The 68,340-nt window shown below is 42.0% G+C and overlaps 1 pseudogene; it reads right to left on the reverse strand.

Moving 5' to 3' along the window:
- Positions 1-40,615: 40,615 nt before the first annotated feature.
- Positions 40,616-41,717, reverse strand: LOC101617955 (annotated as a pseudogene).
- Between the last annotated feature and the right edge of the window lie 26,623 nt (positions 41,718-68,340).

Genomic DNA, 68,340 nt, shown 5'->3' on the forward strand with positions numbered 1-68,340 from the left:
TTAAACGTATGTACCACACAAAGGTGAACCCAATTTCATTTAACAAACACCACTAGATGTAAAGTCACAGACTAACCTAAGCACAATAGTAGTGAGTGATTTCAACATCTCACATTCAGCAATTATAGGTCATCCTGGCAAAAAGAAAGAAACAGAAATATCTAGATTAAATAACGTCACAGAACAAATGGACCCAACAGACATATATAAAACATTCCATCTAGTGCTGCAGAATACAAATTCTTTCCGGGAGCACTGGAATGTTCTCTAAAATAGATCATATATTAGGACACAAAACAAATCTTAGCAAATACAGGATGAAAGAATGTGAGTGGAAGACTTTGAAGTCTGTAGAGTCAGAAACCTCACAGTGACTTGCTTTGTATTATCACTTCCTCACATGAATTCAAAAGAAAAAAAGCACCACAAAGTGGCATTGATGATCTCTCAGTGGCAGATACTACCTAAACAAGACCTACATAATAGGAGGGAAAAATGATGACATCAAAATTTAACAGAGACTAGTTGGGAAGAATCAGGAATTCAGCTGAGGGGTTATAGGGGAGGGTAGTAGAAGGGATTATGATCATGGTCTGCTGTTGCTGGACAGCAAATTCCCTCTGCACTGAAAGGTGTAAATAACTATCACCAGCTTCATCAAAAGCAGCTGGGTCGGGCTGGAGAGATGGCTTAGCGGTTAAGCGCTTGCCTGTGAAGCCTAAGGACCCCGGTTCGAGGCTCGGTTCCCCAGGTCCCACGTTAGCCAGATGCACAAGGGGGCGCACGCGTCTGGAGTTCGTTTGCAGTGGCTGGAAGCCCTGGCGCGCCCATTCTCTCTCTCTCCCTCTACCTGTCTTTCTCTCTGTGTCTGTCGCTCTCAAATAAATAAATAAAAATTTAAAAAAAAAAAAGCAGCTGGGTCAACTCACCAGAGAAGGTGTGGGAGGGTCATCAGACCCCCACCTGAGATTTAGATGACCCCTGTGCCAGCTGTCTACAATAGCGCACAAGATCTCATGGCCTCAGGGGAGAGAGAGAGAGAGAGAGCGCATAGAGAGAATAAAAGCTCTAGGAATAAGGAGATCCATATAGCAGCTTTTCTAGAGTCTCCCTGCTCTGTAAGTAAGCCCTCACCGGGAGGCTGAGGAAGAAGCACAGTGAGCCCCACTGACATGCTGCACTGTGGTCTCACACTCTTGGACAGGGACAAGGAGTGTCTAGAAGGGGTCACAGGGAGGTTGTCCTTCAGGGTGGAGTGAGACTTGGGCTGGAGAGATGGTTAAGTAGTTAAGGTACTTGCTTGCAAAACCAAAGGAGCTCAGTTTAGTTCCCCAGGACTCATGTAAGCACCATGGTGGTACATGCATCTGGAGTTTGATTGCAGTGGCTGGAGGCCCTGGCACACCCATCCTCCCACTTCTCAAATAACAAAATAAAAATAAAAAAATATTTTTAAAAATAATGACTTTTTCCCCACAATAGGGGAAAGAAAAACTGGTGCACAAAGATCAACAGGGATAGGAATTTGCACTTGCATACCAGAAGACAGCCTAGTGATTATGCCCACACAGATCAAAGACTATAGAGACAAATCACATGTTCTTTTCTTCCAGACCAGACTGATACAGACTACATGGGCCTGGTGATCTCCTGCATCTTTATACAGATCTAGTCCCTCCCAGGGCTCTAACCCTGCATCAAGACCAGGTCCTGGAAGATGTTAATATGTCACATCATCATTTCAGGAGAAAACATGGCAAACCTTCCTACACATGAATGAGGAGACAGCTGCCTCAGCAGACAGTGGTCTGTACTAATCTCCCAGATACAGGCCACTTGAGAACAGAATAGCTTACAGGCAAATTATCTCAACTACCTTTGAAGATGCTGCTTCATGATCTTATTTATTTATTTATTTTTTCACTCACTCATAAAATTGGGTGGGGAGGGGGTCATCAGGGCCTCCTACTACTGCAAATGAATACCAGATACTTGCACCACTTTTTGCATCTGGTTTTATGTGGGTGGCTAGGGAATTGAACCTGGCCAGCAGGCTTTGCAAGCAAGCACCTTTAACTGCCGAGCCATCTCCCCAAGCTCTACCTTATAATCCTCTAAATGAGAGCCCACATTACTGAATAGATTAGTCACTGTAAACCCTTGATGAGGGAGGAGGAATGTAAGAAACATGAATGTGTAGTAGAAACGATGTGATTAATGCACATATCGAAACAGTAGTTCCATGGGCATTAATCTTATTGCAGTCTGCCTCCTTAAGCACATATCTCTTCAGAAGAGCATATTTGTCTTTTTAAAACATCCATTTAAAAATGTCCCTATGGAAGTATAAGAATGAATTAGTCAAAATAACTAAGGCCAATAAAAAATTGGTCCCAATTTTCTCGCATCATAATTACCACCTCTATCAAAATAGTCTGCACTTAGAGTACAATCCAGAGACCCAGCTCCAACCCCAAACTTCTGATGGGAGGGAAGATTCCAAGGGTCCTGGTGTCTTATAGAGAAAAGGTCACTGGACCTGAGGAAGCAGTTAATATCAGAAGCCCACAATGCTGCTTGCTCACAGACATGATCAGTGAGCAGAACTGGAGAGATAAGGACAGCTCCTCACACAGGGAAAATAGACTTTACCCTGTAGGCCCTGACACTTAACATTGGGAATTATTTCTTCTTAGGAACACTCCGCTTCCTAGGAGCTAACTTTGACTGAATGACTGGTCTTCAGCAAATCTCAATAGCTAAATGTACCTCTGTCTTTCCCTAGCTCCTAGCACACCTTCTTAGTAGTTAATTACTTATAACAGTTCAGCTGTGGCTCCTGCCTAGGTCACCCCCATTACACTTGACCTTCACCTGCCTAAGTCTTTGCTCTACCTGATTTCTCTCTCAGCTTACACACCCAATGATGTGACGCACTCTCCTGCATTTTTAAGAGATCAAGGCATTGGAAAGGGAAGCCAAGAAAATATAATTAAGGATAAATACATAAATCAAATACTGTACAAGACTGGAATAAGTTTCTTTTCTTCACACAAGCTACCCACAGTACCATCCTATTCAAAGGACTTTCAATTCTTTCTAGTTTCAGAAAACCTAACAGACCAAGAGTCCCCAGGTTGGGTTCTTGGTTGTTTTGTGTACCCCACAAGGATGGCATCTAATTTTTTGTGTGAATTTTCAAAGTACCCAACAGATGGTGTTAACATAGTGACTTAGTAAATCCTTTCTGGTTGATTTGTTGGATGGCTGATTTAGAATTCAGTTATGTTTTAGTCATTAAGCATGCCCACAAAGAACAGCATTTAAATGTCAATGAGAAGATATGTAGAAAATGATGCTATCAATGGATTATTTGTCAAACTAATGAGGCTTTTCTTCCCCCCATGGTTGATGCATCTTATAGAATGCCCCACAGTCAGCAAAATTTTCTACTTGTTTGAAATATATCCTGCAGGGCTGGAAAGATTTGCTCAATGGTTAAAAGTGCTTGTTTATCAAGCCTGCAAGACCTGGTTCAATTCCCCAACGCACAAAGTGGTACATGTGCCTGGAGTTTTCAGCAGTAAGATGCCCTGGTGTGCTCAATCTCTTTTTCTTTTCCTCCTCTCTCCCTCCCATACTCTCTCTTTCTCAAATAAATATTTAAAATATTTTACACACCTAATCTCATTTTAGTAATTTTAATAGGATAGGATACATGCAACAAAGTACATAAACTGTATGTGTTTATACTTACCTATTGAGTCTCCCAATAAATGATCACAAGTTTTGCACACCAACACGCACCTCAAGAAGTCTCAAGAAGCCTCTGGAAACATGCCTCACAGCCACTCCTTCTTCCACATAACCTCCACCTGGTCAATAACCACAGAAATTAGTTTTGCCTAGCTTTGACTTTATATACATGGAATAATACACTGTGTATTCTTTTGGGAACACATTATATTTTAATCATTTGTAGCCCCTGGAATATTTTCTACTTCCATCCCTACTCCTCTCTGAACAAAGCCCCATATTTCACTAGCTTTTATCCTTTCCAGGCCCTTAGCAACTACTCAATATTTTCATTAAATAATTCAACAAATAAAATCTCACACATCTGGTCAGGGTTTTTTCCCCCCAGATAGTCTCACTCTAAAACAACTGTGTATAAAAAGTCATTTGGTTCAAACAGGAAAACTTAGAATATCTGGAGAAGGGTTGGAGACATGCCTCAGAAGGTAAGAGTGCTTCCTGTGCAAGCATGAAGATCCAAGGGAGCATGAGACTGGCTAAGTATGATTCCCTAGTACCCACATAAGCAACTAGGCATGCCCATGCTTATCTGTAACTCCAGTCCTATGGGAAGCAGAGACTGGAGAACTTCTGGGGCTTGCAAAAACAGCAAGCTCTAAGCCTGGTATACAGGCTCGAATCAGAAGTGATAATTGCAACTCCCATGTCAGGGTAAATTATATGTTAAATCTGATGGATGATTGGATTGACCATTCTAAAACAAGCTATATTTTGGGTTTGTCATTTGTTGCTTCCTAATTTATAGTGCCTTTATTTCCTCTTCTGTCATTCACTAGGGAAGGGTCTCACTTGGTCACAAGCTGACTTGGAACCCTCAACAGACCAGAAATCTTAGCCTCCTTGTTGACAGGTTAAGGGTGTGAAGCAACACACATCCTAATGGACATTGACTTTGTTAGAGGATCTGGTTGTCATAATGCCTACTCTTTTTTCTAATTGTTTATTTTTATTTATTTATTTATTTGAGAGAGACAGACAGAGAGAAAGAGGGGGAGAGAGAGAGAGAATGGGCATACCAGGGCCTCCACCCACTGCAAACAAACTCCAGATGCATGTGTCACCTTGTGCCAATGGCTTACATGGGTACTGGGGAAACAAGCCTGGAACTGGGGTCATTAGGCTTCACAGGCAAGCAATTAACCACTAAGCCATTTCTCCAACCCAATAGTACCTACTCTTGCATGCATAAATACCCTGGGCTGTTTTTCATTGAATGTGTACATTATTTAGTTAAATTTTAGAATCCGCCTATATTTTGTTCCACTCAGCCTACGTGAACACTCTCATAGCAGGCAAACCCAACACCTAAGGTCACTTTTGCGTTACTCTGAGAGTCTTAAGAGTCACATATAGCACCTTAAGTTCCTACCCTGAAGATATATAACATCAGATTGATTGATACATCTAATAATATTGCAGCTAATTAGAAAATTCAAGCATTAAAATAATCCAAGATGCAAAACTATAGACATTATAACACAAGAAACACAAAAAAATCAGGACAATATAAATCAACTAAAAAGTATTAATGGATCAGAAATGACCTCCAGTGAGAATGATTTGGAGGAAATACCTGAGAAAGATTTCAAAAGAATGATTATAAATATGCTCAAAGAAGTCAAAGAGGAAATCAAAGGAATCAAAGAAGACACAGGAAACCAATTTAGTGAAATAAAGAAGTCAATAAAAGACATAAATAAGGAAATAGAAATAATAAAGAAAACAAATCAGAATTACTACCAATGAAAAACATAGTCAATGAAATTCAAAACTCTGTAGAAAATCTCACCAACAGAATGAAAGAAGGAGAGGACAGAATATCTAGACTAGAACACCAGGTGGCAGATCTAATACAGACCAACAAAGAGAAAGACAAACTAATAAGAAAATGTGAATGGGAATTTCAAGATATTCAGGACACTATGAAAAGATCAAGCATAGTAGTAATTTTCAACAAATCATAGAAGAAAACTTCCCCAAATTGGGAAACACATGCCAATGCAGACACCAGACAAACTCTGGAAAGAACATCTCCTCACCATATTATAGTTAAACTACAAAATATTACAAACCAAAGAAAATATATTGAAAGCAAAAAAAGTCAAGTTACATACAAAGGCAAGCCCACGAGGTTCACAGCAGGTCACTTAACACAAACTTTAAAATCCAAAAGGGCTTGGAGGGATGTATCCCAAGTTCTGAAAGACAACTGTCAACCAATGTTACATTATCCTGCAAAGCTATCCATTTAATAGATGGAGAAATAAAGACATTCCACAACAAAGCAGGCTAAAGGAATATTTGAAGACAAAACCAGCTCTACAGAAAATACTTGACAGAATCTTCCATGCTGAAGACAAAGAAAAGCATACATATAAGGAACCTAGAAAAAACAAACCATACTCAAATACTAGTCAATACAAGAGAGCAAAGGTAAAACCAGAAGAACTACAAAATAATGACAAAAACAAATACACACCTTTCAATAATATCCCTTAATATCAATGGCATCAATGTCCCAACCAAAAGATACAGGTTTTCAGACTGGGTTAAACAGCAGGATCCTTTAATTTGTTGCCTCCAAGAAACTCAGCTTTCTACAAAGGATGGACACTATCTTAGGGTGAAAGGTTGGAAAACTGTTTCAAGCAAATGGGCCAAGAAAACAAGCAGGAATTGCTATCCTAATATTTGACAAGGTAGACTTCAGCCCAACATTAATTCAGAAAGATAAGGAAGTCACTTTATATTGATTAAAGTCACACTCCAATGGAGGCATTACAATCCGAGACACATATGCACCTAACATGAGGGCTCCCAACTTCATCAAACAAACCCTATTAGAACTAAGGTCACAGATTAAACCAAACACAGTTGTAGTAGGTGACTTCAACACCCCACTGTCATCAATTGACAGATCATCCCAGCCAAAACAGTAAAAGAGAGGGATATGGATTAAATGATGTCATAGAATAAATGGACCTAACAGATATATATAGGACGTTTCATCCAAATGCTGCAGAATACAGATTCTTTTCAGCAGCACATGGAGCATTGTCTAAAATACACCATATATCAGTACACAAAGCAAATCATGACAAATACAGGAAAATTGAAATAATTCCTTGCACTCTATCTGATCACAATGGGATCAAACTACAAATCAATAGCAAGAAAAGATATAGAGCATACATAAATCATGGAAACTAAACAATACACTACTAAATGATGGATGGGCCAATTAAGAAATCAAAAGGGAAATCAAAAAATTCAAAGAGTCAAATGATAATGAGAACACAATATACCAAAACTTTTGGAACACAATGAAGGCAGTCCTAAGAGGAAAATTTATAGCTTTAAGTGCCTGTGTTAAGAAATTAGAAAGGTCACTTGTAAACAACTTAATGCTTCATCTTAAAGCCTTGGAAAAAAAACAAGGCAAACCTAAAATCAGTAGACTCAAGGAAGAAATAATAAAGATTAGGGCACAAATTAATGAAATAGTAACAAAAAAATCCAAAGAATCAATGAAATAAAGAGTTGGTTCTTTGAAAGGATAGACAAGATTGATAAATCTTTATCAAATCTGACAAAAAGAAAGAGAGAAGAGACACAAATTAGTAAAATTAGAAACAAAAAAGGCACTATCACAACAGATAATAGAGAAATTTAAAAAATCATATGAACTTACTATAAGAACATATACTCCAGTAAGTTTGAAAATCTGAAAGAAATGGATAATTTCCTTGATTTATATGGCCTACCCAAATTAAATTAAGATGAGATTAACCACTTAAATAGACCTATAACAAGTATGGAGATCCAAGCAGTTATCAAAAATCTCGCAACTATATTGCTGAAGACTCCACATACTTGGGCTGCAAGGCCACTGAGAAATCCTGCTGGAACTGAGCTGGTAACCTCCTCCATGTAGACCAGCTGACATAAATCTGGAAGAAGCCATTCTGCATGCAGTTCAATGGAAGAAAGACAAAACACCAGTGAAGATACTCAGCAGTAGACACTATAAGCCTTATAATTAGCCAGCCAGGTCAAATTAGCCAACAGTGCAATAGTGGCACATCTATTATGGCAGAAACCAACTGCCCTCTAATTGGACTGGAGTCTTGCTCCATGGGAGGGAATACATCCCTGATACTGAAAACTTAAAACAGGGGTAGTCATGAGCCCTAGGGGTGTAACATCTGCTGCTGCCTGGCTAAATGTATATAGTATGCTTATCAAACTGCCCAGTAAGCACTTCTCTTAATGTTCATACCCTTATATTAATGCTATTCTCATTTTTGGTCAGAGAACCTTCTCTTTTCAGATGGCAATGACCTTGGGATGACTCAGAAGGTATCATGGTGCTGGAAAGAAGTAACTGGAGTGCTCAGTACTGCAATATCTCTATCACACCTTCCAAGGCTCAGGGTCTAATGCAGAAAGAGGTGGCAGAAAGAATGTAAGAGCCAAAGGAAGGGTAGGACTCCTTACAATGTGCTCCCCCAGACACAAAATGACCTGGATATCCATGACCTCACAGTGCCTGACACTACCTCCACAAGACCATCATAAGAGGAGGAAAAGATCATGACATCAAAATAAAAGAGAGACTGATTGAGATGGGGAGGGGATATGATGGAGATTGGAGTTTCAAAGGGGAAAGTGGGGGAAGGGAGGGTATTACCATGGGCTATTTTTTTTTAATTTTTTGTTTATTTGAAAGCGACAGACACAGAGAGAAATACAGATAGAGGGAGAGAGAGAGAATGGGCGCGCCAGGGCTTCCAGCCTCTGCAAACGAACTCCAGACGCATGCACCCCCTTGTGCATCTGGCTAACGTGGGACCTGGGGAACCGAGCCTCGAACCAGGGTCCTTAGGCTTCATAGGCAAGCACTTAACTGCTAAGCCATCTCTCCAGCCCACCATGGGCTATTTTTTATAATCATAGAAGTTATTAATAAAAATTTGAAAAAAAAATTTTTAAATCTCCCAACCAAAAAAACTCCTGGCCCAGATAGATTCATTGGTGAATTTTAGCAGACCTTCAGGGAAGAACTAACACCAATGCTTCTTAAACTTTTTGATAAAATAGAAAAAGAAGGAATCCTACCAAATTCCTTCTACGAAGCCAGCATCACCCTGATACCAAAACCAGGCAAAGATAGAACAAAGAAACAAAATTATGACCAATCTCCCTCATAAACATAGATTCAAAAATTCTCAACAAAATATTGGCAAACAGAATACAATATCCAATATCTGAAACAATTTTGAGCAACAAAAATAAGTCTTGGAGGTATCACCATACCTGATTTTAACCTATAGTACAGACCCATAGTAACAAAAACAGCATGGTACTGGCACAAAAACAGATATGTAAATAAATGGAAGAGAGAGAGGGGACCCAGGTGTAAATCTGGCTAGTTATCTCCACCTGATATTCAACAAAAATGCCCAAAATACTCATTGGAGAAAAGACAGCCTTCTTCAGCAAATGGTGCTAGGAAAACTGGATATGTATCTGTAGAAGGATGAAAATAGATACTTCTTTCTCTCCGTGCACAAGAATTAAGTCCAAATGGATTAAAAACCTTAACATCAGACCTGAAACTCTGAAACTGATAGAGGAAAAAGTAGGGGAAGCCCTTCAACATATTGGTCTTGCAAAGGCTTTCTGAATATAACCCCAATTGCTCAGTCAATAAAACCACAGATTAACTGCTGGGACGTCATGAAATTACAAAGATTTTGAATGGCAAAGGACACTGTGAATAAAGCAAAGAGGCAACCTACAGAATGGGAATAAATCTTTGCCAGCTATACATCTGATAGAAGATTAATATCTAGGATGAACAAAGAACTCAAAAAATTAAATAATAAGAAATCAAACAATGCAATTAAAAAACAGGTTATGGAACTAAATTGAGAGTTCTCAAAAGAAGAACAACGATGATGTATAAACATCTGAAAAATGTTCTGCATCCCTAGTGATCAGAGAAATGCAGATTACAACTAAATTGAGATTCCATCTCACTCTTGTCAGCTTGGCTACCATCATGAAAACAAATGACCATAAATGCTGGCAAGGATGTAGAAAAACCCTGTTGGTGGGAATGCAATCTTGTCCAGCCATTGTGACCAGCATGGAGGTTCCTGAGACAGCAAAAAATAGATCTACCATATGACCACTCCTAGGCATATATCCTAAGGACTCATCTCTTAGAGATGTTAGAGATACTTGCTCAACCATGTTTATTGCCACTCCATTCACAATAGCTAGGAAATGGAACCAGCCCAGATGTCCCTCAACTGATGAGTGGATAATGATGATGTGGCACATTTACACAATAGAGTTCTACTCAGCAGTAAAGAAAAATGAACTTATGAAATTTGCAGGAAAATGGATGGATCTGAGAATGATTATATTAAGTGTGGTAACAGAGACAAGAAAGCCAAATGTTGCCTGTTCTCTCTCATATGTGGATCGTAGATACAAATGTCTGGACTTCTGTGTGAGTAGGAAGAAAACTCAGTAGCAGAGGCCAGTAATGTAAAAAGGACATAGAAGGGTGGGGGGCACTTAGTAGGATGATATTGTATACATGTAAGTAGAAGAACAGATTAATGGGGGTGGAAAGGCCTAAGTGAGGTCCAAGGAAGAGATTGAGTAAAGGAAAGGTAGAGAGAGGGCTAATCAAAATCTAAAAGGATATAAATAAATCATATGGAAACCTTCTTTTTTGGACAATGGAACACACAGGAGCCATAGATTGTTACTAGAAAAATTTCAATGCTAAGGATGATATACCTTCCAGTGAATTATTGGCCAGGGATCCCTGATGCCCCTAAACATTATATGCTATTGCTGAGGCTCTTGGTTTCCTACCAGAAATAAATGGGAAGACCCTATTGCTGAAGATGTCACAAACTTGGGCTGCAAGGCCACTGAGAAATCCTGCTGGAACTAAGATGAAAACCTACTCCATGTAGACTATCTGACAGAAAGCTGGAAAAAGCTATGCTGCATGCATTTCAATGGAACAGAGAGAAATCACCAGTAAAGATGCTCAACAGTGGACACTGTAAGCCTTATATTTGGCCAATCAGGCCAAATAAGCCAATGGGTGCAATAGTGGCACGTCTTTTATGGGGAAAACCAACCACCCTCTAATTTTACTGGAGGCACAGTCCATGGGAGGGAATGCATCCCTAATACTGAAAACCTATAACAGGGGTAGTCATGAGCCCTAGGGGTATAATGTCTGCTACTATCTGGCTAAATATATATACTATGCTCACCAAACTGCCCAGTTAGCACTTCTCTTGATGTTTATATCCATATATTAATGCAGCTCTCACTTTTTGTTAAGGAACCTTCTCTTTTCAGATGGCAGTGCCTTGGGATGACCCAGAAGGCACCATGGTGCTCAGAAGAAGTGACAGAAGAGTTCTCAGTACTGAAATATCTCTATCACACCTTCCAAAGCTCAAGGTCCATTGCAGAAGAGGTGGCAGAAAAAAACATAAGAGCCAACCAAAGGGTAGGACTCCTTACAGTATGCTCCTCCAGACACAAAATGTCCTCATAGTACCTGACACTACCTACACAAGACCATCATAAGAGGAGGAAAAGATCATGACATCAAAATAAAAGAGAACCTTATTGAGAGGGGGAGGGATGTGATGGAGAGTGGAGTGTCAAAGGGGAAACTGTGGGGAGGGAGGGAATTACCATGGGACATTGTTTATAATCTTGGAAGTTGTCAATTTTAAAAAAAGGAAATAAGAAGCTCGAACTGAAAAACAAAGAAATAGGCAAGCCTTGGCTAACTAGATGATTATGCACATATGTTAATGGTACTCTCACTTTTGGTTAGAGAAGCTTTCTTTTCAGATGATGGTGACCACTAAAGTGATTAAAAAATGGCCAAAGTGTTGTGAAGAAGTGACAGTGGAATGTTTAGTAGTGAGACATTATTACACCCTCAAAGGCTCAGGAATCATTGTTGAAGAGGTGGTAGAAAAAATGTAAGAGTCTAAGGTAGGGAAGGAGTACTTTCCAATACTCTCTTCCAGAAACAAAGTGGCCATGGAATTCATGAGCTCACAGTGCTGATGTTATCTACCCAAGACCTACATAATAGGAGGGGAAAAATGATTACATCACAACAGAATACAGACTTGTTGGAAAGAAGGGATTTAGTAAGTGGAGTGTGGTGGTGCATGCTTTAATCCAAGCTCTTAAGAGATAAAGATAAGAGGATCACTGTGGGTTCCAGGCCAGCCTGAGACTACATAGTGAATTCCAGATCAGCCTGGGCTAGTGCAAGATGCTAAATAAGAAAAATAAATTATTTTTTAAAGTGATTTAATAAAAGGGAGATTTGTGAAGAGGAAAGAGAAGGGTGGGAGGGGACTATGATCATGGTATATTGTCTATATATACCAAAGTTGTCAATAAAGTTAAAAACTTTTAAAAAAAAACAGCAAGCTCTATAATCCATTAGAGACTGTGTCTCAAGTAAAACAGATAAGTGACAGAGGGTGGACACTAATATTTTCCTTTGGCCTCTATGTGCATTTGTGGTGGGGGGGGTACACATCTACACATACATGTTCATAGAACATACCACTACCACACATACTATACATATTCAAAAAAATAGTTGTAGCTGGTAGGGTATCACATAAATCTAGTTGATACAATACCACAAGAGATTTGATTTGGATCTAGTGCTATATAAGAGTTAAAAACATGAGACATCTATTTTTCTTGGGCATTGTGATGGTTAATATTGGTGATAAATATGGCAGGATCTATAATTACCAAGAAGAGCTTCTTAATTGGGTTAACTGAGTAGAAACACCCACCCTATTGTTGACAGCATTCTATGAGGTTCTAAACTGACTAAAGAGGAGAAAACTAGATGATCACTGGCATTCACTATTTTCTCCTTCCTGATAGTGGATGAAATAATACCAGCCCCTTATACTCCTGCCACAATGCCTTCCGCACCCTCAAAATGTGACCCAAAGTAACCCCTTCCTTCCTTAAGTTGCCCTTGTCAGGGATTTTGTCACAGCAACAAGAAAAGTAACTAATACGGGCATCTATTTTGAAATTATGGTATATTAGGACTTCCAGTTAAGGGGAGAAAAAGCCAAAGAAAACCCAGAAAAATACACACTTTTACTAAAAAGTGAGGTATATAAGCATTTAAAATGGCAGCAGATAAGTAGGAGAGACCCAGAGCATCCAGAGCCCACACAGGCAGGCCAAAGCAGCTCTGGCAGCAGCAGCTCCAGCTCCAGCAGTGGAAGCAGCGGTAGAAGCCACAGCAGCAGTGGAAGCCGTGGCTGCAATTCTGGCAGCAACAGCAGCAGCTCTGGCACCAACAACAGTAGCTCTAGTACCAACAGCAGCAGCAGCTAAAGCAGTGGCAGATCCAGCAGCGGCGGCAGCAGCAGTGTCAGGTCCAGTGGCGGATCCAACAGCAGCAGCAGTGTTTCCAGCAGCGGCGGTGCCAGTCTGCAGGGCCACAGTTGCCAGGCTCAGTTTGCCCCACAGGAAAAGCCAGTGCCCAGCTCCAGAAAACAGAACAGTGGTCCAGGGACCCAACCAGCCTACTTGACTGAGACCAAAATAATCCAAAAAGGTAACTGGGATTGCACCAGGGAAGGGTCTCAATTGATCACAAGCTGACTTGGAACCCTCAACAGACCAGAAATCTTAAGTTCTTTGTTGATAGAGGATCTGGTTGTTGTAATACCTACTCTTGCATAAATACTCGGTGCTGTTTTTGATTGAATGTGTACAGTGTTTAGTTAAATCTTAGAATCTACCTGTATTTTGTTCCACTCAGCCTATTTGAACACTTCCATAGCAGGCAATCTCAACCACAGGGAATACTTTTCTAGATACTGTGAGAGTGTTAAGAGCCACAACTAACATCTTAATCTCCTACCCTGAAGATATATAACATCAGATCAATTGATGCAGCTAAGAATACCCAGCTAACTAGAAAACCCAAGCACTAACTTAATCCAAGATGCAAAAATATATACATTAAACACAAGAAATACCAAAAATCAAGACAATATAAATCCACAAAAAGTAGTAATGCATCAGAAATTACCTCCAGTGAGAATGAGTTAGAGGAAATGCCTGAGAAAGACTTCAAAAGAATGATTGTAAATATGCTTAAGGAAGTCAAAGAAGAAATCAAAGCAATCAAAGAGGAAATCAAAGGAATCAAAGAAGACACAGGACACCAATTAAACAAAGTAAAGAAGGCAATACAAGACATAAATAAGGAAATAGAAATAATAAAGAAAAACCAGTCAGAATTACTAGCAATGAAGAACACAGTTAATGAAATAAAAAAATCTGTAGAAAAATCTCACTAGTAGAATGGATGAAGGAGAGGACAGAATATCTAAACTAGAAGAACAGGTGGCAGGTCTAATACAATCCAAAAAAGAGAAAGACAAACTTATAGAAAAGTATGAGTGGGAATTTCAAAATATTCAGGACACTATGAAAAGATCAAATATAAGAATTCAGGGCATAGTAGAAAAAGAAAAATTTCACTTCAAAGGCATAGTAGGCATCTTCAAGAAAATCAGAGAAGAAACCTTCCCCCAAATTGGGAAAGAGGTACCAATGCACATACAGGAAACCTTTAGAACACCAGCCAGACAAAACCTGGAAAGAAACTCTCCTCACCATATTGTAATTAAACTACCAAACACACAATCCAAAGAAAAAAAATATTGAGAGCAGTTAGAGAGAATAATCAAGGTACCTAACAAAGGCAAGCCCATCAGGATTACAGCAGTTTACTCAACAAAAATTTTAAAAGCCAAAAGGGCTTGGATTGATGTATTCCAAATTATGAAAGATAACAACTGTCAACCAAGGTTACTTTATCCTGCAAATATTCATTCAAATAGACAGAGAAATAAGAACATTCCATGACAAAAGCAGGCTAAAAGAGTATTTGCAGATAAAACCAGCTCTACAGAAAATGCTTGAAAGAATCCTCCATGCCGAAGAGAAGGAAAAGGACATATATGAGGAAACTGGAAAAAACAAGCAATACTCAAATACTAGTTAACACAAGAGAGCAAATGTAGAACCGGAACCACAATAAAAAATTGGCAAACATAAATACACACTTTTAAATAATATCTCTTAATATCAATGGCCTCAATGCCCCAACGAAAAGACATAGCTTTGCAGACTGGGTTAAAAAACAGGATCCTACAATTTGTTGCCTCCAAGAAACTCACCTTTCTACAAACAATGGACATTATCTTAGGGGGAAAGGTTGTAAAACAGTATTTCAAGTAAATGGGCCTAGAAAACAAGCAGGGGTTGCTATCCTAATATCTGACAAGGTAGACTTCAGTCCAATGTTAGTCAAGAAAGATAAGGAAGGTCACTTTATATTGATTAAGGGCACACTCCAACAGGAGTACATTACAATCTTAAATATATATGCACCTAACATGGGGGCTCCCAAATTCATCAAACAAACACTAGTAGAACTAAGGTCACAGGTAACACCAAACCCAGTGGTAGTGGGTGACTTCAACACCCCTTGCACATCAATTGATAGGTCATCCCAGGAAAAAATAAACAGAAGTATGTGGACTAAATGAGGTCATAGAAGGAATGGACCTAACAGATATATACAGGACATTTCATCCAAATACTGCAGAATATACATTCTTTTCAGCAGCACATGGAACATTGTCTAAAATAGACCATATATTAGGACACAAAGCAAATCTTGAAAAATTCAGGAAAATTGAAATAATTCCTTACATTCTATCTTACCAAAATGGAATCAAACTACAAATCACTAGCAAGACAGGCTATAGAGCATATACAATATCATGGAAACTAAATAATACACTACTAAATGATGAATGGGTCAATGAAGAAATCAAGAAGGAAATCAAAAAATTTATAGAGTCAAACAATAATGAGAACACAGCATACCAAAATCTCTGGGACACGATGAAGGCAGTCCTAAGAGGTAAATTTATAGCTTTAAGTGCCTATATTAAGTAATTAGAAAGGTAGCAAGTAAACGACCTACTGTTTCACCTTAAACCCTTGAAAAAAGAAGAACAAGGCAAACCAAAAATCAGTAGATTCGAAGAAATAATAAAGATTAGGGCAGAAATTAATGAAATACAAACAAACAAACCAAAAAAAAAAAAAAAAACAATCCAAAGAATCAATGAAATAAAGAGTTGGTTCTTTCAAAGGATAAACAAGATTGATAAACACTTAGAGAATCTGACCAAAAGAAAGAGAGAAGAAACACAAATCAATAAAATTACAGATGAAAAAGGTAACATCACAACAGATGCCAGAGAAATTCAAAAAATCATAGGAACATACTATAAAAGCATATACTCCACAAAGTATGAAAATCTGAAAGAAATGGATGATTTCCTTGACTTATATGACCTACCTAAATTAAATCAAAATGATATTAATCACTTAAATAGACCTATAACAAGCATGGACATCCAAACAGTTATCAAAAATCTCCCAACTAAAAAAAGTCCAGGCCCAGATGGATTCACTGCTGAATTTTACTAGACCCTCAAGGAAGAGCTAACACCCTTGCTTCTTAAGCTTTTCCAGGAAATAGAAAAAGAAGGAATTCTACCAAACTCCTTCTATGAAGCCAGCATCACCCTGATACCAAAACCAGGCAAAGATAGAACAAAAAAAGAAAATTACAGACCAATCTCCCTCATGAACATAGGTGCAAAAATTCTCAACAAAATATTGGCAAACAGAATACAAGAATATATCAGAAATATCATTCATCCTGACAAAGTAGGCTTTATTTATCCCAGGGATAATGGATGGTTCAATATATGCAAATCTATAAATGTAATACATTATATAAACAGGTTGAAGGACAAAAATCACATGATCATCTCATTAGACACAGAGAAAGCGTTTGACAAAATCCAACATCCCTTCATGATAAAAGTCCTACAGAGACTGGGAATGGAAGGAACATATCTCAATATAATAAAGGCTATTTGTGACAAGCCTACAGGCAACATATTACTAAATGGGGAAAAACTGGAAGCTTTTCCACTAAAATCAGAAACAAGACAAGGGTGTCCACAATCCCCACTTTTATTTACTATAGTTCTGGAAGTCTTAGCCATAGCAATAAGGCAAGAGACACACATAAAAGGGATACAAATTGGAAAGAAAGAGATAAAGTTATCATTATTCACCGATGACATGATTCTATATATAAAGGACCCTAACAACTCTACTAGCAATCTGTTAGAGCAGATAAAAACCTACAGCCATGTAGCAGGATACAAAATAAATACACAGAAATAAGTAGCCTTCATATATACTAAGAACAAACACACAGTATGAAATCAGAGAATCACCCCCATTCACAATTGCATCAAATAAATAAATAAATAAATAAATAAAGTACCTTGGAATAAACCTAACCAAGGAAGTAAAGAATCTCTACAATGAGAACTTTAAAACACTCAAGCGAGAAATTGCAGAAGACACTAGAAAGTGGAAAAAATGTCCCTTGCTCCTGGATTGGAAGAATCAATATTGTGAAAATGGCAATCTTACCAAAAGCAATCTACACATTTAATGCAATCCCCATCAAAATTCCAAAGGCATTCTTCATGGAAATAGAAAAAATAATCCAAAAATTCATTTGGAATCACAAAAAACCTCAAATATCTAAAATAATGCTGAGCAACAAAAATAAGGTTGGTGGTATCATCATACCTAATTTTAACCTATACTACAGAGCCATAGGAACAAAAACAGCATGGTACTGGCACAAAAGGAGACGTGTAGATCAATGGAACAGAATAGAGGATCCAGATATAAGTCCAGGTAGCTATAGCCACCTCATATTTGATAAAAATGCCAAAAATACCCAATGGAGAAAAGACAGCCTCTTCAGCAAATGGTGTTGGGAAAACTGGGTATGTATCTGTGGAAGGATGAAAATAGATTCTTCCCTTTGTCCCTGCACAAGAATTAAGTCCAAATGGATTAAAGACCTCAACATCACAACTGAAACTCTGAAACTGCTAGAGGAAAAAGTAGGGGAAACCTTTCAACATATTGGTCTTGGTAAAGACTTTCTGAATACAACCCTAATTGCTAAGGCAATAAAACCACAGAATAATCACTGGGACCTCATGAAATTACAAAGATTTTGTACTGCAAAGGACACTGTGAATAAAACAAAGAGGCAACCTACACAATGGGAAAAAATCTTTGCCAGCTATATATCTGATGGAGGATTAATATTTAGGATATACAAAGAACTCAAAAAGTTAAATAATAAGGAATCAAACAAGCCAATCAAAAAATGGGCTGTGGCGCTAAATAGAGAGTTCTCAAAGGAAGAAATACGAATGGCAATAAGCATCTAAAACAATGTTCTACATCACTAGTCATCAGGGAAATGCAGATTAAAGCTACATTGAGATTCCATCTCACTCCTGTCAGATTGGCTACCATCATAAAAACAAATGATCATAAATTCTGGCGGGGATGTGGAAAAAGAGGAACTCTTCTACACTGTTGGTGGGAATCCAATCTGGTCCAGCCATTGTGGAAATCAGTGTGCAGGTTCCTAAAACAGCTAGAGATTGATCTACCATATGACCCAGCTATAGCACTCCTAGGCATATATCCTAAGGACTCATCTCACTTCCTTAGAAGTACGTGCTCAACCATGTTTATTGCTGCTCAATTTATAACAGCTGGGAAATGGAACCAGCCTAGATATCTCTCAACTGATGAGTAGATAATGAAGATATGGCACATTTATACAATGGAGTTTTACTCAGCAGTAAAGAAAAATGAAGCTATGAAATTTGCAGAAAAATGGATGGATCTGGAAAGGATTATACTAAGTGAGGTAACCCAGGCCCAGAAAGCCAAGTGCCACATGTTCTCCCTCATATGTGGATCCTAGCTACAGATGATTGGGCTTCTGTGTGAGAAGGAAAATACTCAGTAGCAGAGGTCAGTAAGTTAAAAACAGATATAAAGCCGGGCGTGGTGGCACATGCCTTTAATCCCAGCACTCAGGAGGCAGAGGTAGGAGGATCACCATGAGTTTGAGGCCATCTGAGACTACATAGTGAATTCCAGGTCAGCCTGAGCCAGAGTGAGACCCTACCTTGAAAAACAAACAAACAAAAAAAAAAAAAAAAAAAAAAAGATATAAAGGTCAGAGAAAAGAAGGGAGGAGCGCACCTAATAGGATGGTATTGTATATGTAAGTAGAATGATTGAGATGGGGAGGTGATATGATAGAGAATGGAATTTCAAAGGGGAAAGTGGTGGGTGGATATTACCATGAGATTTTTTTTTTAATTTTTTTTGTTCATTTTTATTTATTGATTTGAGTGTGACAAAGAAAGAGACAGAGAGAGGGAGAGAGAGAATGGGCGCGCCAGGGCTTCCAGCCACTGCAAACGAACTCCAGATGCGTGTGCCCCTTTGTGCATCTGGCTAACGTGGGTCTTGGGAAACGAGCCTCGAACCAGGGTCCTTAGGCTTCACAGGCAAGCGCTTAACCGCTAAGCCATCTCTCTAGCCCCCATGGGATATTTTTTATAATCATGGAAAATGTTAATAAAAATTAAGAAAAAAACAATAAACGTATTTTAAAAATTATGGTATATTAACTTCTGTTGCTATGACAAATAACTCAATAATCAACTTTAAAAAGGAAAGATTTACTTTGGTTCACAGTTTTAGGGGCATCCATCCATGATCACTTTTCCCTCTTGTTTGGGCTAGTATCAACATAGAGCATAACCATGGATGAGGTTTGTGTACTTCAGGGTGGCCAGCAAGCAAAGAGAGTGAGAAGAAGGACTAGTGCCCTAATATCCCCTTTAATGGCACATCACCAATAGCATAACTTCCTTACACTTCACCTTAAAAACCTCCTAAAAATTTACCTCCTCCCAGTACTGCCACAGGCTGGGAACTAGGGCTTCAATACATGAGCTTTTGAAGGACACTCCAAATCCAAACTATACATGATCCATATGCTTGTGTCCAAGCTCTCTAAGAAGAGTGACACCTCACCCAGTTCTCCATAAAAGAGAGGCATAAGATAATTTAGAGAGTACAGAGCCCACCGTCTGTGAGACAACGCTCACAGACAACTAATGTTGGAGATGAAGGACAAAAGACTGATTACCTACCACAGCCTTACCAAACAACAATGCCTCTCCCACCTTTTGTTTTTTTCTTGCCATCAGCATGTGCCAATCCCTAAGGCCCTCCTCTGAAATGAAAGTTTGACCTTTAACTTCTCTCTTGTCTAGGGTCGATACATTCTTAAGGGAGCATGATCAGTTGTCTAAGCTTCCCAGATAGGAAAAAGAACATGCTTCCAGCTCCATTTGTTGAATGAGAGGTTTAGTTCTCTGAGAAGTGGATGCAGGTTTTGAGTACTTCACTAAAAGTAGTGCATGTAAATATAGCTGGGATGGAGGGTTGGAGATGTAACTCAGCTGGTGAAATCCTTGCCTACCACGCATGAAGTCTTGGGCTCTATCCCCAGCACCACATAAACCAGGTGTTATGGTTTGAATGGATGTCCCCCAATAAATTCAGGTGTTAATTAATGGCTGTAATTTAGATCTTCAGCCAGCTGGCTGAAACATGCAAAGTTCCTGAGTTCTTCCTGGGTTCCCTAAGGCTTGGCTGCCAGTTGTTTGCTCTTGCTTCTCATGGTAGTTTCTTCTCTCTCTCTCTCTCTGGATCTGTGAAAGGAGGGCCAATTTCTTCTGCCGTTATGGAACTTCCCCTCTATCTGTAAGCTTCAATAAATTCCTCCTTCCTCCCATAAACTGTGTCTGGTCAGGAGGTTCATCCCAGCAATTTGAGGCTGACTGCTACACCAGGCATGGTTTCACACTCCTATAATCCCAGTACTAGGGAGGTATGGGCAGGAAGAGCAGAAATTCAAGGTCATTCTCAGCTACATGGGAAGTTTGAAGGCTGCTATTGAGCTGGCTTTCTGTCCTAGTGCACTCATTCTCAGGCTTTCATGGGGGAAATCATTTCATCTCTCTACACCACAATGTTCTATTCTGTACAAAGGAAATATGTGAAGCTTTTCCTTCTTCTCCGGGCTCTTGTTTTTTTTGTTTTGTTTTGTTTTGTTTTTTTTTTGTTTTGGCTTGGTTTTTGGTTTTTTTTTGTTTTCGTTTTTGTTTTTTGAGGTAGGGTCTCACTCTGGTCCAGGCTGACCTGGAATTAACTCTGTAGTCTCAAGGTGGCCTTGAACTCACGGCGATCCTCCTATCTCTGCCTCCCAAGTGCTGGGATTAAAGGTGTGCGCCACCACGCCCAGCTTCTCCGGGCTCTTAAATCTCATCTCCAAGTTGGCCATCAAAGCTCCCTCCTGAGTTCCTACAGCACAAGCGCACAACTGCGTTCAACCTGCCACCTGGCTGGGTGTGGTGGTGCACACCTTTAATCTCAGCACTCAGGGGCAGAGGTTGAAGGATTACTGTGGGTTCAAGGCCACCTGGAAACTATACATATACTATGCTCACCAAAATGCCCAATAAACACTTCTCTTAATGTTCATACCCACATATTAATGCTACTCTCACTTCTGGTTACAGAACCTCCCTTTTCAGATGGCAATGACTTTGGGATGACTCAGAAGGCACCTTGGTGCTGAGAAGTGATAGAGGAGTGCTCAGAACTATAATATCTCTATCACATCTTCCAAGGCTCAGAGTCCATTGCAGAAGAGGTGGAAGAAAGAATGTGAGAGCCCAAGGAAGGGTAGGACTCCTTACAGTGTGCTCATATGCACGTAGTATATGCACATAGTGAATTCCGTGTCAGCCTGAGCTTCAGTGAGACCCTACCTCAAAAAACAACAACAAAAAAGTGTCACTCGTACCCGTACCCTTTGTAGCTCCCACCAAATTGGAGCTGATGAATCTTCATTTGTGATTATTTATATTGATTGTCAACTGACAGGCTGTTACCCTGATGTGGCGAACTGAAGTAAGATAACTCACCTTAACTGTGGGTGGGGTCCTAGACTGCATAGGTAGGAGTTTGCTGGCTGAGCACCAGAATTCATTCATTGCTCTGCTCTCTCACTGATACGTTGAGCGTGACCAGCTCCTGCCACCACGCCTTCCCTGCCATGCTGAACTGTAACCTGGGCTGTAAGCTGAAATAAACCCTTCCTCCTGTATATTGATTTTTTTTTTTTTTGTCCAGTATTTAATCCCACAACAAGCTGGTAACTAATACAGAAGTCCCTTCCAGGGCTACATTGGGAATTCATCTGACAGTCTACGAAAATCATGGACCAAAACCTCTTTGTAATAAAGTTGGCTTTGTGCTCTTAATGTTTTGGGTTTGTTTTTCAGAGACAGGGTCTTACTATGTAGCCCCGGTTGGCCTAGAACTCCCTGTGTAGACTAATCTGGCCTAGAAGTTGCAGCATATTCTGCTTCAGCCTCCTATGTGTGTGATTCAAGGTGTGCATCAACGATCTTGACTAAAAGTCATGTTTTGTTAGAGACAGCCATACCTATTCATTGACATAGTTTCCATGGTCCTGTTGTGTTAAGAGATGCCAATTAGGTAGCTATGACAGAGATACATAGGTGAATCACTAAGAGACTTGCTATCTGGCCTTTCCTGAAAAGGCTTGCTGGCCTCTGGTATAAATGATGAATAGCAAATAAAAAAGCGAATTCAGGACTGGGGAGATGGCTTAGCAGTTACAGGAACTTGCAAAGCCTGCTGGCCCAGATTCAATTGCACTGGTACCTGACAAAGCCAGATGCACAAAGTGGTGCATTTGTCTGGAGTTCCTTTTCAGCAGGAAGAGACCTTGGTGTGCCCATTGTTATTCTCATCCTTCATCTCCCCTTTTCTCATTCATGTAAATAAATAAAACTATTTTAAAAAATAAAGTAACAGTAAAAGAACCAAATTCAGATGACTAGGTCTGTCCATTTCTCAAGAGAGTCTGAAATTTGGGGTCTTTTAGAAAAACGTTCTTATTTTTCAATGGCCTTGTGGAGCCTGTGGGCCATTTCTCTGTGATCTCTACAAGAAATCACAAAATTCTACTAAGCAGGGGCTTCGCCACAGCCCTCTGTATCTCCAAGCCCTCACATAGTACCTTGCACATAATAACTGGACTAAACATGGTTTTGTGATAGTTTGACTGAAAGGTATCCCCCATAGCTCCCTGTGTTTGTGACTAAGCCTCATACTCAATCTCTAGCTGGTGCCAGTTTGGGAGGTGGCGGGAAGAAGTGTGTTGCTGGGGCAGACTAGCTCCCCAGAGCCAGGCTAGTTCACTCTTGCTGCTACCTTGTAGCTGATGTGCTGCCCAGCCTCTGCTCGGCCATGCCTTCTCTACCATGATGAACTGATCCCCATTAAAGCTATAAGCCTGAATAAACCCTCTCCAAATGTTTTGTCCCAGCAGTGAGAAGGTAACTGCTACAGAATGGGAAAAACTTCCTCTAGTTTCTTTAATGTTAACATTCTTAGTCACAAGAGAGCTTTTTTTTCTTTTTGCATGTGTGTGCATGTATAGTACGTGTGTGATGTGTGGTGTGTGCATATGTGTGCAGACACGGACTCCCCATGTGTGGTGTATGGAGCCCAGAGGAGAACGTCAGGTGTCCTCTTCTCCCTTATCTGTGTATTTCCTTGGGACAGGTTTCTCTCAGCCTGGAGCTACCATCCATCAGTGAGACTTGGCCATGGCCAGGCTCCACTCCAAGAACTGGGGTTACAGATATGCACAGCCTCACCGAGATTTTTACATGGATTATTCTGGAAGGACTGAATTCAAGCAATCTCTAGAGTCAGAGGTCCTCATGCTTAAATTCCAAGCACTCTTAACCTCCTGAAAGCTTTCTAAAGTATAATTTAGCTGCTATAGCCACCACATTTAGCAAAACATTGTGGTCTTATTGAGAGGAAGATAGGTTAGTATTAAGGGGATGCAGTTAGACACAACAGCCCATAGAAGAAATATGGATCTTAATCCCTGTCTGCCAAGTACAGATTAAACAAACGGCAGCTGCTTAACATCACACATTCACCCTGCTGTCTGCATCAGCTGCTGCTGATGATGGTGCGTGCAGAGTTCAGCCTGACCCTTACGGATGCTGCACCCAGGTATGCTGACTTCTGGATTCAGCCCCAGACCCAGGATTAAAAGCTTGGCTGCTCATGAGGATTTTAGGGAGCTTTTTCCTCCTCTCTGGCTCCTGGACTATTCATCTCCCAGCACTCAAGGATTTTGTTCTTCCCACTCTGGCTGCTGCTGGGGCTGGGGCAAGGAGTCATGGGGAAGGATGATATGCTGTTGCCTTATTTTTAAAGCCTCCTTTTATATTCTTTTTCATTTTTCATGTTTTTTTCTAGGTCCATAGACTTTTACATGGATCCTTAGACCACATGGATATACCCAACTCCTTACCTTTTTTTTCCTGTGTGGAAAATAAAATGTAATAATTGACAAAAATAACCCTCAGTTTTGTTTTACTTAAATACTTTAAGTAAAGCAGACATGAGCTCAAGTTTGGAGTTTGTGTTTGAGCCTCCAAAATAAAGTCCTGTCTCATTATCTACTTAAAAGTATGAATTCAGGGGCTGGGGAAGTGGCTCAGTATGTAAAGTATTGCTGTGCAAATCTGAATACCTGTGTTTAGATCCCCAGACCCCGCATAAAAGTCAGAAGCTATAGTAGGCTTCTGTAATCCTAGTGGACCTACTTCAAGAAAGATGAGACAGGGCTGGAGAGATGGCTTAGCCACGCTTGCCCATAGGGCCTAATGACCTGAGTTTGATTCCCCAGTACCAACATAAAGCCAGATGCACAAAGTTAATAGCACGTGTATCTGGAGTTCATTTGCAGTGGCTGGAGGCTCTAGCAACCCATTCTCTCTGTCTCTCTTCTTTCTCTCTCTCTCTCTCTCTCCCTCTCTCTCTCTCTCTCTCTCTCTCTCTGCATACAAATAAATAAACAAAAATTTTAAAATGAAAGAAGTTTGTAAGTGAAGCAGTGAATAACAGTACCTCAAAATGAGGTGGAAAGGGGAGGACTGACCTGAAACTTGTTCTCTGACCTCCACACATGCACCATTGTAGTGTATGCCCATACCCAAACACACCAAGTAATCTTTTCATTTATTTATTTGGAAGGAGAGAGAGAGAGGGAGGGATTGAGGGAGGGAGAGAATAGGCATGCCAGGGCCTCTAGCCACTGCAAATGAACACCAAATACATGAGCCGCTCTTTGTGTATCTGGCTTTACATGGGTACTGGGGAATAGAGCCTGGGTCATGAGCTTTTCCAGGGAAGTGCCTTAACTGCTGAGCCATCTCTCCAGACCCCCAAATAATGTTTTACAAGTATGAATTTAATGGAGAGCAGGCTCTTTTTAGAACCTTCAAAACACTGCTTAAAACTCTTGATATTGACTAGAAGCAAGGTAGTTTTCTTTTGCAGGTAGTTGGCTAGGGACACAGGCCAAGAAAATATAAATGCTGCCTTACCCTAGCCAGGCTAAGACTTCAGTCTAATTCAGTCTGACCTAAGATGGTGGTAAGGAACATCCTGATTCTTCTTCCTTAACTTTTCTCAGCCTTGCACTTTCTGTGGGTAGGCTGTTTCTGAGTGTGCACTACTCCTGAGCCCACTAACCAATCAAGGTCTTTCATATGTATTTGAACTTGGTAATGAGACTCATCCTATAATGGGGAAATTGGGGTCCTGGGGTGCTTCCTGGAACCCCAAGCCCTGAGTTCATATCTGCAAACTAACCAAAGAATTGGCAATTCCAGATTCAAGAGAATAATTCTCCTACCTCTGCTTCCCGAGTGCTGGAATTAAAGGTGTGCACCACCACACCCGGCGAGAATAATTTTTAAATATCACATTTTACTCAGATTTTACAAAGGAGTGCAAAAAGGGGAAGGCTAGGAATTAAGGGGAGAAGAGAAGTACACCACGTGGAGCCCTAAAGCTCAGGTGGGCCACATGCAGCTCAGGAGTCCATGTGACCAGATATGGATCTGGAGAAAAAAAAAGCAAGGAAAGAAAAGAAGAAAGTCCAAGAAGCTCCTGCCATGTGGGGAGCTGGAGGGGATCCAGAACCCTTGCAGAAAGTAGGGTTAGGGGGCCCTCTTGGCTAGGGCTGGGCTGAGCAAGCCCAGACCCAGCCAAGGGAAAAATTCACCCACAGCTGGAAGTTCCCAAGTGATCAGACTGAGAGACTGCCCTCCCCTTGCAAAGGTATTTATAACCTTAGGCTGTCTCTTTGGCCCAGGTGAGCCCGAGAACCAGCTGGTTGGTTAGGACTAGGGCTGTCTCACAAAGAAATTAGCTCTGGCACAGAGTTCCAGGGGCTGAACTTGACCAACCACAATGTTTAAATCCTATTTAAAGTCCTACCTCCATGGAGGGGTCCTAACTGGAAAACAGTTCTTTGGAACTAGGAAAAAAATAAGAAAAACTTTCTTGCTCATTTTTACCTTCAGGGGTCCAGTCATCCTAACTCTATCCCCATTCAATCCTGATTGGATGCCATATATACATAATCCTGTTCTAAGTTGCGACCTGGATCTCCCAGTCTTTTCCTTTTGCACCCTTCCTCATTGGGAGTTGCGGGGCTCCTTCCTGGTCAGGTAGTGCCGAGAGAAGGACCAGGCCTGTTGGTTCCTCCCTAGGGGTTGAGAAGGATGATGAGCGTCAGACCACCCAGACCTCTCCTGGCCACTGGAGAAAAACCACACTGAGTCGGGAGTCTTTTCGATGCAGGAACTCACAGAAACAACTCGCTTTATTACTCTGAGCAGTTGCCTATATCATGTTGGGGATGAAGGTGAGGATTTTAGGATGGGGGAAGAGGTAAGGGCCAATAGTAAACTTTAATTATTGAAATGGTAATTACAATTACCATGAGGAAGTGGCAGGCCAGAAGTCATTAGGAGTCTTGCTGAGTCCTAGCTGGCTAGAGACAGGTCGCCAAACTTTAGCTAGACTCAGGAAGTCCCACTAGGCCTCACGCTTGGGCCTTTCAGAGCCCAACAAGGACTGGGTTCCCTCCTCAGTTTGGGAGGTCTTCTGTTTTTCTGCTTCCCTTTACTCTCTCTTGAAAGAAATCATAATTACTCTTCTTTATGTCTGTGATTTTCAGTTCTTTACTAATCACAGACAAAACTTGAAATCCACTGGCTTGAGGGCTTTTTGACAGCCACTGGTTTGGGGAGTTCTAAACCCACCCAGAACCTAGTCGCTCTCCCACAACATTCTTTCTTTCAAGCTGGGAGTGGGGGAACATGCCTATAATCTCAGTAAGGGGAGGGGCATGCAGAGGCAGGAAGTTTATCACAGGTTTGAGGCCCAATGTGATCTACAGAGAAATTTCCAGGCCAGCCAAGCTACATAATGGGACCCTTTCTCAAGGAATGACAGAGGGAAAAAGGGGGGAGGGGAGACAAGGAAGGAAGTTGGTTTTCAGATCAGCCCCATGGATCAATAATCACTACTATTTCAGCACTAGCCAGGGCCTCTGTGGGCTCAAGCTTATGCTTGGAGAGACCTCTGGCTGTTCACTGAAGCCAAGACAGACATGAGGTCCATGGAGCATCTGAAAAGGGATCCTAGCACTGCAGGTTTTACAGTCTGCCCAAGACAGGAGCTGCACACAGGGAAGAGGTACAAGAAAAGTCAGCACAACCTATCAGAGCTGTAAAGACCATAAAAGGGTGTGGAGGACATAAGAGCAAGCTGCAGGGTAAGGAACCAGACTCTGGGGACAATTTGTATGAGCTGACTAGAAGGATGTTTGGAGCTGAAGAACATTATAACTGCAGGGAGAGCTTTTCAAACCACTAAGCAGAAAACTAACCTGTGACTAACTAAAAAGAAACAGATACATAATAAACCAAGACAGCAATATATATATTTGAGAGAAAGAGGAAGAAGCGGATAAAGAGAAAGAATGGGCACACCAGGGCCTCCAGCCACTGCACACAAACTCCAGACACGTGCACCACCTTGTGTTTACATGGGTCCTGGGGAATTGAACAAGGTCCTTTGGCTTTATAGACAAGTGCCTTAACCACTGAGCCATCTCTTAGCCACCAAGACAATTTTGGAAGGCTGCATATAACTTAAAGGTGACTTCACCAGGGTTTAACACTAGCCTTATAGAATCTTGTGATCCATGGAGAGTTCTATTACTGCCACTACACAAGCAGACCAGAGTAGAGACTAAGTCATCTTAAAAAAAAAAAAAAAAAAGAATACAGATCTGGGAGATGGCTCAGTCAGAAAAGTGCTTGCCCTACAAGCATGAGGACCTGAGTTCAAACCCCAGTACCCACATTAAAAATGATTGGCATGGTTGTGTGCAATTGTAATTCCTGCACTGAAGAGCAGAGGAAAAAAAAAAAAAAAAAAAAAAAAAACACTCTGTGGTTCACCCGCTAGTCTAGCCTAAGTGGTAAGCTCCAGGCCAATGTGAGATCCTGTCTCAAAAATATATATATTAAAAAGGTGGATGGATGGCATTCCTGAAGAACAATTCAGGTCGTCCTCTGGCCTCCACTTACAAGCATACCTGTACATTGCTGCACCTGTATTCCCATATACACATACACACTGAGGGAAAAAATAAAAAGAAACAAAATAGGTCTGAAAGCCTAGTAAGTAAAAAGGTTAAAAGAGCAAGTTCAAGCAGGGTGGTCAGTGTGACACCACAGGAAAAGGAGCAGGGCGACAGGACCAGCAGTGCAGCCCACTGAGGAGACGCCCTCCCGAGACAGCACCTCAGCCGAAGCCTAGCAAGCTCCTTTTGCCATTTGAAAGTGGTTTTGTGGTCATTGTCATTGCTGTTCGTGGTGGTAGTAGTGATGGTGGTGGTAGTGTCGGTTAGGTTTATCTTGGGTTTTGAGGCAAGAGCTCACTGTTCTGAACCTGTGGTCCTCCTGGCTCCACCTCCCAAGTGCTGGATTGTAGGCATGCGCCATCATGCCTGCAAGCGAAATTGCTCTAACAGTGAAAATGGTAGCATCAGGCTGTTCCATTTTAATACCTTTAAACATTTGAATGCTCTAACTCCTTTCATTTTGACTCCAGGCTCCCTAAGCGACTTTCTGGTACTTGCCTTTTGTGGAGGCTTGTTTTCTGTGGAAGAATATGTGAGCAGTCATGTGTTCCAGACACAGAGGCAGTCCCAGGCCTCTTATAAATCAATAACTTGACATTCTGGTTTCATGCATCAGTTCTCAGATCTTAATTAATTAGAGTTGAAACTGGGTGGATCTGTGCTCAGTGTGCTTACAGACTTCCTTTCTAGACCTGAGAACAGTGAGCAGACCCTGAGCAGAGGTCTCTTAGATCCTTCCAGATACAATACTCATCCTTACAGATAGCTACTCATTTTCTGATAGCCCACGTTGTCACTGGCAATGAAATTCATCTATTCTTAGTTTCTCTGTGCTAACTTGCTAACTTTGAGAATATTCAATTATGAGAATAACAAGTATGGACTGACAGATCTCCAACCCTGGTTAGAGAGAGATCACTACCCATGAATCAGAAAATGCAGTCCTCCTCACTGACTGCTCAACTAGCTCTTAGTGTGGTTTGTACCTGAAACTGCTATTTGATCCTAGTCCATTTCCTTTTTCAATTTTATTTTTAAATATTTTATCTTTATTTATTTATCAGAGAGGGAGACAGAGAAAAGCAGATATATAGAGAGAATGGGCATGCCAGAGCCTCCAGCTGCTGCAAACGAACTCCAGGTGCATGTACTACCTTGTGCAACTGGCTTACAAGAGTCTTGGAGAATTGAACCTGTGTCCTTTGACTTTGGAGACAAGTACCTTAACCTCTAAGCCATCTCTCCAGTCCCTGATGTACTTTCAATTAACCTTGAACCAGGAAATCCATTTGTGTCTCCAGATTGTATTAAATATTCTTTCATAAGCCGGGTGTGGTAGTGCACACCTTTAATCCCAGCCCTTGGGAAGCAGAGGTAGGAGGCTCACACCTTGCATTTGCTATCACTGGTGTTTGTGTGTCCTTTTCTTTAAACTTGCAGGTTGAAGCTCTGTCCCCCAACAGAACTGTATTTGGTGATAAGTTGTTAATTGCAGTAATTTAGGTCAATGAAGTCATAAAAGATGCCATAGGACCAAGGCCACCCTGAGACTACACAGCAAATTCCAGGTCAGCCTGGCTAGAGTGAGACTCCACCTCGAATATATATATCCTTTCATAGCTGTCAACCTCCTCCATGTTAAAGTGAGCATAGTAGGGCTGGGGAGATGGCTTAGTGGTTAAGGCACTTACCTGTGAAGCCTCCTTAGGTTCAATTCCCCAGTACCCACATAAGCCAGATGCACAAGGTGGCACATGCATCTGGAGTTCATTTGCAGTGGCTGGAGGCCCTACCATGCCCATTCTTTGTCTCTATCTACCTTTCTCTCTCCAATAAATAAATAAAACTATTTTAAATGCACATAATAGTACCATGCCATTGATTTACAAATCATTGATTTAGTCAGCAGATAGTAACTGTCATGTGAAAGCCATCATGTCATATGAAAGCACAGCAGTACTTAGGGATGAAAAAAATGCATAGCTTGTGCCTTCTAATGGAGAAGACATAGTTGAAATCATTTGCATTAGTCCAGTTGAGCTACTGTGACTAAAATACCACAGACTGGGTAATTTAAACAACAGAATTTTGTTGCTAGCAGGTATGGGATGGGAAGTCCAAAGTCAAGGCTGATTTAGTTCCAGGTGAGGGCCTCTTCCAGGCTTGTATATGGGTGCTTTCTGACTTTTTCTTTGCACAACTCATTCTTTGCACATACTCATAGAAAAGGAAAGAGACAGAGAGAGCTTTCTGATATACCGCCTAATAAGGGCCTTGGTCCTATGGCATCTGCTTTTATAACTTCGTTGACCTAAGTTACTGCAATTAACAACTTATCACCAAATGTAGTTCTGTTGGGGGACAGAGCTTCAACCTGCGAGTTTAAAGAAAAGGGCTGGGCTGGAGAGATGGCTTAGCAGTTAAGCATTTGCCTGTGAAGCCTAAGGACCCCCGTTCGAGGCTCGGTTCCCCAGGTCCCACGTTAGCCAGATGCACAAGGGGGCACACGCGTCTGGAGTTCATTTGCAGAGGCTGGAAGCCCTGGCGCGCCCATTCTCTCTCTCTCCCTCTATCTGTCTTTCTCTGTGTCTGTTGCTCTCAAATAAATAAATAAAAATTAAAAAAAAAAAGAAAGAAAAAAGAAAAGGGCACACAAACACCAGTGATAGCAAATGTAAGGTGGGCAGGGCTGCAAAGATGAAAACCCCTGTGGTATGATTAAATGAGATTTCCTACCTAGTTCATTGCCTACTCCAGCTCTTTGGGTGCCTGTTATCAAAGTCCAGGAAATAAACAGAACAGCCTCCCACCGACTTACTTCATGTGTTGTTCTGAACTTTTCTTTCTTTCCCATAGAACTTAATTCTCAGCTGAGCCTGCATGCAGAGCTCCCCGTTGAGATCAAAATTTGATCACAACTATTCGTGGGCCATGAACATCAGTGAGAAATGTTCTTGGACTTTTAATTTCAGAACCTACTGGGCCTATGCCATGTCCCAGCTGTACCTGAAAAGAGTAATCGGGACAACCTTGGCCACCAGGGCCTGCGCACCTGCTGCCCTTGTGCTGCTGGAAGCGGCAAGTCTGTCCTTCTGTGACAACTCTAATCTGTTCTTAGCTGGCTTTCCTTCCTGTTCTGGAGACTTCACATATTATTATTCACTCATGACCTGGACTAGAAGAACCCCAACCCCTTTCTACCAAAAGAGATAGAAGACTCTTCCCATCCAAAGTGTTGGAAGAGGTCTATTCTCTCTTCATTTCACGAATATTAGTCCTAGTTGTTATATACTGAATTGTGTCCCTCAAAAACAATTCCAGTTGAAATTCTAACCCCAAGTACATAAGAATGTGACCTTATTTTGATATAGAGTGTTTAGAGAAGAGATTAAGTAAAATTAGGTCATTACAGAGAGCATTAAATATATCTGGTGTCTCCATACCACAGGGAAATGTTGAGATAAACATGTGAAAAGGAAGAATACCATATGAACAAGAAGATGGCCAAATAAACACAAGCCAAGGAAGGCACATTCCCTCACAACTCTAAACAGCAACAATCCTACCAACACCTCAATTTCATATGTCTAAACTGTAGAACTATAATGCAACAGAGTTCTGTGCTTTAAGCCATCCATTTATGTGGTGTTTTGTTATAGTTTCACTAGTAAATGAATACACTAGTGTCCTAGGGTCCAACCTCACTATCAATATTGTGGTGGTTTGATTCAGGTGACCCACATAGATTTAGGTGGTCTAAATGCTAGGTCTTAAGCTGATGAAAACTTGGGAATTAAGCCCTCCTAGGGGCAGTGTATTGTTGGGGGTGGGCTTATGGGTATTATAGCCAGCTTGCTCTTGCCAGTGTTTGGCACACTGTCCTGTTGCAGTTGTCCATCTAATGTTGGCCAAAAGGTGAAGTCCACCCTCTGCTCATGCCATCATTTTCCCTGCCATTATGGAGCTTCCCCTCAAGTCTGTGAGCCAAAATAAGTCTTTTTCCCACAAGCTGCTCTTGGTTGTGTGTTTTCTGCCAGCAATGCAAACCTGACTGCAACAAGTATTCTATCTGCCAAATTTACTCCTGAAGACCTGCCCTGATATGCCAAGGTTCTTGAAGTTCTATATGGAATGGTCTTTCCCACCTCCATAGCTGTCTGTTCATTAATAAAGTACTGCCTCGGTGTCTACGTGTGGCCTCTATGTTTCTCCTCATTCAGGACAGGTGAATAGAAGCATACCTTGTCTCATAAATCTTATGTGCATAACTGGTGCTTTGCCACCACTGTGCCATGGATCAAAGCAGCTGTCATGGCCAAGTTCCAGATCAATACAGCAGGGATGAACATACGCTTCTGGCAGAATGGACCAGTCAGATGATGACATGATTGTGTCATCCTATTCAGGGAGGGAGCTCAGAGTAGGGAGAAGTCTCCTTCCATTACAATAAAATCTGGAGGAACTTGATTGTAAAATTAAACACCAAATGTAGTTCTGTTGGGAGACAGAGCTTCAACCTGAGAGTTTAAAGAAAAGGGCACTTGCCATTTGAAAGTGATTTTGTTGTCATTGTCATTACTGTTCGTGATGGTGGTGGTAGTGTTGGTTAGGTTTATCTTGGTTTTTGAGGCAAGAGCTCGCTGTTTTGAACTTGTGGTCCTCCTGGCTCCACCACCCAAGTGCTGAGATTGTAGGCAAAGAGTAGCAACGGAATATAAATGACCAAGTATGGGTCTCTGTTCATTACTTTTCAGACAGGAGATGCTTAACCAGGTTTGCAGGCTACTGGAAAAGAAGGTATCAAGTTAGGAACTACAGGAATATAGAAGCCAGGTATGGTGACTCAGACCTGTAGTCCTAGAACTGAGGAGACCAGGTCAGCTTGGACTACAGAGAGTTCTAGGTCAGCCTGAGCTGAAGTGTTAAGACCTTGTTTTAGTTTTTGTTTTATCTTCCTCCCTTCAGTGCAGACCTCAGAATAAACTTACTCAGGACCTAGAGTGGAAGAATTCCAACCATTTCTACTAAAAGGGAGCTTTATCTATGCAAAAGATTCTTTCTAAGTGTTGGGGGCAACTTACAGTAGTATGACAAATGTAGTAGTGTACACCTGGTGCAGTCAGGTTCACATTGCTGGCAGAAATCACCTGACCAAGAGCAGCTTTGGGGGGAGAAAAGTGTTTATTTTGGCTTATAGACTTGAGGGGAAGCTCCATGATGGCAAGGGAAAACAATGGCATGAGCAGAAGGTGGAAATCCCCACCTGGCCAACATAAGGTGGACAATAGCAACAGGAGAGTGTGCCAAACACTGGTACAGGGACACTGGCTATAATACCCATAAGCCTGCCCCCAACAATACACTGCCTCTAAAAGGAGTTAATTCCCAAATCTCAGTCAGCTGGGAACCTCATTCAGAACACCTAAATTTATGGGGGACACCTGAATCAAACCACCACAACACCTGTAATTTTTTTTATTAGTTATGGACATACTCGGTATGTAAACAGCACATGTTGGTACCATCCTTTCCCTCATCCCTGCCACCCCTCCAAAGGGACCCTCCTCATTGGGGATGCCATTTATCCCCATGGGAACTGTGGGTCGTACATTGTGGGGGCAGCCATCAGTTATGGAGAAGAGACAATGTCTCTGTGCATAATGTCCCAACTTGTGGCTCTAACAATTTTTCCACCCCTCTTTCATGAAATTCCCTGAGCCATGTTGGGTTAATTTTAAGTCTTCTTCAGTGATGGGCTCTTAGGAGCCTCTGGACCTCTGGTTTGGTAGGTATTGAGTGCCCTCTATCTCCTTCACCCTTGTGCTGATATCAGGTTCACTGAGAGAGTAGCACTCTTGCTCATTTCTCTAATTCCTCTATAGTTTTGGCTGGGGCCCTAGTGAAGCGTGATGGTCATTTCTCTCCTCAGATCCCACTTCTTTCTGAAAAAGAGAATCAGATTCTCCAATGGAGAGTGAAGTCAGCACAAGCTAAATGGGATAATAATTATTAGTTTAGAGAAAATTTAATAAATGTAGACCCTCTTGTAGCCCAAGATTAGTGGGAGCTTGATTTAGAGAGCAAACTCGTTATCTGGATATGATTCTGACTTTTTTTTCCCAGTTCCAGATATGAGTTCTTTTCCATTAAGTGGAGCTGTTAGCCAATCCAAGAGCAGTTGGTTACCACCATGGCTGTGTGCCTCTGTTGCACTTAGCACACCCATAATCTTAAAGCCAGCCTGGGCTACATAGCATGTAGAGAGTCAACCAGGACTACATACCATGATCCTATCTCCAACATAAAAGCAACAGGATATGAGTGATATGCATCACTTCAATCGTTTTCTCTCTTTCAAAACCCCCAACTGCATCAACCAATGTCCAATTAAGAAAGAAAGCTCATACTGTAATTTGAATTAGAAAATTGAGTTAAATATATAAATAATTAATTACAATGGGAATTGACTACCAAGGGGTAAAGTCTAAAGGATAGAAGAGGGCTGGAGAGATGGCTTAGCGGTTAAGCGCTTGCCTGTGAAGCCTAAGGACTGTGGTTCGAGGCTCGATTCCCCAGGACCCACGTTAGCCAGATGCACAAGGGGGTGCATGCATCTGGAAATCGTCTGCAGTGGCTGGAAATCTTGGCGTACCCATTCTCTCTCTCTCTCTCTCTCTGCCTCTTTCTCTGTCTGTCACTCTCAAATAAATAAATAAAAATAAACAAAAATTTTAAAAATAAAATAAAATAAAATAAAGGATAGAAGAATAGACGGCCAGGTGTGGAGGTGCATATTTGGGAGGTGCTAACAGGAGGATCAGGAGTTCAAGGTCATTCTCAGCTACATAGAAAGTTTGAAGCCAGCCTGGACTATTCACAAAGAAAACAACTAACACAACAAAAAGAGCGACCACTATCCTTGTGGCTGGGGCAGAGGCAGAGTTTCAAAAGATGGGGTGAGTACAGAAAAGCCACTTCCCTACCACCAGAACTAAGGCTCAGACCTGTTGGAGAGGACACAGCCATCCTGCTGAGATGCCTGTTGACAGGACTCACTGGTGTTTCACCTTCTGGGCCCTGGAGGTGATGCCCACAAGAGGCAGGCTACTAACCACTATGTACTACGAAGAACAAAGCCCGCACAACCCAGAAATGCTTCTTGCTCCTGTGTCATCAGGTAGTGTGCCTAATGACAAGGAGAAATGGCTGGTTATCACAGGCAAACAGTGAAGTGGATTTGGGACTGACTCACCAACCCTGGGTAAATCCAATTCTATGTCAAATCCATATTGGCACTGGAGTAACTACATGTGGACAGAGAAAATAGAATAAGAATATCAACAGTCTGACTATCTTTGCCATTCATCTCAAGTGGGTATTAGCAGGTGGATGATACCTTCTTCCCACTCCACACTGTCTCAGCTCAATCCTCAAATCCTAGTCATGGAGAAAATAGAAACATTGAGAAAAGAGCTCATATGCAATGTCACTGTCACTACCACACCCATATACCTAGTGTCTGAGTACTCTCTCTCTCCTTCCTTGCCCATCTCTTTCTTTCTCCTACAGCATAAATTTTCCCTCTGCTGGACCTTTCTTGTCAGAATAAATGACTATGCTTAAAAAAATTAATGATTGGGGTCCCGCGTCCCCTTGGCGGAGGAGGCGATGGTGGACGAGGAGCCACCGCTCCGGAGGAGGAGGAGGAGGTAGAGCACGGGCTGCTGCTCGGGCAGCCCAGCAGTGGCACAGCCACGGAGCCACTGCAGGATGACGGGACAGAAAGACGGGTCAGGACGACGGGGACAGGACGACGGGTCAGTATGACGGGTCAGGACGACGGGGACAGGACGACGGGGACAGGACGATGGGTCAGAATGACGGGTCAGGACAACAGGGACAGGACAACAGGGACAGGACGATGGGGACAGGACGACGGGTCAGGACAACAGGGACAGGACAACAGGGACAGGACGATGGGGACAGGACGACGGGTCAGGACGACAGGGACAGGACGACGGGTCAGTATGACGGGTCAGGACGACGGGTCAGTATGACAGGTCAGGATGACGGGGACAGGATGACAGGTCAGAACGACGGGTCAGGACAATAGGGACAGGACAACAGGGACAGGACGACGGGGACAGGACGACGGGGTCAGGACGACGGGGACAGGACGACGGGGACAGGACGACGGGGTCAGGACGATGGGTCAGGACGACGGGGACAGGACGACGGGTCAGTATGACAGGTCAGGACGACGGGGACAGGACGATGGGTCAGGACGACGGGGACAGGACGACTGGGTCAGGACGACGGGTCAGGACGACGGGGTCAGAACGATGGGTCAGGACGACGGGGACAGGACGACGGGTCAGTATGACAGGTCAGGACGACGGGGACAGGACGATGGGTCAGGACGACGGGGACAGGACGACTGGGTCAGGACGACGGGTCAGGACGACGGGGTCAGAACGATGGGTCAGGACGACGGGGACAGGACGACGGGTCAGGACGACGGGTCAGGACGACGGGGACAGGACGATGGGTCAGGACGACGGGGACAGGACGACTGGGTCAGGACGACGGGGTCAGGACGACGGGGACAGGACGACGGGTCAGTATGATGGGGTCAGGACAACGGGGACAGGACGACGGGTCAGGATGACGGGGACAGGACGACGGGTCAGTATGACGGGTCAGGACGACGGGGCCCGAGGACGTTCGCCGGCGCCCAGGCGGAAGCGCGGGAGCAGCAGCGGCGAGCGCGCGAGACAAGACGCTCCTGAAGGAGAAGTGGAAGCGACGCGAGGGCTGTTCATGGAACCGAAGAAAAGAAAGCAGCTTCCAGATACCGTTCTAGAGCAGGTAACTACAGCTGCACAGGCCGACGTAAAGAAGTCAAAGGAAGTTGAAAAAGGAAGTAACTCCAAGAAGTCTAACATACAAAAAGCACAGACTGTCAGTCAGACTAAAAGCTACTTGGCTGTAAGGCTGAAAGACCAAGATCTGAGAGACTCAAGGCAACAAGCAGCCAAAGCCTTCATCCACAATTCTCTGTACGGCCCAGGAGCCAAAAGAACTACTGTAAATAAATTCCTGTCTCTGGACAACACGAGGTTACCTGTGAAAAGGCTGCAGTGAAGTTTTTGAGTAGCACTATGGGAACCCAGAAACAACAAAATGCCAAGAGGTTTAACCGACAGTGGATGGCTAGAAAGATGAAGAAACCATATAAGTGAACTGAAGTTAAAGCTGACTGAAGAATCTATACAGAATTTAGAATTATTTAATGTAGGTTTCTCAGAACCCAGTCACAAATATTACAAAAACTGTCAGCCTGTTCTGGGAAGGTCCCTGGCTACATTTCTTTCTAGAATACAATTATGCTTTTGTCCATTAAATTAAACATAGGCAGTGCCTACTCCATTAAAAAAAATTAATTATTGGGGTGGAGAGATGGCTCAGTGGTTAAAGTGCTAGCCTGCAAAGCCAAAGGACCCAGGTTCAGTTCTCCAAGACCCACATAAGCCAGATATACAAGGTGGCATGTGTATCTGGACTTCAATGCAGTGGCTGGAGGCCCTGGAGCACCCATTCTTTCATTTTCTCTCTCTCTCTCTCTCTCTCTCTCTCTCTCTCTCTCTCTCTCCCTCTCTCTCTCTCTCTCTCCCTCCCTCCCTCTCTCTCTCTGTCTCTCTCCATTTCTTTATCAGACTTACTGCTCCGCTACATAATTATATTTTCTAGGGTGCAAAATTTAATAATGCCACAGCACCTATAAACCAGCCTACCACATGTACCTATGTCATGAAGACAAATAAGGGGACTATAAACAATGCATTTTATCAGACTTAAAGATATACCGTTTTTCAAGGTAGAGTATTTCACACCAGTCTGGGCTGAACTCAAACTCACAGCCACCCTCCTAACTGCCTCCCATCAGTGGGGATTAAAAGCATGCACCACCATGACTGGCTTATCCTATTTCAATGAGATGTATTTTGTTATGCTTTGGCTTGGTGCCTGAATGTCAGTTATTGTGTACATGACAATATTGTTTTGTAGACCATGGGAAATGTTCCTTTATTACCTAGTTGAGTTAAAATATTAGTATTTTCATCAGTATATGCCAGCTATTTTGAAGAATATTGATTATGTACTTTTAAGTATTTATCAGGTTCTATCAACGCCTGTTTCCTGGGGAAAGTAAGGCAACTGATAATAGAATACAATGAGATATAGTGCTAAAAAGTGCAGCAGAGTCACCTTTGGTAACAAAGAAGTCACTAAAGAAAATGGGAGGAATTGTTCTAAATTCAGAACTAATTGATCCAATATTTAAAAATCAGACGCTGACAGTATATTAAACCAAGCTGTTGGAATCTTGGGCTTCTAATATCTTCCCATGAATTGAGGAGATTGTCTGATCATGGACTAACTTTCAAGTCTGCTAACAGATTTACATTAGATTAGAAAATAGTGATTATTTTTCGCATATAGAAAGATACCCCTTTTATGTTACACATATAGGCTTCCAGTTCCACCAGTTCTTTCAATGAGGCTTTGTTTCAAATACTATGTGAAGACCTTTTAGGGGGATGGCAAGGATCTTTGCATGAAATTATCAAGTGTTTTTAATGGTGCTATACAGAAGAAAACCCAGAATAAGTATTAAGTAAACTGTACCCTTTCAGAAGTAGGCAAACATGGCAGCTATACCTGCATCCTTACAAGTTTTGGTGATTGACATAATGCCTCAACTCACTGCAATTAAACTTAGGGGTAAAGGCTAAGACTAGGACACATGGATAAAATGTCATAAAAAAATGCACAACCTTCATTAGGTTCAGTTACCTGAAGCACATGCTACCAAAGATGAGGAAAGACAAAGTACTTCCCTATTAATCAGTAACTCAGGCACAGATTCAGAATCCACTATGAGTTAACTAGGGTCCTAATAGTGATTTTAAAAATTTCCACTCCATGTCAAAGTTACTAAACTTGTTAATGCAGCACCCACAATCAAATGATTTTAGCATATATACTGGTATGCACAATTACCACTTAATACAACCTAAGGTTTAGTGCCCCCACCCAGTGTAAAACAAATAATTTGAAGACAAAAAAAAATAATTTAAAACAGGTATTTTTTCCTCCAAATTCCTGGTTTAATAAGGACTGTTTATTTTGAGAAAAAAAAAAGGTCCCAGGGCTGGAGAGATGGCTTAGCGGTTAAGCGCCTGCCTGTGAAGCCTAAGGACCCCGGTTCGAGGCTCGGTTCCCCAGGTCCCACGTTAGCCAGATGCACAAGGGGGCGCACGCGTCTGGAGTTCGTTTGCAGAGGCTGGAAGCCCTGGCTCGCCCATTCTCTCTCTCTCCCTCTATCTGTCTTTCTCTCTGTGTCTGTCACTCTCAAATAAATAAATAAATAATTTAAATAAAAGGTCCCAAACATCAAGATGTTCACAAAATCACCCACAGCATCAACTTTAGAAAACAAGTACTAAGACTATTACACTATTTTTCTAAAGGATGCCTTTGACATGCCAACTCTCATTCACAAAAATACATTGTTACATATGTGTTGAATACTCAACCCCAGAGTACATGGGGAAGGTCACACATGTACTGCTAACTCAAAGATGCTCTGATGCTACAAGTAAATGAGAATGCTTTTGCAGCCAGGGAAGCAACTATTGAAACCATGTATGAATGGAAGAATTGTACTCCCTGCATAACAAGAGATTATTTTGGAGACAGTTGATAAAAACCATACATTTTTTATTGTTAAGTCATAAAGAGGTATCAAAAGCAAAAATTACAGGGTAAGACTTAACACAACTACTTCGAGCGTCAAAGGAAGTGAAAATGGAACTTGGCATTGGGCAGTATAGTATGAATTAATGAACGTGGGAAGGACAAGGAAAGGGAGAACAACAGTGAAAATGTGCTGAAGATTCTAGGGGAGTGAATCTGGTGTAATTTTGATCTTGGACAAACGCCTAGGTAAAGAAACAATCTGTAAGGTTTCTAAAGCCTGCGAGGTGCTTAAGAGTTATCCTCGCCAGTGGCGCTGTCTCTGTCATCCTCTCCTTCCTCGGCCTCTGTTTCATCATCTTTGATCAATTCCAGCTGGTCTTCTCCCCGATCTTCATTATCATCATCATCCAGAAGATCTCCCTCCTCAGCAGAGTCATCTGCACCTGCCTCAGACTCCATCTTCGCATTAGTCTCCTCTTTCTTCACAGAGGTGCTAGTCTGCTCCTCTTCAGTCTTTTCATTCTTCACCTCTACTGGGGTTGATAAGGGCAAGTCTGCTTGTTTGCTCTGTTCCTTTTCTATTTTTTCCAAGCTTTCCAGTAGAGAATCCACTTTTTGTTTTATCTGGGTAAGTTCCTTCTTAATGGCTTGAAGGTCATCTCCTTTCAACTTTCTGACTTAGAAGATGATCCTCGCTGTCCACTCTTAGAATTAAAGCTACTTTTGCCCCTTCGTGAAGTGTTTCCAGATACCCGCTGGCGTTTAGAGGGTAACACAGCACGGGCAATAGGAGGAGGAGGAACACGTGCTGGATAACTGTACATCCTGTCATAATAATCACGCTGAAAGTCATAATCCAAGTCAAAGGAGGAGCCGTACATCTCCGCTGCAGATCGTTTCACACCTGCTTTTCCTCGGTTCACTTTTCGCTCTGCAGCCAGATTAATACCTAAAACCTGGCCAGCAATCATTCTCCCATCCTCTCCTGCCACAGCAGCTCGGGCATTTCTCTCATTAACATACTGGACAAAGGCAAAGCCCTTATGAACAGAGCAGCCAACAATTTGGCCATATTTTGAGAAGATGGCCTCCACATCAGACTTCTTGACCACAAGAGTGTTGAGATTCCCAATGAATACACGGGAATTCATAGAGCGAGGATCTGTCTTGTTGGTAACATTGCTAGCCATTTTCTTTGAAGTTAAGGTTCTTCACAAAGCTGAAAAATGTAGCTGAAGATCAAAAAAATCCCACTCAAGCAAAGTTGACTAACAATTATTTCAAGTGATTTGTAACCAGAGTGAAGGAGATGAGATTCGACCCTGAATCTCCTACTCGAAAGTCCTACGTGAAGAGACTGGGCAGGCCAGAGACGCGCACACAACCGTCCTGACTTCATCTCTTCACAAAATCTCTCTCCATTCCTTTCTCTCAAATAAATAAATATTTTTTTAATTTTTTCAAATAATTAATTCTTGGAATGGAGAGATGGTTTGGCAGTTAAGGTGCTTGACTGGAAAGCCCAAGGAACCATGTTCAACTCTCCAGATCCCCTGTAAGCCAGACACACAAGGTAACACAAGCACCCAAGGTTGCACATGTGCACAAGATAGCACACATATCTGGAGTTCCATTACAATGGCTGGAGGCCCTGACATGCCAATTCTCTCTATCTGTGTGTCATAAAAAAATACAAATATAGTGCTGGAGAGATGGCTTAGCGGTTAAGCGCTCGCCTGTGAAGCCTAAGGACCCCGGTTCGAGGCTCGGTTCCCCAGGTCCCACGTTAGCCAGATGCACAAGGGGGCGCATGCGTCTGGAGTTCGTTTGCAGAGGCTGGAAGCCCTGGCTCGCCCATTCTCTCTCTCTCCCTCTATCTGTCTTTCTCTCTGTCTCTGTCGCTCTCAAATAAATAAAATATTTTTAAAAAAATACAAATATAAAAAGATTTAATTTTTTTTAAGATTTAATTCTTAAGCCCACATACTTTTCCAAGTTCTACCTCATTTCTTTCCTGTTTATGCACAGTAAGTCTTTTTAGAAACATGTTATATTGGTTACTTTTGTCCCTGTGACAAAAGCAAAGGAAGGAAGGGTTTATTTCAACTCATAGCCCATCATGATGGGGAAAGCATGGGCAGGAATGCGAAGCAGCTGTCCACATTCAATCAGCACTCGGAAAGCCAAGAGAAATGGATGCTGGTGCTCAACAAGTTTTCTCCTCTTCTTTACTCAACCTTTGACCCCAGCCCATGCAATGGTGCCACTCACTGGGTGAGTCTTCCCACCTCAGTTAACACAACCTGGAAACTCCCTCACAGACACAACCACAGGTTTCTTCAAGGTGATTGTAGGTCCAGTTAAGTTGACAATCCAATTAACCATCACACTTGCCTACATTCATGGTCTCCCACTCTCCTCTCCTCATTCTTCTGGCTCAGTGAAATATTCATCACCACCAGGCCACTGACACAGCATTTTCATGAACACCAGTGGCTAAGGCCACCCATATGTACAGAGCTCTGAGAAAAGAATCTTTTCCAGGGTCTTTGTCTATCCAAAGAATTTAATAGTTCAAACTTGAGGTGTTGACATTTATCAATGAATATTTAGTATTGTCAACAGAGAAGAGGTGCTTGCCCATTTGTTCATTGTTCTAATGCTGCATGTGAAGATCCTCCAGAATCCAAACCCCAACATTCTCAGCTTGGATTCTGGAAGCATCTATTATGCTCTTCTGAATGATGTTTTAAAAAGTACTATGTGCAGCTCACAATGCCATGACCCTTTAGAATCCATCTGTATTGCAACACTGCAGGGCTTGGGTTGGGTTTTGGTCCTGGATTTCTGCGTCTGTGTGGTTCTCTGCTATCACTCACTGATGCTGCTTGCATTGTGACTGAAGATGTTCTATCCACCATCATAGTATCTGCAGAGAGTGGCTTCCAATTCTGCCTTTTTTTTAAAATTTTTATTAGCATTTTCCATGATTATTAAAAATCCCATGTTAATTCCCCCCCCCAATCTTGCCTTTAATTAAAGGTTGCTTCTGCTACTAGTGACCAAAATATAAGCCTCACCCCAAATACATATGAAAGCATAAGTGACAACTGATTTTCTGTTTGGAATTGTATGGTCTCACTATGGAACAATATACCTTACAACTGTGTGAACTATAATCACTGCTGTCCTACAATGTGATATATTGAATGTCGCCTGAATCTGAACTTCTGCTTACACACATGTGCACACCACCACCACCAGAGATAGAATGGCAAGGAGACAATTGCACGATAAGAAAAATGGTCCCACGAGAAGACATTGGCTGCAAGAGCCTTGACCTTGCCACACCTATCTCCCTATGTGAGTTTTAAGACTGTTGCTTTGCAGCTACCCCTGAAGAACTCCCTGCTATGTGATACAGAAGCTGAGGAAAGTATGGGTGACAACAGCAAAACACATGCAGGGTAAAGGAGGCTAGCCACCATCCCATGCTTTTGAAAGCTGTCATTGGAGGCAGCATCATGATAGCACAAACAGGTGAGGGCTGAAGCATTGTCTGTATTTGTAGCTCAAGCCCAAGTGTGGACAGTGGACGATCAGACAACTACATTGAAGGAAGGGAAGGTAAGTTTGGTGTGCCAAGGATGCCGGTCCTGATGCCTGCACAGCACGCCTCCTGGCTTATTTGCTGTGGATCAAGCGCCTGCTCTTACTGGGTGACATGCCTGTCAGCACGTGTCCTCCTCAGAGGTGAGCAAAATATTCAGAAAACAGAAAACAGCAAGGGGTCAGGGCAGAAGAAGTTTCAGAGAATTGTTCCTGCTGCACTTGGGTTGAGTTGATAATGACAAACATGTCAGGCAACCGTGTTTCCAATGGGTTCCTGGGGGCCCTTTTATTGATGTGTTGTTTCCTTGGTGACAGGATAGCTGCTGACAGACAGCAGGTTGGAAGACACTTGACTAGCTCTGATGTTAACCAGCTCTGACAGCACTGATTGGAATAAAAGGATGTAGAGTCTCCACTGATTTTTCTCCAATTAAACATTTCTTCCATGCTTATAAACATTGCTGTCCACTGAGGAACTGTACTGGGATGAGTGAGTTCCCCTACCACAAAGTTGACTTCTTGGGGCTTCCAGAAGGGTTTCTGAGACTGGGTTCCTCTGAGCTGCCCACCCAGGTAAGGCTTCACCTGGTGTGCTCCTCAGGTGTTCCTCCAGGGAGTGTGTATCAATCAGGACTAGCGAGGAAAACAGGAACCTCAACAGTTACTTCAATAAAGGGAATTTAATCTAGGCAATTGGCTAAGCAGGTATTAGAAGCCATTAAGGCAAAAAGAGATCATGATTAAACACAAGAAGTAACCATAGGAAGCAGCTCCACTTTTGAGCTGAAGAACACCAGGAAAACGATGGCTTTTGATGACTTAGAAGCTTGGGAGACAAGCCTTGTGGAGCTGGGATCCAGGCCTCCATTAAGCGGGGACTGTCTAGCAACTCTGGGCTGAAGCTGAGAACAAGAAAAAAAAAAAAACCAAAAACTGAAAATTGGTCTCCATGGTTGGTAAATAAACTTTCACTACAAAGTGAAATAATTGTCAATAAATGTGATGTGACCACAACTTGGTGGCAGGCTGACCATACTAGAGCACTTCCATCATAGAAAGGGCAGCATTTTTTCCTCACTGGAATAGATACTTATTCTGAGTATCGATTTGCATTTCCTGCTTGTAGTGCTTCTGCCAAAACTACTATCCATAGGCTTACAGAATACCTATTCACTGTCATGATATTCCACACAGCATGGATTCTGACCAAGGAACTCACTTCACCAAGGAAGTGCGGCAGTAGGCTCATGATCGTGGCATTCACTAGTCTTATCAAGGGCCCCACCATCTTGAAGCAGCTTGTTTAATAGAATGGTGGAATGGTCTTTTTATAAATAGTTACAGTCCGGGTGTGGTGGCGCATGCCTTTAATCCCAGCACTCGAGAGGCAGAGGTAGGAAGATTGCCGAGAGTTCGAGGCCACCCTGAGACTACATAGTGAATTCCAGGTCAGCCTGAGCTAGAGTGAGACCCTACCTTAGAAAACCAAAAAAAAAAAAAAAAAGAGAGAAAGAAATAGTTACAGTGCCAACTACGTGGCAATAACCTGGAGGGCTGGGGGAGTGTCCTCCGGTAGGCGGTATATGCTCTCAATCAGTATTCTGTATACGATACTGTTTCTCCAATAGCCCAGATTCACTGGTCCAGGGATCAAGGTGTGGAAATGGGAATGGTAACCATATACTATCACCCCAAGTGACCCACTAGCCAAATTTTTGCTTCCTGTTCCCATAACCTTATGCTCTGTTGGCCTAGAGGTCTTGGTTCCAAATAGGGGAGAGCTTTTGCCAAGAGCCACAAAGAACATTCTGTTGAACTAGCAGCTAAGACTTTTCCCTTGCCATTTTGGGCTCCTGATGCCCTTGAGTGAACAGGCTGAGAAAAGAGTTACAGTGGTAGCAGGGATGATTGATCCAGATTATCAGGGGAAAATTGGACTGCTCCTCCACAATGGAGGTAAGGAAGAGTTTGGAATGCAGGAGGTCCTTTAGGGCATCCTTAGTGTTACCATGCCCTGTTATCAAAGTCAATGCACAACTGCAACAACCCAATCAAGGTAGTGTGATCAATGCTCCAGATCCTTCAGGAATGAAGGTATGAGTCACTCCTCCATGTAAAGAACAAAGACCTACTGAGGTGCTTGCTAAAGGTGGAGGAAATACAGAATGGGCAATAGCATAATTACAAATACCAGCTCAGCCCAAGTGACCAATTACAAAAAACAAGAACTGTAATTTCCATGAGTGTTTCTATCCTACTTTGTTAAGACTGTTTGTGCATATTTATACCAATATTAAGATGCTTCTGTTTTTCCTCTATTTATCTATTATGTAATTAATATTGATTGATTCTCAAACTAAAATGGAATATGTCCTAGTTTAGTTAAAAAATTGTTTGAGATTATATCACTAACTGTTGTTCAATTTATATTATTTAACTTATTATATATTGGAGATTAAGCATTCCACAAGGGACCTTGCCTTGTGTTGGGGGAAGATTATGCATTTCCATTTGTACATGGGATACTTATGTCATGTTAGGTGGTATGACCTTGTTACTGTCTTTGTTGGGAATCCAGTATGATGTAACAAGATATGGATTGGTGTCAACTTGACAAGAGGTGGACTTGTGATGGTCAAGTTCTGTTGTCAATTTGATCAGATTAAGAATCCACAGACATTCCTCTAGGATTGCCTCTAGGAAGGAATGAATGAAGGAGGAAGTCCTTCCTCCACAGTGAACCCTTCCCGTAAAATGGGTGGCCCTCCCAGAAAAGGGCCATTAGTGATGGGTTGGGACTGCTGAGGTATACAACCTCATGGACTGAGAAGCTACCAGGTCCCTTGACTTTCAGGCCTGCAGACTGCTATTGTTGAACTGTCATAAACTAATTCAATAAATTCCTTTTTTTTTTTTTTTTTTTCTTGAGGTAGGGTTTTACTCTGGCCCAGGCTGACCTGGAATTAACTATGTAGTCTCAGGGTAGTCTCAAACTCACAGTGATCCTCCTACCTCTGCCTCCCAAGTGCTAGAATTAAAGGCATGCTCCACCACACCCAGCAATAAATTCCCTTTTTAATACAATTCATTCTATCAGTTCTGTTCCTCTAGAGAACCCTGACTAATATACCTTACATTCTATCACTCACCAATAGGAAGCCTCTTCCCAGCCCCCACTCTCATATACACAGAAGTCACTACTCTCACTTTAATACCTATGTATTTATTTATTTATTTATTTTACTATGGAGAAATTCAGATAAATATAAAAATAGGTGTCCGGTGTCTGGACACAGAGCTCAAGTTGTAGAATACTTGCTCTGCAGATACAAAGCTCTGGCTTCGATCAACAACACCACATAAGCTGTGAGCATAGCAGTGCAGGCCCACAGTCTCAGCACTGGGGAGGTGAAAACAGGAATGCAAGAAGTTCAAGGTTATCCTCAACTATATAGTGAGTTCAAGGAGACCAGTATATCCTACATAATACACTGCCTAAAAAAAATTTTTTTTAATAGAATAGTGGTCAGGTGGCACTCGGGAGGGAAAGATAGGAGGATCACCATGAATTTGAGACCACCATGAGACTACAGAGTGAATTCCAGGTCAGCCTGGGCTACAGTGAGACCCTACCTTGAAAAAACCAAACAAAAATAAAAATAAAATAAAATCATACAGTCGTACAGTAAGACCACACACACCCATCATCAAAACACAGCAGTCATCAGCTCCCATTCAAGCTTGTTTTATCCAAATTAATTCCCACCTATTTCTTTCCTCCCACATCATTTGGAAGCAACTCAAATAAAAGCAAAAAAAAAGGTTACACCAGCCAACATTTGGTTTAATGCCTTTCAGTTACCAAAATAAAATTATTAAGAATTTGTAAGAACATGTTAATTTCTATCTGGACCCCTACAAAACCTGCTAGCCTATTGTATTAGTTACTTTCCCATTGCTATAACAGAATATGTGACTAGACGTAACGTAAAGGAGGAAGGGTTCATTCTGACTTACAGTTTGAGGGGATACAGTCCATCATGGTGGGGGAAGCCTGGCAGCAGGAGCTTGAAGCAGCTGGTCATATTGAGTCCACAGCGACGAAGCAGAGAAGTGAATGCTTGTGCTCAGCTCAGTTTCTGCTTTTAATTCATCCAGAATCCCAGCCTATGAGATAGTGACACCTACATTCAGTGTGTGTCTTCCCACTTCAGTTAACGTAATCTACAACGCTCACAGGCATAACCAGATATGTTTCTCCTAGGTTATTCTAGATTTAGTCACACTGACAATTGAGATTATCATTATGCCTGTCCTCCCTTCCCTGGCACTACCCTGCCAAGTGTGAGAATTCCTGCATCATCCTGAGCATCCAAAGTAAAAAGTGAGAAAGCAGATTAACAACTGACCAAGCCTCATGGATTTCCACCAGAAATGAATACAAGAACACAGAAAAGGTGATGGTCTGGGAAGGACCAGGAAAAATGCAAAGCCAACACAGGACAGGTGTATCACAAGAAAAAGAGACTCTAGAGCCTCCAGGGCTTTTACTGGCCAGAGTGCAGTCAGAAGTGTAGCGGGAGGGAGCTGAGTAGGAGCTGGAGCAGAGGGAAAGGCAGGGCTGAGGCCCTTGGGAACCAGAGCTTATCAGAGCATCAGGCATACTGTGCTATGGCTGTGTGTAATGGGACAGGGTGGGAATATTGTCCATCCCCATGGGAGAATGGGAGTGGGGCTAATTGGTGACAGTTCAACAACAAGTGGTACATAGATCCCTGGCATCCAGAAATCTGGGCAGACAGACAGAGCCAGGGAAGTTGATCATTAAAGACCAGGGTCTTACAGCCCCTGTGCTGGCACTGAAAGACAAAACTGGAGTGGAAGAGACTGGAGCCAGAGAGGAAACAAGGCCTGAACATGTTTCTACCATCAAGGCCAGAGCACCAGCTGCCAATAAGAAGAACGGAAATGGACACACACACACACACACACACACACACCTGTATAGGAGAGAGCTAGAGAAATATCTGTCAGTAAAGTGCTTGCCTTGCAAATAAGCTGACCTAACTTTGATTCCTAGGACCCATGTAAAAACACTGGGTGTGGTGGTTCCTGCTTGTAATCCCAGTGCTGGGACAACTGAGATAGGAGGTCCCTTGGAGTGCACTGGCCAGACAGTCTAGCCTAATTTGCAAGCTCTAGGCTAGTGAGAAATTACCCTCAGACAAGTTGGTCTCCTCTAGCTGCCTGTGTAAAAAGAGCAAAATGTTATATTTCTCTAATATTTCTTCATTTTGTTTTGTTTTGTTTTTTTTGTTTTTCAAGGTAGGGTCTCCTTCTAGCCCAGGCTGACCTGGAATTCACTATGTAGTCTCAGGGTGGCCTTGAACTCATGGCAATCCTCCTACCTCTGCCTCCCAAGTGCTGGGATTAAAGGCATGCGCCACCATGCCCGGTTCTCTATTATTTCTTTATACCTTGCCTAGAGAAATATAAAAGTCAGGAGGCTCTGTTGATGGCAGACAAACAGGAGGCACTCCTAATAGCAGGTAAACGAGAGGTTCTGCTGGCATGAATGGCATTTTCTGGGGCCTGCATTGTTGAGCAAACTCCTTAAGATAAGTGAGACTTGGTCACAGGCCTACCTTACCCCCCCCCCCATGCTTCCTGTAACTGACCAACAGATCTGTTTGCAAGTTCCTTTTTTTTTTTTTTTCTTTTACTTTTATGGCTGTAACTGTCACATGTAAATTGTGGTTTATGGCTTAATTACTGTCCTGTTTCTTTTTTATAAAAAATGACACTCTGAACAGTTCAGGGCTTTTCACTCACAATCTGGAGTGGAGCCCTGGTATACCAGACTATCCTTTTTTGCCTTTTTTTATCATCTTTTCACCCAATAAAACTTTGCTTCACATTCTGTGAGTCAGTGGTCTTAACTTGTGCGACACTGGACCCCATAACACCTAGAACTCACTGGAAGAGAAGCACTTTCTCCTTCCACATGCTTGGCACATAACAGACCTTACTTAGAGTTGTTTGGCTTCTGGAGCGCACTGGCGAGGCAGTTGGTTACTCAGCCACAGAGGGAAGGGGATGTGAGAAGCCTGCGGACTGAGGTGCACAGCCGGCTCCGAGCCTGCCCCGCAACTGCTGAATGGGCCTTCTTGGAGAGTAACTCCACCATTGTGCCCGAGTTTCCCCACCATAAAATAGGATTTTCTTGTACTTTTAAGTACCTCTGAATTAATGTACATAAATCCACACCCTGGCTATTATTATAATACCTTATTTTGGCAAATAAAGAGCACTGTACATGAGCAAAATGTCAGTCACACTCAGGTGTGACTCCCTTCCCAGTGAGTGCCAGGGGCTTAGATATGATCTAAGGGGCACCAGCAGGTGGCAGCAACTACCTCTTCCTCAGAAAACATTCTTAAACACCTGTAAGAAGGTCCTAGAACACTGTGATCCCTATCGCGGAGTTCCTGGAGACCTAGACCGGGCAAGACAGCTTGTTGGATGGGTGTGGGTATAACTACTTCTCTAGCTTGCCTAAGCCTTTGACTCCTTGGCTCCGGCCACCTTCCATGGATGGGAGCCACCTGGTGGCCACCATGAGATCTGCAGGGATGCTACGTGCATTTAAGAATGGAGGCAGAGAGACCAGGGCTGGCAGCGTTTGCCTATAATCCAAAGCAACTGGAAGGTAAAAGCAGTAGAAGCATGAGGATCAGGATTCGAGGCCAGCCTTGACAAAACAGCGAGTTCTAGGACCCTGGTCTATACAAGAGCCTCTCTCAAAAAAAAAAAAACTAAAAAAGGGGGCTGGAGAGATGACTTAGTGGTTAAGCGCTTGCCTGTGAAGCCTAAGGACCCCAGTTCGAGGCTCGATTCCCCAGGACCCACTTTAGCCAGATGCACAAGGGGGCGCAGGCGTCTGGAGTTTGTTTGCAGTGGCTTGAGGTCCTGGCACGTTCATTTTCTCTATCTGCTTCTTTCTCTCTGTCTGTTGCTCTCAGACAAAATAAAAATAAACAAAAAAAACTAAAAAGAGTGGGGAGGGCTGGAGAGATTGCTTAGTGGTTAAGGCACTTGCCTGCAAAACCAACGGACCCCAGAACCCATATAAGCCAGATACACAAGGTGGTACATGCATCTAGAGTTCGTTTGCAGTGGCTGGAGACCCTGGTGCACCATTCTTTCTGTCTCTCTCTCTCACTTCCTCTACATCATTCTTTGGAGCGCCCATGCTTGCTCTCTCGCTTTCTCTCACTGTCTTTCAAATGTACCTTTCAAGATTACAGATATTAAAGTCGCTGCTATGTGCTCAGTTCTGATGATGTGGAGAGAAATAAAAATAACACCACATCATCGTGGTGTGTTGGGGAAGGCAAATCAGCAACGAAGAACTCAAAGTGGAGCACTAAGTTATAGGAGAGAGGTGGAAACCAAGGCAGGATGACTAGTCATCCAGTCCTCAAAATGTTTACGGGTGCCAAGTGCAGCCATCAAAAACAAAGAGAGTATATCTAAAGCATTCCAATATTACAGAAGTAATAAAATATTTAATATTAAAAAAAAAACAAGACGAGTGGGCTGGAGAGATGGCTTAGCGGTTAAGCACTTGCCTGTGAAGCCTAAGGACCCTGGTTCAAGGCTCAGTTCCCCAGGACCCATATTAGCCAGATGCACAAGGGGGCTCATGCATCTGGAGTTCATTTGCAGTGGCTAGAAGCCCTGGCACGCCCATTCTCTCTCTCTCTCTCCCTCCCTCTCTCTCTCTCTCTCTCTCTCTCTCTGTAACTCTCAAATAAATAAATTAAAAATAAACAAAAAAGAAGACTGGTAAATAAATAAAAGGTGGTGCTGGAGAGATGGCTTAGTGGTTAAGGCATTTGCCTGTGAAGCCTAAGGACCCAGGTTTGATTCCCCAGTGCCCACATAAGGTGGCAGGTGCCTCTAGAGCTTGTTTGCAGTGACTAGAAGCTCTGACACACTCATCCTCCCTCTCTCTCTTCCTCTCCCTCTTTCTGTCTCTCTCAAACAAATAAAATAAACGAGACTGGGAAGTGGAAGAGGAAGGAAAAGGAAAGCGAGAAGGAGAAGGGAAAGAAACTAACCAGAGCCCCTACTCCTGGAGTTTGCTGTGGGAGGCAAGCAGGCAAACTTACAACTAAGAGGCTGTAAGACCCCCAAAACGAGGACTCCACGCTCTGCCCGGATATGGCGACACCCCAAATCACTCACGAGAAGCGGTCTTGATGCAAACTGCAAGAGGATTTTATTCCAAGCGCGCTGGGGCCCACAGTCATACACCACACAGGGGTAGAGGACTGCAGAGCCCCGAATGCAGGAATGGGACAGTTTTTATAGGGTTTCTAACAAAGCCTGTGCATTAAACCAATCATTTTTTTAATATCAGGAGCCCGCAGGGTGTGAGCCAGTCAGTTTGTGCCACCCCATAGTTTCTAAGTTTAATTTGTTCAAGCCCCTTGTGGGACCAATCAGTCTCTTATGACCTTGGAGGTCAGCATTTGCGCAGGTCCTTAGGTGGAGGTAGCAGAATATGGTATCAGCTTCCTATGACCTTGGTGGTCTGAGGCAGGCTGCTACAGCTTATGGTGCAGGCTACTTACAGAAACCAAATAAGTGCTTTACTTTATTACTCATTTCCCATCCTTGAGGGCTATCTCATGCCATTTTTTACCTAGTTTTATATTAGGAGCGGGCTATGATATAATGAGGAGAGGGATTCTTTACTTGCTTTCAACAGAGAGTAAAGCCTGGAGTTTGAGGTATGCAGGGGCCCGCTTAAGCTCCCTTTGGAGCATGATAGTATTTCTGGGCTTCTGAATTCTTGGGCCTTTCAAGGCAGAGTAAGAAAGAGGCAGTCATCGAGCAGAGGCACAGGAAGGGAGGTCAGAAAGGCACTAGAGTAACGTGGATGTTAGAGGCCAGGCAAGATTTCACAATGTCAGGGTTTGGGGAGGAGTATCTTCTGTTCATTGTTAAGGCATGTGGACTCAAGTTCCCAGAAAACAGCTCTATCTGCTGCACCTACTTCCAGCAAGCTGAATGGACTGATAAATGATAAAGCTCCTGTGATCACAGAGAGATGGAATGTTGGAAGTCAGAGCCAAATTACTTTGGGCTGCCTTTAGCCCCTTAATAGCCATTAATACCCACCTCTGTGTCTGAACTAACATCCTGGTGTCTATCAGCTGATCAGGTGTAATCCTTTTGAAATGCAAGAACAGATCCCAGCTTCCACCAACCAAGGGTTAAGAAAGTCACCAGATAGCATCTGAGGACTATGGTGGAGATTCCCCACACCACACTATAACCAGCTTGCCTGATGGTCAACCAATGTATTTGACAAGTACCTTGATTTACGACTTTCCTTTGTTCTGTAACTATAAAACCTTCATGAAGGGCTGGAGAGATGGCCTAGGGGTTAAGCACTTGCCTGTGAAGCTTAAGGACCCCAGTTCAAGGCTTGACTCCCCAGGACCCACGTTAGCCAGATACACAGGGGGTGCACACATCTGGAGTTCGTTTGCAGTGGCTGGAGGCCCTGGCACACCTATTCTCTCTCCCTCTCTCTATCTGCCTCTTTCTGTCCCTCTCTGTCTCTCTCAAATAAATAAACAAAAATAACCAAAAAATAATTTTTTTTAAACCTTCATGAAATTGTTAACATGTTGGAACATGGAATTTGGGGTTACCTAAATATGTGTTTCCAGGACATGGTCACTCATATTTAGCTCCAGAATAAACTATCTCTTATCCCCTTTGAGATGAGAGCTGTGTCTTTCGTATCAACAGGCAAGAAGAAAAATTAGCAGTGAGAGAGTGGTAAGTTGTGTGGCTGAGACCGGGGGAACATAGAGAAAAGGTGCTGGGATGCAGAATAGGAAGGGTGCTTGTAGCCAGACAGGGAAGGGCTTGTAACCCTAGCACTGGACAGGCTGTGGGTCATAATGGAGAGGCAGAGTTATACAAATGCACATAGCTGATGCCATCCTGAAAGTGTGAGGCGATTGTTCTAGAAGGTTCAGGGTGACACCCCTGCTCAGAGGGCAGCAGGGAGCATGGGAGAGCCTAGAGCCTAGGTAGCACTAAGCACTTTGTACCCACTAGCTTTATTTTTATAATTATTTATTTATGTTTGGTTTTCAAAGATTATTTATCTGAGGGGGTAGATAAAGACAGAGAGAATGGGGATGCCAGGACCTCTAACCACTTCAAACGAACTCCAGATGTGTGTGCCAACTTGTGCATCTGGCTTTACTTGGGTGCTGGGGAATTGATCCTGGGTACTTAGGCTTCACAGGCATGTACCTTAACCACTAAACTTCCTGCCCGATGTTTGGTTTTCTGAGACAGGGTCGCATGTAGCCCAGGCTGGCCTCAAACTCACTGTGTAGCTGAGGCTGACCTTGAACATCATATCCTCCTGCCTCCATTTCCTGAGTGCTGGGATTGCAAGTGTGGATCACCATGCCCAGTAGCACTCTCTATTACTTTTTGACATGTGTGTGTTTGTATATGTGTAGGCACATTTGTGTGTATGTGTGGAGGCCAGACATCAATGGCACGTATCTTCCTCAGTCATTCTCCACCATTTTTTTTTGGGGGGGGGGATAGTGTACTGTACCTAGAGCTCACTAATTAAACTGGACTAGCTAGCCGCCCCAGCACTGGGTTCACAAGCACATAGTGCTATGTCTGGCTTTTAGTTGGGTGCTATGGGTCCAGACTCAAATCTTTACATTTGCAGACAGAATTCTCCCCAACCCACCATTATTTTACTTTTCTAAGGGTTAAAATCCTACCAAGGAAGTAAGAGCTATTATCACAGTTTTTCCAGAGGAAAAAGCAGTCTAGGTCACTTGCTGCCTAGCACTTAAAGTAGGCAGTCATCATTGTAAGTTTCAGGAGCAACCAAGACCATGGAGACCACTCTGAGGCAAAGATGGAAGTGTTTATTCAGGAAAACATAAGCTGCCTGGACTGACTCTCAAGGGCACAGCACAGCCAACTTGAAATTCCAAATAGTGCGCTACATAGGGTTCTTCAGTTGGGGAAAGGTGAGGAAGGGAAAAGTTAAAAAAAAGGGGGGGGTTTCTTTAGGGGAGATCTAAGATAGCCAGAGTGTAACACCAGAACAGTGACCACAGGTAAGGGGGGCAGGAAACCTAGACCAAAATAGTGACTACAAGATAAGGGGACAGGAAACCTAGACCTGGAGCATTGTTAGGTAAGTAAGGGATAATGTCTGGGCCGTTTCTTGAGGAATGTGGATGACCCGCTTCCTTATGTCTCTGTCACCCTCCTGCTGTGACTCCATCTTGTCCTGACCTAACAATCATGTACCTTCCAGATTCAGTGTAGATTCAGTCAGATCCACCAACTGCTCTACACTCACCCTTCTTCAGAACAAAGCAGGAGCATTCCAATGGTTAGAGACAAGCAAGCTCTTGTTAGTAGGGTAGCATTGTTTGCAGGTCACACCTTTTGGAGCAGGGAGTTTATTAACAGCTCCAAATGGGAGTTTTAGGCAAGGAATGGGTTGGGGATATGGAAGGATCAGCAGATTGCAACATGCCAGCCCAGAAGCAGCAGCATGGGATGGGTTCACTGGGGAAGGGGAGCTGAGTGTAAGCCTGCAAATAGGTGGGGTCAGAGAAGAAGAGTGAGAATGAATATGTAAAAAGATGGGAGGCTGAGGCAGATATAGAGACAGAGATACAGTGAGAGATAGAAAAATGTGCAGCTTACTTCAGGGAAGAGGGCATCTGAGCTTTTTATGTCCATGCCTAAGGGCAAGGTAATGAAAGAAAGGGGCTTATGGAGGTGTGGACTAATGCTCAGGGAAGGAGCCAGGTTGGCTTTAATATCCTGTTAAGTTTTGATTGGGTGGTAAATTGGGGGAGGGAGAAGGAGGGAGCTCCAGGACTCTAACAATGACCATCTGGATCGGCACGACTCAAAGAAAGGGAAAAGTTGTCAGCAAGATTATAAGGACATGGACGTTCTATTGTGAGGGGTTTTGTTTGGATTTAGTTTTGTTGGTCCTGAGGTTTAAACCCAGGGTCTCGCACATGCTAGACAAGTTCTCTACCATCAAACTACAACCCTTAGACCTTTTCTTGTTTTTTTTTAATTTTTTTAATTTTTTAATTAGTCATATTGGGTTTGAGTTTACTCTGTAGCTCAGACTGGCCTAGAACTTATGATCCTCCTATGTCAGCCTCTGAAGTAGCTTGGGTTACAAGCCTGCACCATTATACCAGGCTTGACAAGTTTGTTTTTTAATTAATAAATTTTCAGGTTTGAGAAAAATGTAAACTTTCTAGAACATCTAGTATTCTACTCATGCCCTAAGGCTTCCTGAGTGTTAGGTTGGGATGGGCTCCCAAAATGGAGTCACCAAGGGCAGCAGAATGGCAACAGGCATAAGGAAATGGATTAGCCACATTCCTCAAGAAATCACCCAGTTATTATGCCTTCCTTGCCTAACAATGCCCCCAGGTATAGGTTTCCTGCCTCCTTATCTCCTAAATCACCTGCTCACTGTTCTGGTCTCACACCCTAGCTATTTGAAATGGCTAATGTAAAGAACAATGAGTTCTTTTCCCTTCCGCACCTTCCCCCAACTGAAGAGACCTGTGAAGCACACTACCTGAAAACTCAGGTAGGCTGTGTTCCTCTCTTGTGAGTCAGCCCTGGATGCTCATGTTTTTCCCAAATAAAAGCTTTCATCTTTGCCTCAGAGTGGTTTGTGTGGTCTTGGTCACTCCCAAATCTTACATCTGGTGCCATGACTTGGGTAGGAGGCTGCTGGTGCCCTCTTGTGCTGCCAGACCTTCTTTCCTCTGACCAGACCATCGAGCTGCCACGGACCCTCTGAGGGCTTTGGACCAGCTCTGCCTGATACCAGCTTTCACACCTACCACAATTCAGCCTCACTCTGTGCTTCTTTATCTCCTACCTCCTTCTCGGTAAGTGTCCCTCTTAGGTTGGCCTGCTCTTGGGTTTTATCCCTCCTCATGGAAGCCATGCCAGCATGTCAGGCTACATCCCTTGACTGCTTTTGGGCCCCAACCCCAGGTCTCGAGAATGATGCACTCTCAACAACTCCAGGTTTCTCATTGTCTGTTCTACCATACACTAAAGGGTGCCTTTCGGTTTGGTTTCACCATCTCAGGACACTCTCTTTCTCCCTCCACCTCCTGAGGTCTCATCTTTCACTGCCAGCCACTTTCACCATTAGGAGCACAGTTGCCGCCTTGCCCCCTAACAGGCTTAAAAGCTGACAGTTGCAACCTGTATGGCCTCTGCACATGTGGGAGGTGCAGGCCCCATTCACCCTAATGGGCCAGGCCAGGGGGTCATATTGGTGTTCTGTGTAAATGCAGCTTAAGCCTGGTTCCTTTCTCTCACCCTTGCCTTGCTCTTTCCCTGTCACCTTAAGAACTTAAAGCTTCTAGGACTCTTGGACCACATCTTATCTCTCTCTGCAACTCTGCCTGGCCACAATATAAGCTGGACAATGGGTCCCAATAGCATGAACATGGTACTTTTGATTTCCAAATTCTCACTGTTTTAAAAAACTTCTGCCAATGTACAGGCAGATGGTCCAAAAAAACCCCTATATTCAAGCATATTTCACTCTGCATGCACAGCCTTCTCTGTGCTCTACCTGCTCTTCTCACCTGGTCCTTCTAGCCAAGGTCTCAGGTATGTGCTCTAGCCACAATACTCGTCCTCACATTCTGCTTTTGACCCAGACACCATAGATAGCCTGACCCCAACAGCTCCTCCAGCTCCTCCAGTTCCCTCAGCCTCTTCTGAACCCCTGCCCGGTAACAAGGCTTGATTTTGATCTCTGAAGTTGTAAATAAAATAAAAAATTTTAACGGGAATGCATAGCTTCTGAATGAATGAATATGTGAGCGGGAAATGGTTGTGTAGAGTCTATATGTAAAGTGAACTTAAAATGAATGTGTGTGTATGAATATGTACATGGCTCAGAGCCCTAAGGCTACAGAATGATTTCTGTTCTGAGCAGTGCCATTTCATTGTGGGGGATGTTCCCCACCAAGCCCACTGTACTAGATAACATGGTTAATTTTCATTGTTGAGTGTCCCCCAGAAGGAACACTAAAAGTAATTAAGATCACGAGCAAGAAAAAATGCAAGATTCTCCTACTCTTTAGGAGTTGTAAAATGGCAGGATCAGAAAGCTGCCTTGTAGCCCTGAAGGAAGTCTAAAACTCTCCCTGAAATTTAGGAAGAAAACAAAATAGCTTTTTCTTAGCTTCCCTGTCTTGCAGAGCCAGGGGTCTACAAGCACAGGGAATCTCAGGATCCTGGCCCCAGCATGATGATGAATGAATGCCAAGTTGCTGTGAACAGATGGGAACTTCTTATAAGAAATTTGTAACTGTTTTTACATTTACTTTATCTTTCTATGCTTCTGTGGAACTACTAACAGACAACAGCCTCAAGACTTATGTTTAAATTTTAAAGTACTAGATACTGAATTTGTAAGAAAATTTCTAGGGCTGGAGAGATGGTTTAGCAGTTAAGCATTTACCTGCAAATCCAAAGGACCTTGGTTTAATTTCCCAGTACCCACATAAGCCAGATACACAGACGCATGCATCTGGAGCTGTTTGCAGTGGCTAAGAGCCCTAGCATACCCATTCTCTCTCAGCCTCTTTCCCACTCTCAAATCAATCAATAATTTTTTTTAATTTATGTTTATTACTATAAATCAAATTTGGTCCACTCTTTTATGAAAAAGTTATTTCAGGGACTTCTGTTTATGACAGTGGCATAGGAGCCACACCAAAACAAACTAGGAAGGGATTTAAGTAACACCCCAAGAAAATACATGCTTCTTCTGAAAAGTGAAGGAGTATAGGTTATTCTTAGACACATTGGAGAAGCCAGGGACCAACATCCACCTGAAAGGAGGAAAATGGCCAGAGTCCCACTGAAGCGCTTGCAGCCTGCAGATCCGCATGATCTGTGCACCCTGCCTGGCAATAATCCACCAGCCGTGCCAAGCAATGGCAGCAGCAGAGCCCAAGCAAGGGGACTTTTCAGCTTCATCAGCCTCATTGCAAAATTTTAAAAGCTGAAGGAAAGAAAACTGAGATCAACTAAGGAGCCACTGGAAGCGACCCAAGTAGAACTGCATGAGCAACTCCAGAAGTCTGAACTCGCCCATCCCCCACCATAGTAACTGTGAACCTCCGGCATTCAGCCACCAGTGATAATGCAGCCAGCCCAGCTGATCAGACCTCCAGCTCCACAGCACAACACAAGGGGATCAAGGTGGGCACTCTGCGTAGGGGAGATTGGAAGACACCCCAATAGGTAACAAGGCTGACTGACCACAAAAACAAACAAAAACAAACAAACAAACAAAAAAACAGGTACATACGCCTGCATTGGAAGAGCAAATCTCTCTTCCCTTGTCAGGGCAGGTTGTAGGTTATATATTCTTGGTTAGCTTAACAATTTTCAAATAACCTGCACTTGGGGGTTGAATATTGTTGTCTTTAATGCTTTAATATTTAGAAGGCCTTTGTCTTTTGCTTCTGTCATTATTGGGGGCATGGTCTGATCCAGATCCAGGTTAACCTGGAACCCAATTCAGAATAGAAATCTCTACCCCCCAGCTGAAAATATTAAGGGTGTAGAAAAACACATACCCTTAATGGAATTTTGCTTTATAGGACTATTTGTTTTAATCACCACAATTGCATTCTTTGTGCTGCTTTTATTGATTGTATATGTTGCTTGGTTGAAGTTTAGAATTTTCCAGTAAATTGTTCCACCCAGTCCACTAGAACACTTGCTTAGCAAGCAAACTCAACACCTAGGATTACTTCTCTGGCTGGATTGGGGTACATATCCTGGAAGTATATAAAGGTGTATTGTCACATCTAATAACACTGCAGATAACCAAGCATCAAATCAATTCAGAATGCAAAAGTCAATACATTATAATACAAGAAAAACAAAGAATCAAGACAATATAGTCCCACCAAAAATTATAAATCATCAAAAATGATCACCAATGAGATTGTTTTAGATGAAATGCCTGAAAAAGATTTCAAGAAAATGATGGTATCTATGCTCAAAGAAATCAGAGAGGAAATGAAGGGAATCAAAGAAGAAAACAAACTTCTGAAAGAGAACACAGGAAACAAACTTAATTCATTACAAGACATGAGTAAGAAAAAAGAAATACTAAAGAAAAACCAGGCTAAAATCCTAGCTCTGAAGAATACAGTCAGTGAAATAAAATCTCTGTGGAAAGTCTCACCAGTAGAATGGATGAAGGAGAGAACAAAATATCTGAAGTAGATTACCAGGTGGCAGACCTAACACAGTCCAAAAAAGAGGATGACAATCTAATAGGAAGGTATGAATGGGAATTTCAAGATATCTGGGACAATATGTAAAGATCAAACATAAGAATTCAGGATATAATAGAAGGAAAAGAATTTCAATCCAGAAGCTTAGTAGGTGTTTTCAACAAAATCATAGAAGAAAAATTTTCCACAAATTGTGGCGGGGGGGCGGGGGGATGCCAATGCAGATACAAGAGGCTTTTAGAACACCAAACAGATAAAACCTGGAAATAACCTCTCCTTGCCATGATAGAATTAAACTACTAAATATACAAACTAAAGAAAATAAATTGAAAGCAGTTAGAAAAAGCAAATCACCTACAAAAGCAATTACTTCAGAATAACTGCAGATTACTCAACACAAACTTTAAAAGCCAGAAGAAATGTTGAAATAATCCCTTGTACTCTATCTGACCACAATGGGATTAAACCGCAAATAAGCAACAAGAAAAACTACAGAGCATACAAAAATTCATGGAGACTAAACAGGACACTATTGAATGATCAATGGGTCACTGAAGAAATCAATAAATTCATAGAATCAAATGATGATGGTAAGACAACATACCAAAACTTTTGGGACAAAATGAAGGCATTCTTAAGAAGGAAATTTGTAGCTCTAAGTGCATATATTAAGAAATTAGAGAGTTCACAAATAAACAATTTAATGCTTTGCCTTAAGGCCTTGGAAAATGAAGAGCAAGACAAACCAAAAATCAGTACATGAGAAGAAATAATAAAGATTAGGGCATAAATTAACGAAGTAAAAACAAACAAAAAAAAAAAGCAAAGAGTTGGTTCTTTAAAAGGATAAACAAGATTGATAAACCCTTAGCCAATCTAACCTAAAGAAAGAGGGAAGAAACAAAAATTAATAAGATTAGAGCTGAAAAGGTACAATTACAAAAAATACCAAAGAAATTCAGAACATTATAAGGACATACTTTAAGAATATATATGCTGGGGCTGGAGAGTTGGCTTAGCAGTTAATGTGTTTGCCTGCAAAGCTAAAGGACCTTGGTTCAATTCCCCAGGAAACATGTAAGACAGATGCACAAGTTGGTACATACATCTGGAGTTCATTTACATTAGCTGGAAACCCTGGCATGCCCATTTCTCTCCCTCTCTCTCCGTCTCTCCCTTTCTCTCTCTCTCTGTTTCCCTCTCTCAAAAAAAATAAATAAATAAAAATAAAATATTTTTTAAAGAATATGTATACCTCTAAGTTTGAAAATATGAAAGAAATGGATGATTTCCTTGATTCATGTGACCTACCAAATTAAATCAAAGTGAGAAAACCATTTAAATAGACATACAACAAGTATGGAGATCCAAGCAGTTATTAAAAGTCTCCAAACTAAAAAAAGAACATGCCCAGATGGATTCACTGGTGAATTTGACCAGACCTTCATGGAAGAACTAACACCACTGCTTCTCAAACTTTTCCATAAGATAGAAAAGTAAAGAATTCTACCAAACTCCTTCTATGAAGCCAGCATCACCCTCATACCAAAACCAGACAAAGAGAGAACAAAAAAAGATAATTACAGACCAATCTCCCTCATGATCATAGATGCAAAAATTCTGAACAAAACATTAGCAAACAGAATACAAAGATATATCAGAAAGATTATGCATCCCAACCAGGTTGGCTTTATTCAGAGATACATGGATGGTTCAACGTATGCAAATCAATAAATGTAATATATCATATAAATGGTCTTAAGGACAAAAATCACATGATCATCTCAAGAGATGCAGAAAAGGCATTCAATAAAATCCAACATCCTTTCATGTTAAAAGTATTAAAGAAAATGGGAACAGAAGGAACATATCTCAACATAATAAAAGCTATTTATGACAAACTTCCAGCCCACATAATACTAAATGAAGAAAAACTTGAAGCTTTTCCACTAAATTCTATAACTAAACAAGGGTGTCCACTGTCTCCACTTTTATTTAACATAGCACTAGAAGTTTTAGCTAGAGCAATAAGGCAAGTGACACTCATAAAAGGGATACAATCTGGAAAGGAAGAGATCAAATTACCACCATTTGTGGATGATATGATTCTATATATAAAAGACCCTAAAACTCTACCAACAAACTATCAGAGCTGATGAAGACTTTTAGCAATGTAACAGGATATAAAATAAATATACAGAAATCAGTAGCTTAACTATATACTAACAACAAACATGTGGAGGATGAAATCAGGATCTCTCCCATTCACAATTCCCTCAAAATAAAAAAGTACCTTGGAATAAACATAACCAAGGAAGTGAAGGATCTCTACAATGAGAACTTTAAAACACTCAAGCAAGCAATTGCAGAAGACACAAGGAAATGGAAAGATATCCCATGTTCTTGGATTGGGAGAAGCAATATTGTGAAAATGTCAATCCTACCAAAAGCAATCTAAACATTTAGTGCAATCCCCATTAAAACTCCAATGGCATTCTTCACAGGAATATAAAAAACAATCCTAAAATTTATTTGGAAGCAGAAGAAACCTTGAACAGTGAAAATTATTTTGAGCAACAAAAATAAAGCTGGTGGTATTGCCATACCCAATTTTAAGCTATAATACAGAGCCATAGTAACAAAAACAGCATAGTATTGGCACAAAGACAGACATGTAGATCAATGGAAGATAATAGAGGACCCATATGTTAATCCAGGCAGCTACAGCCATCTGGTTTTTGACAAAAATGCCAAAAATATTCATTGGAGAAAAGACAGCCTCTTCAACAAGTGGTGCTGAGAAAACTGGATATCTATATGTACAAAGATGAAAATAGATCCTTGTCTTTCTCCATGCACAAGAATCAAATCTAAGTGGATGAGGGACCTTACTATCAGAACTGAAACTCTGAAATTGCTACAGGAAGAGGTAGGGGAAATCCTTCTACATATTGGCATAGGTAATGACTTTCTGCATATAACACCAATTGCTCAGAAAATAAAACCACTAATCCACCACTGGGATCTCATGAAATTACAAAGCTTTTGTACAGCAAAGGACACTGTGAAAAAAGCAAAGAGACAACAGAATGGGAGAAAATCTTTGCTAGCTACACATCTGACAGGGAATTAATATCCAGAATATACAAAGAACTCAAAAAACAGAACAATAAGAAATAAAACAATCCAATTAAAAAATGGGCTATGGAACTAAATAAAGAGTTCTCATTAGAAGAAAAACAGATGGCATTTAAACATCTTAGCCATCAGGGAAATGCAAATTAAAACTACCTAGAGATTTCATCTCTCTCCTGTCAGAATGGCTACCATCAAGAAAAGACAATAAATGTTGGCAAGGATGCGGTCAAAGGGGAGCCCTTCTATACTGTTTGTGAGAATATAATCTGGTACAGCCATTGTGGAAATCAGTGTGGAGGTTTCTGAGACAGATAAAAATAAATTTGCCATATGATCCAGCTACAGCACTCCTAAGCATATATTGTAATGACTCTTCTCACTACTTTAGAGATACTTACATAACCCTGTTTATTGCTGCTCTATTCACAATAGCTAGGAAATGGAACCATCCTAGAGGTCCATCCACAGAAGAATGGATAATAAAGATGTGGTACATTTACACAATGGAGTTCTATTCAATGGTAAAGAAAAAAGAAATTTGCAGGAAAATGGATGGGTCTAGAAAGGATTATACTAAGTGAGATAACCCAGGCCCAGAAAGCCATATATCACATGTTCTGTCTTATGTGTCGATCCTAGCTACAAATGTATAGACTAGTATGTGAGCTAGAACCAGAAATCAGTAGCAGAGGCCCATAAGCTAGAAAAAGTATATAAGGGAGGGAGGAGAGGGAAGGACTTTAGGGGATGGTATTGCATATATGTAAATAAAAGAACAGATTATGGGGATGGAAAAGGCCTAAGCAAGGTCAGTGGAAGAGATTGTTTAAAAGAAAGGTCAGGGGGAAGGTCAATCAAAATTAAAGATATTATGAATAAGGCATATGAAAATATACTTTCTTGAATAATGGCACATTCAGAAGCCATAGATTGTTACTAGAAAATTTTCAGTGCCAGAGATGGGATACCTTCCAGTGAGTTGTTGACCAGGAATGTCCCCATTGCCCCCAAAATATTATTGGCTATCATCAAAGCCCTTGGTTTCCATGAGAAAGAGATGGTAACACCCTATCGCTGAAGATTTAACATGCCTGAGGAGCAAAGTCACTGAGAATTCAAGCTGCTACTGAGCAGAAAACCTTCTCCCTGTAGCCAGCCAACTGAAAGCTGAAAAGGCTGTACAGTATGCAGCCTTATGGAAGACAGAAATCATCAGCAGTGAAAACAGTAGATACTGGAAGCCTCAAGTTTGGTCAGACAGGCCAAATGACTGAACAAGTGGCATGTCTGCTCTGGACAACACCAGCTGCTCTTAATGAGATTGAAAGCCTGCTCTATACGAGTGAATGCACGCCTGATACTGAAAACCTAATGAGAAGCCTATGGCAGGGGAAGTCATGAGTCCTAGGGGAATAATGCCTGTTCTTATCTGCATAAATGCATATATTACTCTCACCAAATTGCCCTGAAAGCACTACACTTAATGTTTATATTCATATATTAATGCTACTCTCACTTCTGGTTAGAGAAGCTTCTCTTTTCAGATGGCAAAGACCTCTGGGATGACCCAAAAGGCAACATAGTACAGAGAAGAAGAGAAAGATGAGTGCCTAGCACTGACACATCTCACACTCTCCAAGGCTCAGGGTCCCTTGCGAAAGAGGTGGTGGAAAGACTGTAAGAGCCAAAGGAAAGGTAACACTCTTTTTACATATAACTGTTTGGACAGAAATTGGACTCAATAACTAAGACATCATAGTACCACGCAATAACCATACAAGACCCTCATAATAGGAGAAAAAGATGATGACATCAAATTAAAAAAGAGACTAATAGAGAGACAGAGGGGATACGACAGATAGTAGAGTTATGAAGGTGAAAGTAGGGGAGGGAAGGGAAATATCATGGTTTGTTGTCTGTAAGTATAGATGTTGTTAATAACATATATATATTCAAAAACAGTTATTTCAAATGGCCTTTTATTAAAAGTCTTATGGTAAGGACAATGAAAGTTTTTGTTGGTAGTTATAAGATGAACTGAATAAGAAAGATAACCTGAAGGGAAAACGTAATTAATTGTCTCATTTCTGTCATCTTAAGTTCAATACTTATAGAGATATTGATACTTAAAACATGTTTCCTGCCCTAGAAAAATAATTTTAAATTGCTGTTCTGCTTCCAGTTTGGGGGGTAATTGTTACTTACATTGGAATACAGACAAGCCAAAATTGTTTATTAACACAGATGCCAAGTTTTTATACTGTCTTGTTTTTTTCCTGGCATACAATTTCTAGATTAAATCAACTGGCTTAAAGTTATTGATAAAATAATTGGCAAAATACTGTTTTCAGGGCTCCTAAAATGTTCTTCCTAAACTTATAACTTAAAAGATAGAATGTATATGCTTTCTGTATTCCAGATATAGCTTACACTGTTACCTGACAACTAAACTTAAATATTAATCAGAATGATTTTAAACTATTGTGTCATTCTCTAACCACATCTGCTTTGCTAACCAGGTATGTTCCATACCCTTTTAACTAATCTGTTTTGCTAATCAGATACATAGTCTCTGAGTGATTAATACCCATGTGTAAAAGACAAAATCAATTGGAAACATTAGAATTAAAAGTATAACCAATATTTTGGTTCCTGCTCCAAGGTCGAAAGGCTACAGGAGATGATGGGACACTTTCTAACTTTCTAACTAACTCTGGTAAGTTACTTGTCTTCTTGATCAGAGAGAACAGAGGGATCCAGAAATGAATTTCAAGTCAGTGTATGTACAACAAGAGTCACATCAGAGGAAAATCAGTCCTCCAGGCTTCCCAAAAGAGGGAGGGGCACTTGGTCAGCACAGCCTTGGCTTATTTTAGCAGATGACAATGCTTACTGTCATAGAACTCCTCATAGGTCCCTAAAAGTCTCTCCTACAATGCCATTATTGACCTCCAGAATATACAGTTAATTCTGGAGGCCTACATGGTCTTAATCACTGTAGCAGACAGCTTAAGGTTTGCAGTGATGAACTTCCAGACCAGGCACAGTTATGGAGGAAGGGATTTATTGAATCTTAGAGATCCAGGGGAAGTTCCATAATGGCAGAAGAAGTTGGCCAGGACCAGACACACAGAGAGAAGCACAAGCCTAAAACTCAAAAGCCGCACAACACAGAACACTTCAGAAACTCCAGCTAGGTACACATTGCATATCTTTAGATTGAAATCTCAAAACCACCACCAGACCTTAAGATCTGCCCACCGCTTCCAGCCAGGTGGCTGTAGATGCAAACTACAAACTAATAAAACACTGAATATATTGTGGGTCATCTGTTCAAACTACCACAATCACCCAGTAAGAAAAATATAACTATAGTATAAACAAAAATTCAGACTGATAGGCTCCCCTGTCTGATACTGGCTTACAATACTAAACTCTAACATGAACTCATGCCTTCTGCCTCTCCCTGGCCCTGATTACTTCTGAACTTCACCGACCCTGATCCTAGCTCCTCCTACTTGCCTTAGCCTGAATCAGAGCTATTCCTCGGGTCCACTCCTTCCTTTGCCCTTACCCTGACTCATCCAGATTTAGTATACCGTCACCCCAAGGGACACTCTCAAATTTAAACTCTCTCATATTCCTACACTTCTCCTGATCCCAAAATGCTCCTCATAAATAACTGATGCCCCTCTCCTCCTCTCTCTTGCCCCAAGCCCTCTACCCCTAACCTCTGAGTGCTTATCCTCCCCTTGCACCTGGCATTTTGATGTCATAGCTGTTGACAAGGGTAACAAGCTCCTTAATTCTACCTTCTGTCCTCTCATGGAGTGCACAGAACCCATCTCCCTCACTTTTCTATAACAAATGTCACCAGGAACTACCCAGCTCAATACAGGAATAATACAAGAGAAGTCTTTGTTTCATTCAGAACCAAGTCATAATAGCATGCTACACTGGTGCTAACTATTGATCTCTCCACACTGCCACCTCTAGCCATCATGGAAGGGCCTCCTCATCACCTGCCGTGAAGGGAGACTCATTGACCTCATTATCCAGCCTCTCCCATAAGAACTCATCCACCACTACAGCCAGCATTTAAAAATTAACCTTCATATCTTATCATTAACAAAATCCTGGAATGTTAGGTCGGGACAGGCTCCAAAACTGGAGTCACCAAGGACAGCATTATAGTGACAAGGCATAAGGAAGTAGATTATCCACATTCCTCAAGAAATCACTCATCATTATCCCTTCCTTGCCTAACAATGCCCCCATGTCTAGGCTTCCTGCCCCCTTATCTCATAAATTGTCTGGTCACTGTTCTGGTCTCAAACCCTGGCTATCTTATATCTCCCCTAAAGGAACCTTTTTTATTCAACTTTGCCCTTCCTTCCCTTCCCCCAACTGAAGAAGCCCTATAAAACCCATTATCTGAAAAGTCAGGTTGGCTGTGCCCCTCTCTTATGAGCCATCCCTTGAAGCTTGTGCTTTTCCCAAAGAAAAGCTTTCATCTTTGCCTCAGAGTAGTTTGTGTGGTCTTGGTCACTCCCAAACCTTACATCCACCTTGGTCAAGTGGGTTGTGGTGGTTTGATGCAGATGTCCCCCATAAACACAGGTGTTTTGAATGGTAGGCTTCCAGCTGATAGAGATTTGGGAATTAATGTCTCCTGGAGGCAGCATATTGTTTGGGGTGGGCTTATGGGTATTATAGCTAGCTCTGTCTTGCTAGTGTTTGTCACACTCTTCTGGTCCTCTTGTCCACCTGATGTTGGCCAAGAAGTGGTGTCCACCCTCTGCTCATGCCATCATTTTCCCTGTCATCATGGAGCCTCCCCCGCAAGCCTGTAAGCCAAAATAA

This window comes from Jaculus jaculus, chromosome 6 (genome assembly GCF_020740685.1).
Source record: "Jaculus jaculus isolate mJacJac1 chromosome 6, mJacJac1.mat.Y.cur, whole genome shotgun sequence".
In the NCBI taxonomy this organism is placed as follows: Eukaryota; Metazoa; Chordata; class Mammalia; order Rodentia; family Dipodidae; genus Jaculus; species Jaculus jaculus.